Source organism: Piliocolobus tephrosceles, chromosome 1, assembly GCF_002776525.5.
Source record: "Piliocolobus tephrosceles isolate RC106 chromosome 1, ASM277652v3, whole genome shotgun sequence".
Classification (NCBI taxonomy): Eukaryota; Metazoa; Chordata; class Mammalia; order Primates; family Cercopithecidae; genus Piliocolobus; species Piliocolobus tephrosceles.
Window position 1 is genome coordinate 175,410,367 of NC_045434.1, and position 72,089 is coordinate 175,482,455.

Consider the following 72,089-nt stretch of genomic DNA (forward strand, 5'->3'; position numbering starts at 1 on the left):
ATAAATCCCTACTTCTACAGTGAACTCATTTTTTTGACAAAGATGCCAAGAACATACACTGAGGGAAAAGACAGTCTCTTCAATAAATGGTTCTGAGAAAACTGAATATCCATATGCAGAAGAGGGAAACTAGACTCCTATCTTTCCCATATATAAAAATCAAATCAAAATGGATTAAAGACTTAAATCTAAGACTTTAAATTGTGAAACTACTAAAAATGAACATTGAGGAAGTATGCTAGGACATTGGTTTGAACAAAAGTATCTTGAGTAATAGCCCACAAGCACAGGCAACCAAAGCAAAAGTGGACAAATAGGATCACATCCAGTTTAAAAGCTTCTCTACAGCAAAGAAAACAATCAACAAAGTGAATAAACAAACCACAGAATGGGAGAAAATATTTGCAACTATCCATCTGACAAGGGATTAATAACCATAATATATAAGGAGTCCAAACAACTCAATGGGAAAAAAACCTAAATATCCAATTTAAAAATAAGCAAAAGATCTAAATAGATATTTCTCAGAAGAAAACATACAAAAGGTTAACAGGCATATGAAAGGTTGCTCAACATCATTAAACATCAGGCAAATGCAAATCAAAACTATGATGAGGTATCATCTTGCCCTAGTTAAAAATGGCTTTTATCCAAGACAAGCAATAATAAATGCTGGTGAGAATGTGGAGAAAAATGAACCCTCATATACTGTTGGTGGGGATGTAAATTAGCACAACCACTATGAAGAACAGTATGGAGATTCCTCAAAAAACTAAAAATATAGCTGCCATTTGATATAATCCCACTGGTAGGTATATAATTAAAAGAAAGGAAATCAGTATATCAAAGAGATATCTGCACTCCCGTGTTTATTTTAGCACTATTCACACTCACTAAGATTTGGAAATAACCTAAGAGTCCATCAAGAGTTGAATGAATAAAGAAAATGTGGTACATATACACAATGGAGTACTATTCAGCCATGAAATAAATGAGATCCTGTGATTTGCAACAACATGAATGGAACTGGAGGACATTATGTTAAGTGAAATAAGTCAGATACAGAAAGACAAACTTTGTATGTTCTTATTCATTTGTGAGAGCCAAAAATTAAAACAATTGAACTCGTACAGATAAAGAGTAGAATGATACTTACCAGAGGCTTGGACGGAAAATTTGGGGTGGTTAATGGGTACAAAAATATAGTTAGATAGAATGACTAAATCTAGTATTAAAATGCACAAAAAGGTGACTAGTGTCAACAATAATGTACTGTACATTTTAAAATAACCAAAAGATTATAATTGGAATATTCATAACACAAAGAAATGATAAACGCTTGAGGTGATACCCTGAAGTCATTATTACACATTGTATCAAAATATTTCATGCACCCCATAAATATATATACCTATATTATACTTATAAAAATTAAAAATCAAAATATAATTTAAAAATAACTCAATCACTCTTAGAATCTCCACAAGAAAAATAAAATTCCTAGGAATATATTTAACCAAGGAAGTGAAAGAGCTCTGCCAGGAGAACTACAAAACATAGATGAAAGAAATCATGGATGACGCAAACAAATGAAAAAACTTTCCATGTTCATGGATAGGAGGAACCAGTATTGTTAAAATAACTATACTACCCAAAGCAATATACAGATTCATCATGATTCCTATCAGATTACCAAGTCATTTTTCACAGAATTAGAAAAAACAATTTTCAAATTCATATGGAATGAAAAAGAGCCTGAATAGCCAAAGCAATTCTAAGCAAAAGGAACAAAGCCAGAAACAATATATTACCCAACTTCAAACTATACTACAAGGCCATAATAACAAAAACAGCATGGTACTGGAACAAAAATAGATGTATAGGTCACTGGAACAGAATAGAGAACCCAGGAATAAAGCCACACACCTATAACCAACCAATTTTTCACAAAGTCAACAAAAATAAACAATGGGGAAAGGACACCCTATTCAATAAATGGTGCGAAGAAAACTGCCTATCCATATGCAGAATAATTAAAATGGAATCTTACCTCTAACCATAGGAAAAAAATAACTTGAAATGGATAAAAGACTTACATGTAAAGGCCTGAAACTACAAAAGTTCTAGGGAAAAAACCTAGGAGAACTCTTCTGGCCTAGGCAAAGAATGTATGACTAAACTCGAAAGCAAATGCAACCAAAACAAAATTAGACAAATGGGACTTAATTAAACTACAGACCTTCTGCACAGCAAAAAGAAGCAATCAACAGAGTAAACAGACAACCTACAGAATAGGAGAAAATATTTGCAAACTATGCATTCAGGAAAGGACTGATATCTAGAATCTATAAGGAATTTAAATAACACACACATACAACCTCATTAAAAGGTGGGCGAAGGACATAAACAGACACTTCTCAAAAGAAGATGTATATGCAGACAACAAATGTGTGAAAAGATGTGTAACATCAATAATCATCAAAGAAATGCAAATTAAAAACACAATGAGATGCCATCTCACACCACCTAGAATGGCTATTACCAAAAAGTCAAAAAATAACAGATGTTGGTGAGAATGCAGAGAAAAGGGAATGCTTATCCACCATTTGTGGGAATGTAAGTTAGTTCAGCTCCTAGGGAAAACAGTATGGACATTTCTCAAATAACTAAAAATAGAACTGCCATTTGACCCAGCAATCTCACTTCTGGGTATCTACGCAAAGCAAAAGACACCTGCCCTCATATGCCCATCACAACACTCTTCGTAATAAGAAAGTCAGAGAATCAACCTAAGTGTCCATCAGTGGTGGACTGGATAAAGAAAATGTGGTAGATATACACCACGGGATAATACACAGTCATAAAAGAAGAAAGAAATCATGTCCTTCACAGCAAAGTGAGTGCAGCTGGAAGCCACTATCCTAACAGAAATAACTCAGAAAATCAAATACCACATGTTCTCACTTGTAAGTGGGAGTTAAAAATGAGTATACATGGAGAAAGATAGAAGCAATAGACAATGGGGACTACAAAAGGAGGGAGGGAAGAAGAAGGGAAAGGACTCGAAAAACTGTTGGGTACTATGTTCGTTACTTGGGTAATGGGTTCACTAGAAGACCAAACCCCACCATCACACAATAAATCCATGTAACAAACATGTACATGTACCCCATGAATCTACAATTTAAAAAAATCATTCAAATGAGCTATGCAGAAAAAATTCATTTATAAATAATTCACTTTAAAAAAAAACGCTTCTGCATAGGCTTTTCAATTATTGTAAAGGTGCTGAAGTAAACAAAATGTAAAATTCCATAAGAATCAAAATAAAATATATCAAGACCCAGAAATCAATCTCCTAGGGTGGTATGCCCGCAGGAGTAACTGCTGCAGGCTGCCACCATGGGGATCCACTGCCCCCACCTCTGTCTTTGTTTTGGCCCAACATTGACCCAAGAAACATCCAGCAACAAAAATATCAACTGCCTTTTTAAATGTTGCACACAAATGTAAACTGAGTCTTCTCATGATAGTGATCTAACCAGACATAAGTCTGATTCATTTCTACTCTCACTCATTGATCCAATCAGTAGGTATTTCTTGAGCATCATGAACAGGCACGGTCATCTGCTTCATGCCATAGGAAACAAAAGGACATAGACACTGAGTTACCATCTCCAGGAGCCATTGGTGGTGGTGTCTGATACCAAATGAATGGGAAAGATATTTACTTGTTAATAAATCTTTAAAATGCCAAACATACTTCTCTAAGACTTAAGCTCATACTCTACATACAGCTCTAGATAGTTTTTATCACCTTGTTATATGCTTTACTCATCTCATTAAACATCCTCCATAACCAACATTTTCAATAACTTTGCTACACCCAGCCACATAGTCTGCACTTCATTTTCTCACAGGAGCTGCCCTGAATAGTGAGGCTTGCATTTACGCCAACATGTGGAGTTGGTAATCTGACGGCTGTTTGGAAACACTGGATAAAAATATAGCAAATGTGAAATGCTCCCAGGGAAGTTTAGGGGTGGTCATCTAGACTAAAGGCTCAACCTAATCATTGCCTCTTTTACATAAAGGGCAAAGTCCCTGAAGCCTGACTGCCTGGCTTAGAATCCTGGCTGCACCTCTTACCAACTGGGCAACCCTGGAGAAGCACCTACCCTCTTTGTGCCATAGACATTGCAAGTACAATATGAGATGCTTTCCAAAACTATTTTGTATGGTTGTTGTGATAGAAAGCATGTAAAGTTCTTTGTTCAGTGCCTAGAACATTGTAAGTGCTCACTAAATGTTAGCTATTACCACAACATGACTCATGTTGTCCTGTTTTAGTCTATGAATTCTGAACACGGAATTTGACCTTAGAGGAGATGAATTATGAAAAAAGTGAGGGTAAGAAATGTGAACATGACCATGTCCCACGCTTTGTTCTTTTAGCATGATCCCCATGATGTTCTTGGTGCAAGTCCCTCTACCAAGAACTCTCCACCTGGTGAACTCCTATTTCTCCCTCAAGACGCCAGCCTTCCTTTATCGTTTTCTCCTTTCTCCTTCTGCATGACCATTTCATCTCTCTTGTAAAGCCTTGTAATTTTTTACTGAACTAATTTTGTTTTCTGTTTTATCCACTAAATTACGGGCTAACATTTTCTGTTTAGGCACATTTCTGCTTTGATCTGTTGCTCTTATTTACCTCTCCCAAAATAAAGGTGTGTTTGATGAAATATTTCCTGAACAAAAGAATGACTTAAATAATAATAAGTCCTAAGAGTTATTGAGGATAACGTTTATGATCCCACCTTATGACATAAGAAACTGAGGTTCAGAGACTCTAAGTTGCTGGCTACATATGTAATGAGCCTGAGGCTTGCACTGCCTGAGTCCAAGACCAGTGCTCCATCCACCAGCACCATGATCCTGGGCCATGACTGAAAAATGGATGAGGACAAGCCCTGGGGAACATTTCAGAGGCCACAGGCATTGGCATTAGTGGAGTCCAACAGAGAAGGAGTCTATCCCATCTTCAACTTGCAATGGCTGTTTTACTCTTAACACAAGGTTCTGCCTCTCTATAATCAGTTTATCAAAACTGAACTTGGGATAATAATAAAACCAGCTACATCTACTAAACATTTGGTAGACTAGACTGTGAAATCTTTGAGGTCAAGGATCATGTCTATTTTTCTTGCACCTGTGCCCACCTACCTAAAATAGTGCTTGACACACAGCAGCTGCACATTAGACATTTGTGAGTTACAAGGACAGGGGAACATGGGTGTGTACATGGCCATTACCACCCAGCTGATGAAGCTTTCCTCTCAGTGTTTCCCCAGGCAGATCCTTCACAGTCCATCAACTCTGGACACTGAGGTCCAAGCCCTGACTTCCCCTTTAACCCTGTCCACAGGTGGGTGGGACAAGCCTCCCAGGATATGGGCAGAGGTGGGCAGGAGCAGTAAGGAGCAGACAGGGACACTCAGAGATCCAGCAGATGCTACACCATGAGTGTCTCTGTGCTGAGCCCCAGCAGACTCCTGGGTGGCATCTCCGGGCTCCTCCAAGCAGCCTCCCTGCTCATCCTGTTTCTGCTGCTGCTCAAAGCAGCCCAGCTCTACCTGCAAAGGCAGTGGCTGCTCAAAGGCCTCCAGCAGTTCCCGTCTCCTCCCTCCCACTGGCTCTACGGGCACAACCAGGAGGTAAGAAGGAGCTGACAGAAGAGTGGGAGGGCAGGGAGGGTGTGGGGTCTGAGGCCTGTTCAACAACTCCACGGGGGACAAGCTTCATAGTGTCCTGAGCATGTGGCCTTCGAGGAACACCCAGCTCATCTGCCCAGTCTCGGCTCATGCCAGCCAAGGGGAGCTCACTACTACCCAAAAAGCCTGTCTTGCTCCTCAGCCATGACACCCATGCCCTCCTTATGCAGATCTGAAGTTTGCCCTGGCAGCCCTGCCCACAGAGGCCAATGCCTGGTCAGTCCTGGGTCTCTCCATCTCCAAGTTAGGCACTCTGAGCAGCCTCACCTGTCCTCAAAAAATAAGGCTTCAAGAGGCTTTCTGCCCACTCAGTGCCATCCTTTCTGCCTGGCCCTGAGCTTGCCTCGGAGTAGACACCCATCTGATGGAAGCCCTGCCCTGTGGGGTTATAATCTGTGGAGACCATAGACAGGAATCTTAGAAGGCATCAGCCACAGGAAAAGAGCTCACTCTGCTTGGATGAGTGGCTGAGGTCAGGTGTAGGGGATAAACCAGGTTGCTTTGTCTGAGACTGAGGGAATTTCTAGAGCAGGTGATTTGGGTAATGGAACCCTGACAGTCATGGGTTCACATAAGGAGGACAGCCTGCACCTCCAGGCGAAAGTGTCTTAGTTGCACGATTGAACAGTGTGGGTTTACCTCCTGGCTCTCCTCCCACACACCTGGACTCTGAGCTCCTTAAGCTGAGCATGTCATCCCCTGCCTGTGCCCCAGCACAAGCCTGGCACAGTGGGATGGTTGGCCCAGGTGCATGGAGAGACAAAAGAAAGTAGGAAAGGAGAAGCACTAGGGCTGGTAGGAACAGGGTCCACATCCCACTCAGCACTACCAACACTGGGGAGGAGGCACAGAGCAAGGTAAGGGGCCTCATGGAGAGGGGCTCACCAAGGGCTTGTGGACTGAACACAGTTAAGAGGAGATGGGAGTTTCAGGAGCTGATGTTTCTGACATCCTCTGAGGCACACATACAGTTTATTCGATAAATGGATAGGATCTGGCTCAGGTCAAGTCCTGCAGAGACAGCCACAGACTGGATCACTGTGCAGAACATCAGAAACACTTTCAACCCTTACCGTCTGCTGATAGGTCCAAAATGCTCTCTCTGCAGTCGACCAGCCCTTCACTCCACTCCAAAGAGGAGAAGTAAACAAAAGTTTTCATTAATGTGTCTTTCCCTTTGTGACAGTTCCAGAAGGGCCAGGAACTACAACCGATTCTGAAATGGGTGGAAAGATTCCCGGGAACCTGTCCACATGGCTATGTGGGAACAGAGTCTGACTCCTCCTCTATGACCCTGACTACATGAAGGTGATTCTGGGGAGATCAGGTGAGAGTGAAACCCCACCCCAGCTGCAGCAGCTCTTCCCTCTTCGGTACATGCCCCTGGGTCTGTAAAATTTCAGAAGAAAGTGGCAATCCAGCCATCAACCCTACACATTCTACTAACCATTCTCTTGGGTGCAACACAGCACATGGTCGACAATATTTACTTAATACTGGATGTTTAAAACAGCTGTGTGGGGCTGAATCTTGTTATTTTCTTTTTCTTTTCTTTTTAATCAAATAGAGGCAGCCCATAATGTAAATTGCACCAGATTTCTAAAACAAATTTTATGTCTACACTGACTGGGATTTGGAACCTCTTATTGCTGCCTATTCTGGGTCATAGGAAGGCTAAGCCAGCAGCAATGGAGAAAAAACCCAAGGCACTGTCCTACTGCCTCGCAGAGAGGATATTACTTATGTTCCTGGGCAACTCACCTTTCTAGTTCTGTGGGTGTTCTACTGCTGCCTTCCTGATCCCACACTGTCACCTTCATGACAGACATAGAAAGGGACAGGAAAGTGGTAGGTGACATGGGTCAAATTGAGACTGACAGATAGCAAGAACCAATGGCAGCCCATGATCTGAACCACAATTTCCTCTGGGGCTACTTTGGTTGATAGCTCCGTTTCCTATTAAACCGTTTCTTACCTTTCAGACCCAAGGGTTCATGATTTCTGCAGATATGTGGCTCCCTGGATTGGTACGTACATCTGAACTAGGACTGCAGTCCACTCCCCAGTTAGGTTTGCCAAAAGCTATCTGTTTGGCTGACAGAGAACAACAGGTGAGGGGCCACCACTGTCATGACCACTACTTAAATCAAGCTTCATACTCTCCTAACAAGACCCTCACTCCTTCCTAATGCTGGTGTGAGCCCTCCTGGGGCTTGGCTTCTTCCACTTCACTTCTCAGTTCTCTCCAGACATCCTTGGCCTCACATTTGTTTTATGTCTGCCCCACAACACTTTTCACCCATTATTTAGATAAAATAAAATGAATATTGGCTATCATAATTACAGGGAAGTACCAGCCCAATAATCAAATTCCCATGCCTGAATGCACCCGCCTTTCCTGCCTTTGGCCATGATGTGCCATCTTCTGGTTTTCTCCCCCAAGGAGCCACCTTATGTACCTCCCAAATTGTCCCCGGTTGTCCCTCTGATCCCATCACACACACACACATACACACACCCATCTCTGGCAGACATGGTTTCAGCACCAGTGGATGCTGACCCCAGCCTTCCACTATGACACCCTGAAGCCCTACGTGGGGCTCATGGCAGACTCCATGCAAGTGATGCTGGTAAGTCCGTGTCTTTCTCTTCTCCACACACAGTACAGCACACACTCTCACCAATTCCACTCTCAATCCTGTGTCCCACAGACAGCCATAGACACAGCCACATGCAATAACACTCTCAGGTATTTACTCTGATAGTAGAGTTCCACAAGTGGATAGAAGAGCACCCAGGCATCAAGTTGGATCCACACTTTGCTCAACATCACAGGAAATGAGAGTCATGATGTGTAAAAGGCCCCTCTCTTCCCACTTTGAAACCTTCAGCACAGTGGACTGGAGGAGTGGTCAATCCCTCTGAACACCAGGAAGCCCTGCTCCTGGCTGGTCTGTGCAATGGCAGCTTCACTGGCAGGGTAGACAGGCTAGGATGTCACCCAACCAGGCTCTGGCCTGGGGCTCAGGGCTTCCACATGGATTTGAGCCACCCATGAAGTGAAATGGACACCAGGTCTACATTCTCAGAGCCAGATCTGTCTTCCCCTCCACTCCCCTCCCATCAGGACTGATTTATCACCCAATTGTGCCCCAGCAAATGTTTATTGAATTAAAAGCATTTGAAGTCCTGGTTGTCCTTCCATTAGAAGCGCATACTGGTCCCTTGCCTGACACATATTTTCCTAATTTAATATTCAACCAGTTCCTCGGGTCAGCTCAGCTCCTAGGAAACATATGTATGAAGAGTACTCCAAGGCTTTATCCCATACAGAAAAAAAAAAAAAATCTCATCAAACCAAAGGTCATAACCAATTCCCAAAATTCAAAATGTAATTCAGATTTTATCAGAACATATGTTTAATTTTGTAAGAAACATTTCTGGGAGAAATATATCATTTTATAAGCATTTGCTTCACAATTCTAATTTGCTATAATGTATCTGCTCTCTAAAGTGAGGGATCCCAACCATGATATCTGGAGATAAAGGGAAAGGCTGAGCCTTATTACCAAAAGACTTCTGGGGGATTAAGAGGGCCCATGCCACCTCCCACCACAGGACAAATGGGAGGAGCTGGTCGGCCAGGATTCCCCTCTGGAGGTCTCTGAGCACATCTCCTTGATGACCCTGGACATCATCATGAAGTGTGCCTTCAGCCACCAGAGCAGCGTCCAGCTGGACAGGTCAGTGATAATCCTCCAGCTGCAGGGTCCTTCTTCTTATTAACTTCATAGACATACCTGAGAGGCAGGTGGACCACCTTGGAGGCTCATAGCCCCACAAAGTGAGATGCAGATGCTGACCAAGCTCCAATTCCAGACTAGAACATATGATGACTCAGGCACAGATCCCTGATTTCCAGCACAGGTGGACCCTGACTGTTCACACAAATCTTATAAAGGCCCAAAGGTCATGGGGCTGTGAGACAGAAGATACAGGTGCTTCAGTGTTGCCTGTCCCCATTGTTTCAGGCCATCTCCATCCACACTCCATTTTGTCTTTACAGCAGGGTCCCCCTCCACTCTGGATTCTTCTGGATCCCCTCTCTTAGGAATTCCCAGTCCTACATCCGGGTCATAGGGGACCTGACCAACCTGATTTTTTCCCACCTGAGGAATCCCTTTCATCATAATGACACTTTCTACAGCCTGACACCTGATGGCCGCTGGAACCACAATGCCTGCCAGCTCACCCATCAACACACAGGTTCTGTCTCCTCCTCTTCTCCCAGCTTTACCAGGCACAGCTAAAGGTGCTGGCCCTGACTCCTCAGACAGAGCCAAACCCCGTAGTGCCTCTGCAGGAGATAGGACTCCCACATAGGAGACTTCCTTGGTGCAGTAATCATAGGGGCCTGGTGTTGTGCAGGAGTTGACATGGAGATGGCTGAATGACACCCTATCCCGTCACCACTTAAGCAGAGGCTCCATGGGCTATACCAGTGTGGGGAGGCCTGCCCTGCCTTTCATGGCGCTAAAGCCTCCACCCATGACCACACACCAATACCTACATTCATGCTGAGGTCTAGCAGGCACCTAGATGGGAGCAGATGAACAGCTCAGCCTCACTGATGCTCTCAGCTTTGCCTATTAACCACTATTTTGGGTCAGACTGAGTGATCCAGCTGAGGAAGGCTCACCTGCAGGAGGAGGGAAAGCTGGAGAAGGTCAGGAGGAAGAGGCACTTGCATTTCCTGGACATCCTTCTCTTGGCCAAAGTGAGTGTAGGAGAGGCCAGAGGCTTTTCCAAGAAGCATAAAGCAAGAGACCAACCCTGCACTCTCACCTTGGCCTCCCCAGATGGAGAATGGGAGCAGCCTGTCAAACAAGGACCTCTGTGCTGAGGTGGACACATTCATGTTTGAGGGCCACAACACTACAGCCAGCGGCATCTCCTGGATCCTCTGTGGTCTGGCCACACACCCCAAGCATCAGCAGAGGTGCCGGGAGGAGATCCAGGGCCTCCTTGGGGATGGAGCCTCCATCACCTGGTGAGTGAGGAATCAAGAGATGGGGAGCCCTGCCCTCTTTGTAGGGAGAAGCCCCTGGTCTACCCTGGCCCTGCCCCTCTTCAGGATGGGCTTTATTTCAGGGACCACCTGGACCAGATGCCCTACACCACCATGTGCACCACCAGGCACTGGCAGAGAGCTCAGCACTCCCATCACCTTCCCTGATGGGTGCTCTTGCCCAGAGGTATGAACTTCCCCCGCCCACTCACCTAAGCTCTCCACAAGGACACATGGAGGGTCAGAAATGCACCTGTACTTTAGCAGTTCTGAATATCTCTGGGATTCCCTTTGCTTGTTAAAATGTTATATATTTTGTCTTTCGAAAGAAGAATTTGAATGTCTGGCCCAGAGCTTGAACACACCAAAAGTTCAATAAATAAATGTTAGCCTTGAAAACAAAACAAACAAACAAACAAAAATACTTAAAATTCTATTCCCTGAGAAGCAGAGAGCTGGAGAGAGTATCAGACAGGGGCAGGGGGCATGTGATCCTTTCCTGATGGGGTCAACACAAAGGAGGGAGATCAGGAATCCCGTGTCATGAGTCAGCTGTTGGCCAGTTTCTGAGGAGCCCTCAGGTTGATGGCAGAGAACAGCTGATGACCAGATATAAGACTCTTGAGATGATCAGAGGCACCTAGGCTCAACCTCCACCAGGTCATGTCCTAGTCCCACTATATCCTAGCTCAGTTACCATGGGCAAGACAACCAGCTTCTCTGGGACTCATATCTCATCTGAAATTTGGGAATAAAAGAATGTCTTCCTCAGAGGTTTGTTCTAAGTATTGAGTGAGTTCATGTATATTCCCCAACAGTTAATAAACAGCATCTGATAAATGTGAATTGTCACTCAACTTAGTCCAAGCAGTAATACACCAATGCTTTCTTGCTTCTCATCCCTAGATTCGTGGTTTTCTGCCCATCATGTGACCACACATGCTTAGCCAAGCCCAACCCACATGCATAGTGTCAGGATCATCCCTCTCAAAGTGATGACTTGAGGAAACCATTCTCCCCAGCTGGCTAAGGGACCAGGCCACCCATGGGTACAATCACTCTTCTCTTTACTTCCTATGCACCCCACAGGTATCACAGTCGTGCTTTCCATTTATGGCCTTCACCACAACCCAAAGGTGTGGCCAAACCCTGAGGTAAGAGGGCACTGGGAGGAGGGGATGGGATGATCTCTCAGACCCAGCACCTTCTTCTGCTCCCAACTCTGGGCATCCTGTCCCCTCCTGGGTGGGAAGCAGGGGCTGGACCCCTTCCTGTCCTGGCCCTGATGCTCTCTCTGCAGGTGTTTGACCCTTCCCGCTTTGCATCGGGTTCTGCTCGACACAGCCATGCTTTCCTGCCCTTCTCAGGAGGATCAAGGTGAGGCACCAATTTGTGACAGTGGGGGTGGGAAGATAGGGGGAGTCTCCGGGCTCACAGCCAACATTTGTGACCCCAGTGTTCATATGCAGCATCTTCATTTACGTCCTTGTATATTGGTTGTTTGTGGACAGGAAACCTCATGTCGGTGTCTCTGTGCACAAAAGCAAGTTGGTATTTCAGGCACACCATGAAGACACTGATCCCTCTGCTCTTTCCCAATGTCCAGTCAAAATCCACTGTGAGTGGGTGTTCCAAACATGAGTGTATTCAGGTGTTTTCCTCATGTTAGGAGCATGACTCTTCAGAATTAGGTATTCTTCAGTGCATTGAACTTCAGATGTGTGCTTCTCTCAATCATCAGGAATTTTACAGAGTCAGATTGTCTCTCCCCACTTATTCTCAATGCAGCACAACCACCTTTTCTACTTAACTCAATAGTCAGCCATGTTGAATAATTCAAAGCTTTGCATATATTTAGAATTCACTCGGCTTACTGGTCCTACCTTTCAAGCCACAGAAGTGAAAGGTAGTAGTAAGCCTTTATAGAAAGTTTTATATCAATGTGTGTCATCTCCCACATTTTCCTGTCTTGTCCAGTTAAATTTTTGCTGCAGTATAATGTTCACATATTAACATCTACTTTCCAAGTTGCCAAAATTCTTTACGTGCAGTGGGATCTCGATATCATGGTCCCACAGTCCACATAGCACAATGTTGGCAAAAAACATACAAATGTGGACAATAGACTGCCTTGGAAAGAAAAGCTCAATATTTACTGTGTGACACAGCATTTGAAGGTTTCCAGTCTGTAAAATATGAAACACACCTGAAATAGCTGTTGAGCTGGACAGGTATACTCCAAAATGGGTGCTGTGGAAATCTGAAAAGCTGCAGGACATGTCCTGTGAAATACAAATGCTGAAAATGGTGTAAATAGTAGTAGAAACAAGCTTTTTCTGAAGGAATAGTTCTGTGAATTCTTCAAATAGTGAATAAACTTTCATGCAACAGGCTTTAAGCAAATGTTTCTTCCAGATACACCTTCTCCAGCACTGCTTTATCCCAGAATGAGAACGTCTTCCTAAACACTGGCTGCCAGTCATGTTGCTGCCACTAGAGGATAGGAGAGCATCCCTAAGCTCTATTTCTAGCTCAGAACGAATATTTACTCTCAGTGAATTCCATTCTGTTTTGTTCATTTTAAAAACTTAATTAACTTCATGCAAATATAAAAGTATTTATTAAGCCTACCTCTGTGGGTCAAGTCCTGTGCAAGGTGATGAGAAAACAGAGGTAAACGGTACTGTCCCTGCCTTGAAGACTTCACAGTCAGGGATGAAAATGTGTTGCACAGAAACACATTCTACGCTCCAGATACTTCGCTCCCTCATTCATCCTTTCACTCACTTATTCACTCACTGAGCAGCTCTGTTTCTGGCACTATCCTAGGCACTGGTCTGTGACTGTCTGTGGATAAATCACAAATGCTGCGTGGGGGCCGAGGAAGGGAGGGAGACAGCCAGCAGGGGGTGAGAGGCACCTGGGCTCTGGCCTTAGCCTTGAGGATGTGGCAGGCAGAGGGGAGGGGAGGATGTTCTCAGCCGTCTCCACATGAACAGGGCTAGGACGTGGGCTGGACAAGTAAAATGTGGGTGAGGCATCAGCCCACGGAGGGCTTGGCTGCCTGCTGGGACACTGAGATGCTGTCTTCCCCTATGAAGAGTGTGGGAAGGTCTAAGCTGGGCTGTGGCTTCTGTGTGGAGGGAGGGCAAGCAGAGACCCAGAAAGGCCAAGTGAGAAAACTGAGGGATGGCAAAGAACAACATTTCTGGAATACAATTAGAAGACTACAGGTTCCGGTGGATAGAGGGGTGAGGGGGACACAGAAGATTTGTGATTCCTCTAAAAGATGAAAACACAGTTACCATAGGATCCAGCAATTCCACTCCTGTGTCTGTAAACAAAGGACTTGAAAGCAATGACTTGAATAGATACTTCTAAGCCAGCGTTCATGGCGGCATTATTCGCAATAGTCATTAGGCAGAAAGATACCAAGTGTCCCTCAACAGATGAATGGGTACACAAAATGTGGTATATACATACAATGGAATATTATTCAATCATAAAAAGGAATGAATTTCTGATACATGCTACAGCAGGAATGATCATTATAACAGTGTGCTGAGTGAAATTAGCCAGACATAAAAGGAAATATATTGTATTATTCCACTTACAGGTAGTAGAATATGCAAACATAAAGACAGAAAGTAGATTAGAGATTACTAGGTACTGAGGGCAGGCAGAGTAATTTCTTAAAGGTTACAGAGTTCCTCTTAGCATGATGAAAATGTTTTGAACATAGGTAGCGATGATGGTTGTAAAACATTGTGAATGTAATTAATGCCATGGAACTGTACAATTAAAATTTGTTAAAGTGTCTGATTTTATGTTCTGTATGTCTCACTAATTTTTAAAAGTTAATATACACCGATTGGGGGAAAAAATGGGAAACAGGAGGCAGGACTAACTTGCAGCTCCCACTCAGACAGACAGAGTAGCCTATGGAGACTCACATCATGAATTTTTGCTCCAATAACTAGTGCAGGATACACCTGGAAAGCCAACAGAATCCCCAGACCCTTCAAAGGAAGCAGATTGCTGTTGCAAGACCCTAGGAAACAGTCAAAAACCTGTGAGTGTCTAAAGTGTGAAAGGGGACTCCTCTGTCCCTGAACACATACCCTCACTGGGAAAACTGAAAGTCCAGATCGAGGGAGTAGGATTTGACCTTACCTGGAGCTGGGATGAATTTAGAGAGCCGAGTGAAATACAGCGGCAGAAGAAGCAGTGGGCACTCTCAGTCCCCAAGGAAGCCATTTCTGACTTTGTCTCATGGGGTGCCTAGGGACAGCAGCCAGAGGAACTGGGAAAAGACCGCACAAAGAAAGAAATTTCCAGCTGAACTTCGTAATAAATTTGACTGAACATGAAGTTTCCTGGACAGAACTGGGGGAAGGGGCAAATCGGGAGTACAGACACAGCACAGAAGCCACAGCAGACGAGGAAGCATGAAACCTGAAAGCCCTGCTTGCTTTCTCAGCCAGGAGGCTGGTAACCTGGGGCAACTTCTCAGCCCTGCTCACCCACTGCCTGGAGATAAGCTCAGTGCTGTTGGTGAAGCATAATGGGAATGAGACAAGCTTTTTGGGCTGCAAGGGAGCTAAGTGAGGCCTGTAATTATGGCTTTCCCTCCTTCCCTGGTAACCTGCATGACACAGCAGAGGCAGCCATAATCCCCCTGGGAACATAATTCTATTGGCCTGAGAACCACACTCCCATCCCCCACAGCTGCTGCAGCAAGCTTCACCCAAGGAGAGTCTGAGCTCAGACATGCCTAACCCTGCACCCACCTGATAAGTTTTTATCTACTCACCTTGGTAGCCAAAGACAAAAGACATAATCTCTTGGGAGTCCTATGGCCCCTCCCACCACCTGATCCTCCCTATACTACCACAGATGATGCGCTCTTTAAAGCGCCACCTCCTGGCTGAAGGCCAACCAACACAAAACAAGCATAATAAACAAAACTGCAACCCAGGACTCTCACAGAGTGAGAGAGGAAGCGCGAAAGACTGAGAAAGCCAGGCTCCTTGCAAAACCCACATTCTCAGGAACTAATCCCTTCCAGTTAGAGCAAAAACTCATATGCCTCCGCAGGCGGACATTAATCTATTCATGAGAGATCCACCCCCATGACCCAAACACTGCCCACGAGGCCCAGACTCCCAACACTGCCACATTGGAAATCAAGTTAGCAACCAGAGTCTGAGCGGTGACACACCACATCCCAACCAGCAAGGCTGTTGTGAGCTGAGCAGGAAAGCCTCATAGGCCTGGTCTGGCATGAGCGCCTCAAGGACCCAGCCTCTCATACCCGCAATGAGACATGAAAAGGGAGCCCAGCCTGGCCACATCACCAGGCACCTGTCAGTCTCCCTCACACATGAGGTCTGCAGGCTCTTCAGGAAGCTCACGGAGTGGGCAGCTGTCCTGCAAGGTCTGGGAGGAGCCAAGGTAGACAAATGAGTCTGGCCAGTGGAGAGGATGTCGGACCCCAAGCACTTCCTCCCCCACACCACAGTCTTGTGGTGGTTTCCTGCCTCTAGCTGGCCACCCTGTGTGAACAGGGACATCCTCCTCAACCCTGTCCACACTTGATGACTGCCTGGAGGCTGTTTCACCACCCAGTCCCCTACTTCTCACAGCTTCACTGGACTGGTGTCCCTGCTGTGCCAGCCTCTCTCCATCTAGACCTTGCTTCTCTTGCTGGATCTGAGCACAGCTGTCCCCCATTTTTAGCCCAGGTCCCTGAATGCCATAGACAGACCTTCTTTTTACTAAGATGTGACATCTTTTTCTGCTTCTCTCACAGGGCTTCCCCCAAAATTGGTGGCTGTAGACAGAACCTCCCTCCCTGTCCCCTGACCTCCTAAATCACTGGGCTACTTTAGCCCTGCTCTGAGAGGAGGCAGGAAAGGAGCAGCCTGGACAGTCAGTGCTTGACTGGAGTCAGAGGGAGAGGGTTGGGACAGAGAGTGGGCTGGGAACTTCCTGCACAGGATGTTCACCTAGTATCAGGTGGCACACGAGGGCTTGTGCTGGCCATGATCAGAGAACAAAGGACAGTGGAGGCTCAGAATTCTGGGTCGTCAGCCATGGAGAGGTGCTCTAACCACAGGATCCCAAAGGGCATGAATGAGTGACCAAAAAGTGACCTTGCTCAATCCACGCAATGGGCAAGACTCAGGGTGAGTGCACACCATTTCATGACAACATATAGAGACACTCAGGCACAGCGACACCTGTATGTGCCCACATACTCCACATTCAACCCACACACATGCCCAGGATCATAGGAGGCAGCAGAGTGTGCTTAGAGAACCGGAAGAATTAAAAGGAATCCATCTTTGGTGCCCACCAGTCCCCAGCCTCCTATCTCCCTCCCACAGGGAGTCTGTCCATCCCTTCTCACATCAAAACTCTTAGCTCCTTTTCACACTGACACACACTCTCAGAGAGTGTCAGTACTCATGATGAAGGCTTGGTCAAAGAGGCCAGAATCAGAGGCCTCAGCTCAAGCTCCTCCCAGATGAGTGTCTTACAGGTTCCTTCCCTTCATACAGAAGTGGGAAAATGGCCCCCTCCCATCCAGCCTCCCAGGCCTTCTCAAGGCCTGATTTAAGCTGATTCAAGTGGGGGAGAAGGGTTCCTTTCCTCCAGGAAGCCCCCCTCTAATGCCACTTGGCCACCTTCCCCAGCTGAACCCTGAATGCCTGGAGCACCACGTGACTGTGAGACACAGACACTGACAACGGCAGGGGTGCCACAGAGACACATCTCAGGAGGAGCGGAAGACACACCAGTGATACCATATCCCATATTTCTTAACTTCAGTGACCGTTACAAGAGAGTCTGCTTCAGAATTACTTATTATTTTGTACAGTCTTCGTTTAGGCAATTTTTTACGTCTGTTATATTCGAAACACACACATACAAAGTTAAACAAAGAAACACATCCCAGTGAAGGGGCAATCCCCTAAGCCATTCTTCTATTCAGTGGTACCCAGTCATAACCACAAATCTCAGGGCAAAACTTTCCTTGTGTTCACTATGAGCCTCTAAGGTTGGAATGTAAGTTTCTGCTGCGTTTTTAAGTTTGCCAGTTATAGGAGATAAATGAAGTTTCTTGAACCAAATAGGTGCTTACCAAATGTTTGATGAATAAATGAATGAGCTCTAGAATACATGCGTGATAAACATTTATAGACACACATTTGTACATAGCACTGTCCTCTAGGTGTTGTCTATGGTAATATCTACTCCCCTTCTAAACTATAAGCCTTCTGAAGGCAGGGTGCCCCAACTCCTCTACATCCAGCCTGGGGAGGGTGGTGCCCAGGGAGAGGTCACAGCCTGAGCCATCCGGGGCCCCATTCTCATCAGAGCTACTTCCCAGACCCAGGGCCCAGTGGCTTCAGGTGGAGGTGGATGCCATTCTTGGAGCGCAGGACAAGCTGGAGCATCTTGATGGGCAGCCGTGAGGGGTCCAGAGAGAACTCAAAGTGGAGCAAGCACATGGCTGTAACCACCTTCATCTCAGTCATGGCAAACTGCTGCCCGATGCAGTTCCTGTAGCAAGCAGCACAAAGAGTCATTGTGCAATGGAGCATCCAGAGTGATGACATTCAGTGCTCTTAGCAGCCAACAAAAGTCAATAACTATTTTTGGATGAATAATTTGCTGATAGATTGGTTGACCTCCCAAACAAACCTTGGGAGCATGGTGAGGGTCCCAGACCAGGTAGATTCGCATGGTGGGGGTCTGGAATGGGAGTCTCTCTTGGAATGACTCACCTATCCCACCTACTTCCCAGGGACAGGAATATGAAAATTGCAAGAAGAAGGCTCCTGCATTAGAATCACCACAACCCCAGCATGATTCCCCCTTATTCAGAGTACCTTCTAATAGTGCCTCCCCTATGATGTCATCCACCCTCTCCTCCCCAGTCCTGAGGGCCTGGGATCCTGGGTCTCTCCATACCTGGGCCCAGCAGAGAAGGGCATAAAGGCAAAGGGATGGCGTTTGGACGCATTCTCAGTGGAAAAGCGCAGAGGGTCAAAGACCTGAGGAGACAGGCCTTGCTTAAACACTCACCAGGTTCTGGCAGAGGGCGACCCTCCCAGTCCCCCACCCTGTCTGATCTCCCAGACCAGGGAAAGGGTACCTCAGGGTCGGGCCATACAGCACTGTTCCTATGGAGGGCATAGATGTGCATAGAGATCAGGCTTCCTGTGGGCAGAACAGAGGTTGGTGACCAGGTAGTCCTGGGAAGCCAGGCCCTACCTCCACATAAGATCAGAGTCCCCTAGTGCCCCCTGGGGTGCCAGCCCCTACTGACCACTGCCAGTGACAGAGAGTTCATGACCACACCCGACTCATCACAGTACTTTGATCATTACCATGCCCAGTTCCTGTAACCCCAGCACTGGGTGCAGCACCTGACAGACATTTGTGAAATGAATAAAGGGAGAATGAACCCCTCCATCATGAGGTAGAACAGGAAGGAACTATTAAACCTTTTCAGCTAACTGACTCTCGGGAAGTTATTATTCATAATAGTACACTGCCAACAGTAACCGCTATCATTCACCAGGTGCTTACTATGAACCAGGTACAGGCTTAACACTCTTTACGAAACTACCACATACAGTTGTGCAGGTTGCACACTGCACAGCATCATAGTCTATGTGAGTGATGCTCTCTAGTGCTCTTCGGGGCATGATCTGCATGGTGGTACATGGCAGCCTTGGTGGACATTGTCTCTTTAATCCTGACAGCAGCCTTGAAACATAGATACTCTTCTCATCCCCATTTTACAGCAGGGGAAATGGAGGCTCAGAGGTAGAAGAATTGATCAATATGTTGTGGGGCTGGAATGGAGAACCAGGGCTCTCTGAACGCAAAGCCTGAGCTCTTCCCCAAAAGTGCAAAGATTTGACTAAAGGCACAGAGGGTGCCAGAGGAGCATGAAGAGGATTCCATTTCCGCCCCCAAATCCACCCATCTCACCTGCAGGTAGAGACCGGCCATCCACAAAGGTGACAGGCTTGCTGAGCTGGCGGTACACCTGGGGCACAGGTGGGTAGAGGCGGAAGCTCTCCTTGATGCACATGGTCAGATAAGTCATTTTGCCCAGATCATCCCTGCCAGCAACACAACCAGAACATTCTGGGAATGGGAAGCAACAGGATTTGGGAAGAAAGCAGACTCCAGCCCCAGTTTTCCCTCACCACCACCACACACTCAAGAGTCAGGGCCACAGGGTTCCAAGTGCCCGGGCCAGGCCTGACATTGTGTGGACACTCAGACCTAAGGGATCTGGTTCCACTTTTCTGCATCCCTTTCTCATCTTCACTGGTAGGAGAAGAAGGCACAGGACCCTAGAGATGAATGTGCACACAGCCATCAAAGACAAGGTCACCTCTGCAACTCTCAGGACCCCCATAGATGCCTACAAAGGATAGTTCTTTAGGTTCCAACTTGGTTTCCCCTACTGAGCAGAATGAAAGAAATCGGGGCTGATACACATTGGTTGAATGAATCAACCAAAGTTCATGCATTGTTTAATGAGGGGTGTGTGTGTGTGTGTGTGTGTGTGTGTGTGTGTGTGTGTGTGTGTCTTCCCTTTGGCCACCAGGAAGCTCAGGCCCAGATATGACATCCAACTATAACTACTGGGCAATATTTTATTACAGAGTCCCCAAACTCCCCACTGGCTCTTATTTTTCATTTGCATTTTATTATTTTATTGAATAAATGTTCTCTAAGTTGCTTCAAGCTCTAGATGGAATGACATGAAAATAAAATAAATATTCTAATCCCTGCCTCGGGTTGTGTTCACATTGTTACCCAGCCTACAATGCCTAGCTCGCTCTCTTTGCCTGAATTTTAACCCTCCTTAGAAAGTCAATTCAAGGCCGGGCACGGTGGCTCAAGCCTGTAATCCCAGCACTTTGGGAGGCCGAGACGGGCGGATCACGAGGTCAGGAGATCGAGACCATCCTGGCTAACATGGTGAAACCCCGTCTCTACTAAAAAATACAAAAAGCTAGCCGGGCGAGGTGGTGGGCGCCTGTAGTCCCAGCTACTCGGGAGGCTGAGGCAGGAGAATGGCGTAAACCCGGGAGGCGGAGCTTGCAGTGAGCTGAGATCCGGCCACTGCACTGCAGCCCAGGCGACAGAGCAAGACTCCGTCTCAAAAAAAAGAAAAAAGAAAGTCAATTCAAGCCTCACTCCTTCCCTCTGTGCTCAGCCTTCAGACCACGCGATCCTGTAATTTTCTCTCGCTGTTTGGTTATGTGAATTTGTCTCTCACAAAACCCCATGAGCAGCAACTTGGCTTCTCTTTCTCTTCCATTCTGCACCCGTGATAGCACCTGGCATGTGCCTGGATACCCTGTGGGCGGGGGGGATTCTCACATATGACCAACAGAAATGGTAATGAAGCTTCATACTCCAGGTCCTAGACCCTGGAGTTAAAGGTCAGTCCCCCTCAAGTGGATCTAAAGTTCCCCCACCGGCTCAGCATTTTCTGTACCCCTGCTGTGTGCCCAGACCCCTGCTGGAGGCTGCTCAGGAGCCCAGAGATAAAGGCAGGGTGTCTGACCACAAGCCAAGGCCTGAGGGGAACAGACAGCGAGCAAGGTTGGAGGAGCTTCTGAGAGACTCCTAGAGCTCACGCTGCAAAGAGAGGTCAAGGTCAATCCTTAAGTGTTCAGGAGTTCAGTCTTAGGCCAAGAAACAGGGGAAAACAATGGAAAGTTTTTAAGTGATGATGTTTGGGGAAGTCTTTTCTCCTTCACCAGCAGGAGAGATATGGCATCTGGAAGCTCAGTACTGCCACCCAAAGGCAAGTAGCAAGGGACTGGCTCTCCTAGCTGTCCCAACTCTGTTCACCCCCACATTTCCACCTCTTTCTCTCCCAGCTCTCCCTACTCTATCCAGGAACCCAGAAGGGTAATCAGGTTCTACCTTCAGAAGAAGTTAGCACACAAAATAGCAGCCTCTTGCTGACAATTTTCTCTACGTAACACATCTGAAAAGGCTCCATTTTGGGAGAATGGGCTCAGGGCTGTGTCTGTGCCCAGCCACCCCCCACCCCCCACCCCTGTCACAAATGGTATGACACTGGGGGAAACAGGACAGCCGCCGCCACCTCACCTGACTTCCAGGATGGTTCAGGACAGGATGGGCACCGCCCTTCCCAAGGGCTGAGCAGGATAAACTGGGCCCACCCTCAGACTCACTCACCACTGGAAGGAGTCCTGGTCCCCTAGGATCTCACGGACCTCCTCTCTACAACGATGCTGGTGCTCAGGGTACAGGGCCATGCAGTAGAGAAACCAGGAGATACCACTGGTGGTGGTGTCATGGCCTTCAAACATGAATGTGTCCACTTCAGCCCGGAGGTCTGCATCTGACAGCTTGCTGTCATCTTCATCCTGGGTTAGGGAAGGCATAATAGGACAGCTCGAGATATTGGAGATGGGTAACAAGAAGAACTCATAGCAGTGGTTGTCAAATGAAGGTCTCAGGGAGGGAGTGAAAGCTCCTTTTCAGAGGGTGGATTAGGACTTTCCCCCAGATTCCCATTTTTCTTCAAAGCTCAGCCTGGATGCCTCCTCTTCTACAAAGCCCTCCCTAATCGCTCTGACCAAATGACTTGTGCCTTGTCCAGCCTGGACTGTTAGTTCTGCTCACTGGGCATGCAGAATACCACCTGCCAGAGAAAGACATTTTGGTCAACATCTACCTACTATCTCCCCTGCTGGACTGTAAGCATCTGGAGGGCAGGGCCAGGTCTTTCCCATCTCTGAATCCTAGCACAGGAACTGACCCAGAGTCAGAGCTCAGTGAGTTTCTACAGTTGATGAATAAAGAACTTACGGAATGAATGAATGAATGAATGAAGTCTAAGATTCTAGGATTCTACAAGGCCAACATTTTGGGGGATCTTAGAAGTCTAGAAATGTCATCCAGTCACTACCATGTGACTTGGGCTCCCAACTCCACAGCTCAGGCACACACACCCTACACCTGCCCACCTCTGAACCTTTGCTAATATGTTTCCTGGGACGAGGAACAGGTTATATTTGCAGAGTAAAGACGGGGAAATGCTTAAGAGCTCCTTCTGCTGTCCTGGGAGGATGGTCTGAAGACCTCTCTGGGACCAGTCCTCAGGTGGGGGTGGCCAATCATGTACTCACCTGGACACCCAGGAGAATGTCCAGGAAGTCCAGGTGCCTCCGGTTCTGGGTCTTCTTCCGCACCTTCTCATCCTGAAGGGCTGCCTTCCGCTCCCTGATGACCTGGTCTGAACCGGAAGCACAAAGCGTCACTGCCTGGGAAGCCATCTTCTGTCCAAAGGGCAACTGGGGTCCTATAATAGGAGGGGGCAGAGAGGGGCCAGCAGGAGGAACCCAGGCTTCCTAGAGGTGAGCCTTGTTGGAAAGGCCCACCTGTATGGTCATGGGCCACCTGGCAGGCCCGCAGGAAGCGGCGGCCATGTGGGGTGAGCCAGTAGATGAAGTCATTATGGTAGTAGAAGGACACAAGGCGCTGCTGCGTCAACAGAGTGAGATCGCTGACTGCAAGGTAGTAGCTGCTGTCCCTGCCAAGCAGAGGGTAGGAGGAAGGATTGGCTTAGACACTGGCCCAGGAGCAGAGCCAGAGCAACTCCATGCCAGAAATCTAGCCCCAACCACAGAGCATCCTGCCCTTCTTCTCCTGCCCTTAAGCCTCCTCGCTAAAGCCAGATGTTTCTCCCCACCATGAGCAAGTCCTGGCTCCCCCCAAGCTAAGGCTCCCTGGGGCAGGACGCTATCTCTTCTCAGATCAGGGCCCAGGACCCCTACGAACTCTCCCCTGCAAACTGGCTTTGGAGACAGTGTGGTCAGCCCCGAGGTGGCCCCTGACCTGTGGCCCAGGCCGGTGTCTCCTCTTCCAAAGATGCACTTCATGAGTGTGTCCAGCGCCATGTGGCCCACATCGCAGAAGATGTCAAAGGACTTACCCTCCTGAGCCTTCTCTTCCCACTTGTCCTGGAGTCCAGGGATAGGAGGCAATGTATAGGAGGCAATGTGGGGGTCAATTGGACTGGATGCCACAAGCTTCACTCCAGGACCCATAGCCTATCCTCCACCACCAAGCCCCCTTCACACACTCCCAGTCCCTGCCCTGCCCTCCATTCTGCTGGAATATCAGGATAGGATAGGTAGCAGTTTGGCAGCCTCTGGGCTACAGGCTCAGAGGGCAGGACCAGGAGGCAGATCTTGCACCGCACACAGATGTTTTCTCCCAGTCAGGGTAGCTTATAAGGGAGTAGGATGGCTGAGAGGTGGTGAGCTCCCCAGCACAGTGTGTGTGTAAGTAATCCTGGAGAGGAGTTTCCTGTAAGGGGAGGGACTAGCCTGGATAACCTGGGGATTATCCAGCCCTGAGACTCTAAGCCTGACCTCTGACATCCCTCTTAGAGATGAGTTGTATTGACATAATTGTGGGCAGTTGTGGTAGACAGAAAGTGAGGAGACACTTTTTAGGTGTGAAAGCCTTTCCCTATACTCTCAAATAAAGGCAGTCCTCAAACCTGCTATGCTAGGAGCCTTAGTAAGTTCTCACAGAGACCCTTTGGCCTGGGAGGAAAGAGGGCTGGGTCTCCTGATGGAGACCAGGACCGGGCTGCCAGGACACTCAGAGATTCAGCACCTACTCAGTGGCAGCATGTGGCACATGTCAGCAGTGCAGGGATTTGGCACTGCTGTTGCAGGCAGAACAGGCCTTGGGGCTCAGCTATTCTCCTCACTGCAGAGCACCACCTGCTCTCCCCAGGACAAAATCAGGGAGGAGAGGGGCTAGTCCAGGAGCCAACAGCCTCCACTACTCTGGCACAGGGAGCTCACCAGCATGACACGTGTGGACTCAGCGAACAGAGCCACATAGGGCTTCAGCACATCATAATGAAAGCCAGCTGTGAGTAGCTTGCGGTGCTGGAACCATTTGGGCCCCTCAAGAACCAGAAGGCCTCTCCCTGGGGAAGGGATAGGAGAGAGAGGGCTGGTCAGTCCAGGAGATACTGCCCCACCCCTGGCAGTCTGGGGCTAAGCACATCCTACCCAACTCCATCCTTGAGCCTGGAACCCTCCAAGGATGGGCCACTAAGCGACCCAGTATTTCCCTCCACGCCCTCGCCCTAGGTTACCAGGGCCTCAGGACACAGGTGGCGGCAGTTCTTGGCTGAGTGAGCTCCTTCCTTAGGACAGGATGACTCAGCTTCTGCCTCTCAGCTGCACCCACAAGCCTGGGTCCAGGAACTTGTGTCAGATGACATTGCCAGATATGAGACATCCCCCTGGAGACAGTCAAGCTGGGGGAGCCTGCTGAGCCTTGACTGTCAGCTGCTGAGACTCGCCACAGCTTCAGGACTTGGGGAATGGCCCACTGTGTTCGTGCTTCATGGCCTCAGGTGGGAGCCTTCCTACCCCACCCCAACACACCCAGCAATGGAAATGCATTCCTGTCTCCAAAACCACCTCTTCATTTTCCTAATCCTTTTCTTTCTGCCTTCTAATTTTATCCTCCCATTGATAACTGAAAAGAGTGTTAGAAGCAAAAAGACTTCCCAGTGGTACCCGGTGAGTAAATAGGATTGGGAATGTGTTCTCCCTCTTGGCCCTGCCCTTTTTCAGCTCCCAGGAAAACACTGAAGACCCCATAGGATCATGAGTAAAAGAGGAGCTTTGGAGAAGCATATGGTGGCTAAAGAACACTCAATGGGTTTAACTTGACTACCTCTGAAAAGAAAAAAATACTCAATGACTCCCACCTACTCTCGACATCAAATCACGTCCTCATCCTGGCAGTCAAGGCTGGCCTGTCCTCCCTGCCCAGCCTCATCTCCCAGCTGGGCTCTACCTTGCAGCCACCCCGACAGCCTCACAGCCTCTGGTGACCAGCCATGGTCCTACACCACACCATTTCCTCAGACGCTTGCCCTGACCAGCACCACCTATTTAAATCCCCTTTCGGATCAACTCTAGTGCCACCTCCTTCAGGAAACTGTTCTTCACACTCACACATTCTCCAGAGCCTTTGCCCTGTCTAGAGAAGGCAGGCCCTGCCAGAGAAGATGCCTTGGCTCCACAGCTGGGGGCTCTCCTGTTCCTCCCCTGTCTCCCCACTGACAGCTGAGCTTAGGATGGGTACCCGGGAACTAGGCCATCTGGGATAACAAATTGAGCAGGACAGGGCAGGATCCTAGTCACCCAGCACCATGGGTCTGAGGTGGGCATGGCAGGGAAGGCACGTGCTCACTCACCAGTCCACTGGAGGAGGAAGTCATACACATCAGGAGCCTTAGGATCTGCAGGAGGACGCAATCAGGTTAAGCAGGGACCCGGGGTTCCTAGAGAAGGCTCGTTTATGAGTAGGGTGGGCACCTCAGCCGCCCAGACTTAGTACACAGGCCCAGGCCTCCTCCTCACATGGTGCCCTGAGCCCTTTGTTCTCAAGAAGCCCCACCCTCTCCTGAGAGTCCCATCCTCTCTCCTCACCCCCACGGCTGTACACAGCTTTGGCATAGTCGGGCTCATAGATGTTCAGGAAGCCAATGAACTGTCCGAACCAGAGTTGGTGGGCATATGGGAACTGGTGGGCCCAGGACACCACTTTGTCCAGGCTCCCCGTCTGCAGGATCTGAAATGATGACAGAAGGCCAAGGTCACTCAGGAACACATTGTCTCCAGCCAGGCCCCAAGTCCCTGGGAGGGCAGGGGAGAAGGCTGCCCAGGCAGGCCCTGGTTGCTTCCTTACCTCTCCTGCACTCCCTTCTCCTAAACATTCCTAGGCCTAGTGCCCTCTCCAGCCCTACAACCATGCTCTAAGTCCAAGTCGCCTTCTTCTTACACCGGGGTTAGCTCAACATCCCCAAACTAGCCAACCTGCTTCCACTTGACACCTGCCACCAACTCTTTACTGCACTGCAGCCAGAAAGTGCTTTCTTCTCCACATTAAAGCTCTTTCATTATAAAGGTAATATTTTTTCATTGTGCAATAGATAAATAGCCTCAATTCCACCCCTGCTGCATCTTTCAACACATTTTTATTGAGGGCCTACATGTGCAGGGCTCTGTTCTCAACATCTCAGAGGAATGAGACAGACAAGTTCTGCCCTTTCATTCTATGGAGAAGACAGATAATAGACAAGTAGACAATTAAGTAAAATAATCACAGACAATAGTGAGTGCTGAAAATAAAAACAGTGCTATGAGAGACACTAACAGGGAGGGCCTGCTTCGATAGGGTGATCTTGGAAGGCTTCTTGTTGGAGACAACATTTAAGGTGAAACTTGAAGGATGGTGAGGCTCTGGCTGTGGGAAGCATAAAGGAAAAGCATTCCAGGTGAGAAAACAGCAAGCACAAAGGTGCTGGGGTGGGAAAGGTGCTGGGTGTCTTCTAGGAGGTGTCCCGTGGTGGGACAGTCACCTGGGATGAGCTTGAATGGGTCATCCAGAGGTTGGTACATGTCCTTTGGAGGTTTTACAGCCACATATACTCACCCAGAGGTGTTTTAAGTAACAAAGTTATACAATAAATATTTTTGCAAAACCAGCCTTTTTCCATTAAGCATATCTTGTCCTCCTTTCCAGGCTAGTGCACTTAACTGTCATTAGTATTTTTAACAGTCGTGTAGTATTTCACTATAGGGATGTAATGTATTTAACTATTTTTCCTCATTTAGTGGGAGTCTTTCAAAGATACACTTAACACTCCTAGTGGTCTGCCCAGGGGCCTTAGGAAAGGTCCAAGCTCTGGAGTTTGTAAGGAGGCATAGTAATGACTAATCTTTATTAAGTACTTGTTGTGCGCCAGACCTTGTTTAAGCTACTTACATTTTGACCTGATTGAATCCTCACAACAATTCTAAGTGGTCCCATTTTAGGGAAGAGGAGTGAGCCTAAGGAATAGAGATGTTAGGTTACAATCCCATAAAATTCCTGTAGAGGCCTGAGCCTGTGCTGGGCCTGCTTTTTCTCTCTAAAATTCTCTCTCACAATTGCCACCTACTCGTTTACAGTATCCACACAAATTAGGAAGGGAAAAATATCCAAACCTTAATAAATTGGACATTTTTCCCCTCCTAATCTCATTTTGAAATGTGATCTCCAATGTTGGAGGTGGGGCCTCGTGGGAGGTGTTTGCATCATAGGGGTGGATCCCTCATGAATGGCCCTGGGGCCTTTCTGGCAGGATTGAGTGAGTTCTCTTGGCTCCCATGATAACTGTTTGTTAAAAAGAGTCTGGCACCTCTCTCGCTCTCTCTCTCTCTCTCTTTCTTCTTTCCTCCTCTCTTGTCATGTGATGTCTGCTCCTTTTCATGAATAGCAGTTTCCTAAAGCCCTCACCAGAAGCAGATAACTGACCATGCCTCCTGTACAGCCTGTGGAACTATGAGCCAAATAAACCTTTTACCCAGTCTCAGGTATTCATTTATAGCAACACAAAGGACTAAGACATCCATGTTGTATCTTCCAGGGAACATTCTTAAAGAAGGACACAGGCATCTGATAATGTAGCCCCGAGAGATCCTTTCTGGCCCAAGCCACTATCTCCAAAGGCTCATGGGATTGGGTCTATTTTGGCCTCCAGCCACCCGTCTGTGCCTTCTCTAGGGCTCTTCACCTCCTAGGCCCTCTGTGGAGTCGTCTGTAATCATCCCATAGATCCCTTCCATCACTGCCTCTGAACTCGGAATCCTGAGTTCAACCCAACAGGGCTATAAGAGTTTTCACTACCCTTGAGTACACAATGTCAAAAAGAACACAAAGTGATAAAAATCATCTCTACCCACAGGTAAGAGGGAACCTTCTGGTATCCCTGCCTCCTTCCTGGCTGGTACCCCTGGAAGCACTCCTTTCCCCAGTGTCTCTCTTATTTTTCCATCTGCCCTGCTGGGTTTTCCTTGCCAACTTCCTGGTCACCTGACCATTCCCCTTCTCTCCATCCCTACCAGGTCCAGAAAGCCCAATGGGATGGGTCAAGGAAAGGCTTACGTCACAAAAAAGCCAGACTCATAGGATCTCAGGACCGGAAGGAGCCTTTGGCTGATCTGGTTCATCCAAGCCTCACTCCCCTCCTTATCAGTTACCCTTGTGCACCTCTGCAGCAACCCCACAAGAGACAGTAGACCCTGGTCTCATGCTGACCACATTCACAGCCTGTGCCCTGATCAAAGTGGCAGTCAGCTTGTCACTGCCTCCTTGTGCCCAACTTTCTCCTAGCTCTTTAGATTTATTTAAGAAATAAATAAATTTAAAGTAAACAAAAAACGTGTGATGAGCCCAAGCCATGGCCAAGCTTTTAAATAAAGCTAGAAAACTAGAAGCACCTGCCAGGCACCTGCTTTGATTACCCCAGGAGCCTGGTAAGAGGGAGGACAGCTCCCAGCACCTGGTCCCACTATTGCAGCTGCAGCCCCTCAAGAGGGCTGAGGCATCTTCCCTGTGGGCTACACATGGCTGCCTGGACAGTTCCTCTGGATTACACAACTGGATGCATAATCCAGTTGTGTAATACTGAGCTGGGACACTTACAGGGCTGGGAGGTCTGGGACGACTTGTTTTTTCTCCAAAAGGAAGGAAACAGGAAGAGAATAGGGCATGAAGATAATTCACTGATCCCAGCTCCCCAGCCCCACCTCCCACCCTCACATTGGCACTCCTTGTTGACCTCACCAGAAATAAACCACAGGAAGGACTGGGAAGAGCAAGCATATGTCACCACTCTCCTCTCTGCTTCCCAAGAGTCTAAAGTAAGCTTTGCTCCAATAATCAGATGGGAAAGGGATTTCAACATTGCCTAGTGGAACCCTGACCTCTTTTTATAGGTGGAAACGTGCAGTACAAAGACCAAAGGGAATTATCTTCATGCCCTGTTCTCTTCCTGTTTCCTTCCTTCTGGAGAAAAAACAAGCCATCCCAGACCTCCCAGCCCTGTAAGTGTCCCAGCTCAGGATTACACAACTGGATTACCCATCCAGTGTGAGTTAAGGGACACCAGGGATCCTGGCTTAGGCTCTTTCTGCAGCCCTTGCTAGCAAGCCTGCTTAAGCCATCAGCCAGTTGACCTGAAGCTCAGTGGGCCAGTGTCCAAGAAACAAGCTACCCTTGACCAGTGTGTTGCAGCTACAGTTCCCCAGGGGGCTGCTTCAGAACAAAAATAAGTTGGCTCACAAAATGGGGATAAGAGTTTCGAAAAACAAAAGATGAGGGAGGAGAAAGACGAAGAGGTTTCCTTTTCGACAGCATGTCATTGTTCCCTCAAGGCAGGTCATGTCGGTCTCGGATTCCCAGCACACAGGGTGCCTGCCCAGCACCTTCACCTGGTAAGAATCCCTGCCCAAGTGCTCAAACATCTCTAGTGACAGGCAACTTCTTTTCAAAACACCCCAACTGCCTTTGGACAGTCCTAATTCTTCAAAAGGCGTCTTAGTTGCTAAAGTGAAAGCCACCTGCCCATAGCCTTCCCCATGGGTCTCCCTCTGGGACCACACAGGCTCCCACTGCCCAGGGAAGTTCTGCAGGGATTGGGAGTGGGGAGCTAGAACCCCCTAGGTCTGCCCTCCACCAGGATGGACAGTGCCCTTTGGTGCCCTGGTCTCAGCTGTCTCCCTACCATGGTCCCTCTCCCCACACCCAAGATTACCAGGGCTCCATGTGTGCATGAGTCCAAACCACTGCCAAGTTTTCAAATAAAGCTAAAGAGCTAGAAGCTAAGAAAAACCAACCAAAAGGGAGTAGAAGTAGCATCTCTGAAATAACTATAAAAATCAGTGGGAAAAGCAGACTCAATGTATACAAACTCACTGGGGATTCAGCTGTGAGGTTGAACAGAGTCATGGAGAGCCTGAAAAGAGGGGATCAAATGCAAAATGCCCCAGGGAGCAGAGAGGTGACTTCCTCCCATGCTGGTGACAAACATGACTTCATCCTCCATCCTCCCTTTCAAAGACAAAGGAACCATTATACATGTACATGTGAACAGATAACATACAGAAAGAACCCCTAGCTCAATAGAAGGAGCAAAGGGACTTTGGGTGAGATTAGTGTGGTCACCAGGACTCTCTAGCCACCATGCCTTGGCTAGAAAGTGATGATGGGCTTTGTCCAAAGTCACACAACTAGCATCATGCTCCAGTCTTTAGATTCCAAAGCCTGTGCTCTGCCCCCAACACCCTCCCTGTCTTCAGCATCCAAAGGTGAACTCCAGACTCAGGAGCACCCAACCAGGTGAGAGGAGGAATGCAGGAAAACATCCAAACAACTAAAAAGGCAGGAGGGCAGGGACCCAAGAAATGCCCAAGAGTCCAAAGGGATGCTGTCATCTGTCCTCAGTCTGCATGGGCAGCTTTGCTGCCCAGAGTTGGGTCCCCCCAGAGATTCATCCACTCTTCCAACACATGGGCATTGAGCCAGAGACAGTGCTAGTTTCTAGGGTTACAGCGGTGAGCAAGACAAAGCCCGGCCCCACCAGCATACATTCCAAGCGGGGAGAAAGAAAATAAACAATAATCAAATACGCCAAGAGTATGATTTCAGGTAGTGATAACTCCCGAAAGAAAAAAAGCAGAGTATGGGGCAGGGCTGCCACTATGGATGGGGGTGGGCTAGGAAGGCCTCTCTAAGGTGACATTTCAGCAAAGAGCAGCAGAAATGTCTTCTGGAAAGCCCCATGGCATCAGCCACAATCTGCTTCTCAAAAACTTTTCTTTCAACTGCCCTCTCTACCTCTCCCCTCCTCACTCCTGGCAGATCACCCTTGCTCTACTTCCCAGAGAAAATAGAATCCATCAGATAAGAAAACCCAAAAAGTCAGCTGGCAGACCTGAAGGACCACCCCACCTGCGCCCAGCCTCTCTGCTTACTTCTGTTTCAGGAGAGGAGCGTGCAGGGCCCGTCCAAGACCAGTCCCTCTGGATTCCGACCCTCCCCACAAGGTACCTCACCTATCAATCAGCCCCTCTCTCCCAAATCACAGACCTCACCTTCTCTGCAGGCTCCTTCCCATCCTCATTCAAAACTTGTTCAAGTCTCTCACTTTAAAAAAAAACAAAGAAAGAAAGAAAACAAAACCAAACCTCCCTTGGTTCAGTTTCCTCCTCCAGCTAACACCTTATTTCCTTATCCCTTCATAATCTAACTTCTCTAAAGAGCTGTGCCTACTGGTTCCAATTCCTTGTGACGGCCCCACCTCTCCTATGCTGCTCTTGCTAAGGAATCCAGCACCCTCCCCGGCACTGAGCCCAGATGACTCCCCGTCTCTCGTGCACTGTCTCCTGGATGTCCTCCCCTCTCTCCCAGTGGCCGCCCTGGGCAGCTCCTCACCCACTGTTTGTTCCTCCAGATCCAGTCCTTGACCTCTTCCCTTGTTGCATCTTCTCCCTGAAAGCTCTCACCTGCTTCTGTGGTTTCCTGTGCCATCTACCTACCAACAATTTCTCAGTTGACAGCTTTTTCCAGTTTACCTGTCTCCTGAGGTCCAGAATCATAATCAAACCCCGGAACTCTCTGCATGACACTCTCCAGATTCCTCAGACCCAGCATTTCCAAACCCACACTCATACACATCTTCGGACTCGTTTGTCCCCAAAATCTGCCTCTCCTACTGAACCTGGGGATAGAACCATCACCCATCCCAAAACTAGCCAGGAATACGGAATGTCGTTTTCTCCATGGTTTACATCAATATGAAGAGGTATGTCCTGCAGAGGCAGCCCCTCCCCTCTGCAGGCCCACCAAGTGATTTTTACCTTGAAATTAGCAAACCAGAGTGAAAAGAGCCAGATGTAGCAGGTCATGGGAGGAGACTCTGCCACAGAATTCTCCAAATCTAGTACGCAAGGATTCCATACCCAGGCACTGACAGGGCTGCCCGCCACTGAGCCTCCTCTTCCTGGGTCTCAGATGCCCACATTTTAAAATTGAGACAAAAAATTCATTCCTCCTATTTACAATCCAGTCTTATGGCTCTCTTTTGATGAGTTTTGCCAGATTCTGCTCTGGTCCAGCTGTGTTGATGCCTCCAATTAACAGAGCTCCAAGGGCAATCCTTATTTCCTTTTCCTGCTACACGGAGGGGCCCTCACTGACCCTCACGTCTGGCTACGGTGGAGGTCTCGATGCCTCTCTCTCCTGTGCCCACCCATGCCAAGACCTGGCCTGCTCCACCTTCCACTTCCCTCCAGCCCACTGGTTCACTCCCCAACACAAGGTGGAGGCCCGGATCACCTCCACCCTAGCCTCCCTGCCTCCTATTTGCCCTCTGTCAGTCTGTTTACCACCCTGAAGTCAAAGTGATCTTTCTAAAACATAAGTCTAAGCTTGTCTCTCCCTTGCTCAAATTCCTTCCATCGTTCCCTATCATCCTCAGAATAAGGTAAAGCCTTTTGACCTGGCCTCAAGGATCTGTGTGACATCCCCGTCCACCTCCAGCCTCATCCTCTCCATTCTGTCCTCCCTGTCACCACTGCAGAACTGCTGAGCTACTAACACAGGTATGTCCTAGACCCCAAAACACAATTTAATTTCCTAAACACACTGCTTTTTCCAGCCAGTGTGCCTTTTTGCACAGATAGCACCTTGTGCCTTTTCTTCTGCACTTCCTGCCACAGGTTTCTACCTCCAGATCTTTGAGGATGTGCCTCAGCATCACCTCCCTGGACCTTCCCTGACTCCCCACGCTGAGAGGGGCCCTTCTCTAGGCCCAAGGATTGGTAACACTTGTACTGTGTTATTCATCTCTCCTACAGACCTAGTTCCTCTGAGACAACCTCTTTGTCTTGATTCTTCATCCTCTGGCCTCAGCATAGGACCAGACCCAGAGTTGTTGATCAGACACTGCTGGTTGCTTAGGAAAGAGGGACTGTATCTGGTTCACAAAGACTCGGTTGATTTGAGAAGAAGGAAGGTGATGAAGAAAGCAAATGCCCCAGGGTGTTTTGTAGCAAGAATCCCTCCACAATGATTTAACACCTGATGTTTATCTGCCCCAAATACCTATACTTTATCTCTTTCTAACCCCTTCTCACCCAGTAAGGTAAAAATGATTATCTCCACTTTGTTGACAGGGAAACAGAAGCACAGAGAGGTAAACTGGCTTAGCTAACCAGGCACAGCAAAGGCCTGTGATCAATGTTTACTGAATGAAAATGAGCAACAGCCCTGTCTTCACTACACAGCACAAGGTCAAGGGCACTGTCACAGCAAAGGGCATCGCTGGGAAAGAGGCCTCTGCAGCCTCAGAGAATCTCATTTCCTTGGTCTGGGAGCTGGCATTCTACACGCGCATGCACGCGCGCGCACACACACACACACACACACACAGACACACACAGACACACACATCAGATTTGTTGGCTTCTTTCAAGGGTTCCAACCTCAGGCCAACAATATAGCTGAGCACCTACTACGTGCAAAGTCCTCCCTGGTTCCTAGACTGGAATGAGGGGGACCCTGGAAGAATAGGACATGTCCCCACCTACAGAAGACACATTCTGAGAATTGAGGAGGATGATAGGTAGATGCTACCAAGGCCTCTAGACTGTAATTGGAGACCAAGAAGGAGAAATTAATCCTGACGGACAGCTCTTCCCTGCCCCCAGTCCCTTTACCCACCAGTCTTCCTCCCGTTCCTAACTCCCATCATTGCTGGGCCTAAGAATCAACTTTTATGGACTCACAACGTTATGAATGAAAATGCAGAAGTCCTGGGTCCAGTCTTGACCTAATTCCTGAGCTACTAAACAGACGTAGACAAATACTTTGCACCCTCTGAACTTCAATGTCCTCATTTTTACATTAGGGAAAATAATCCCCTCTCTGCCCTCCCCATTTCTCAAGTTCAGGTATGAATCCAAGCAAGAACAGAGGCGCCAAGCCCTGGAGGACTGCAGAAGTTGTGTTTGCAATGGTTCCCCAGGAAACCCTTGTAGTTCTCACAAGTAGTCACCCCTCCAGCCTTTGTTGCTCAACCTGATGCCAAAGGAAAGCCCTTCAAACAGTTGTGTTAGAGCCAAGAAGCCAAAGCTGGTCTGTGTTCCAGGCCCTCTGCATACTCTCAAGGTGGGGGTGGGGGCCATTGGGGGAAAGAAAACAGCCAGTTCTGACCTGGAGGTGGAGGTGCAAGGTCCCTGTCCTAAAGAAGCCCCTGGCTGAGGGCAAACACAATTTGACGAAGGCAGGTAGAAGTGGAAAGGGAACAAGAAGAAAGGGAGAAAGTTCTCTCTAAATACCTCTCGTACCCCTTTAGTGTCAGACCTCAACCTTCCCTTGGCCCTCCTGTGTACTTAGCAAACCCTCTCCCAAGACTTCCTGGTCCCTCTGCTTTTCTTTTCCATCATGCTTTCTCCTCTGTGGATACTCTCCCTACTCTCCAACATTCACTACTGGTTCATTCAGTGATGGCCTGTACTACACTAGGCTTTATGCTGAACCCTGAGGGTACAGGGATGAATCAGATCAGATCTCCATCCTCCAGGAGCCACAGTCTAGTGGGGAAGATGAACAGGTAAACAGAAGACAACAACCCAACAGGACAAGTGCTGAGATAAAAAGAATGGGGCTAAGGCAGAATCCTGGGGAGGAACCTCACCCAGCTCGGGAGCAAGGCTCTGGTGTCTGTTTTCCCCTCAGACCGTAAGCTCTTTGAACCCCAAGCCTGGGTCTGATTCATCTCTCTGACCTACCCTTTCCTTTCCTGGATGTCTTCAGGATGCATGTTACAGGGTTATCTGTCAGGGGAAGAATAAGCCTAGAGGTCAAGCTCATTTCTAGTGTCAATCAAGGAAGAGAAGCAGTGTCCCCCGCCCAGACAGAGAATGAGGAAAGTGGGTTCAGGAGGTGGAAGAAGGAACTTGCCTCACTCTGAGCCTCAATCTCTGGCATCTCAGCCAGGTGCGGTGGTTCACGCCTGTAATCCCAGCACCTTGGGAGGCTGAGGCAGGTGGATCACTTGAGGTCAGGAGTTTGAGACCAGCCTGCCGAACATAGTGAAACCCCATCTCTACAAAGTGAAAAAATTAGCCAGGTGTGGTGGCGCATGCCTGTGGTCCCAGCTACCTGGGAGGCTGAGGCACGAGAATTGCTTGAACCTGGGAGGCAGAGGTTGCAGTGAGCCAAGATTGCGCCATTGCACCTCAGCCTGGGAGACAGAGCCAAACTCCCCACCTCAAAAAAAAAAAAAAAGAAAGAAAGAAAAGTCTCTGGCATCTCTACCTGGGTTCCCCAAGCTGGCTGCAGATCAAAACACTAACACTTGGACAGGTTTTTAAATGTAAACTCCTAGTTCCAATCTGACAAATCAGAATCTCCAGGGATTGGAGGTCCAGGAATTTGCTTCTCCCAGTTGATTCCAATTCCCTGCCCTGTGTCTAATTAGAAACCTCTGGTGTAGATCCCCATGACAGTAGGAAACTAAGAGGTCTTCCTAAGAGCAGGGGCTAACGTAGTTTCCACCCTGGAGTAGTAGGAGTTACTCAGTTCCTGGAGTAACAGGAAGATGAACCATGATCTGAATCTGGGAAGTTGTCACGGCTCCTGAGCCACCCACAGGCATGGCCGGGAGAGCCCTGCCTTTGGGGACACCAACCATCTAGACACTCAGTGAAGTCTGTCATGTGGTGGTACTCATCCTCATGCTCACGCTCATTTCCTGCCTTATAAATGGAAATCTTTACACTACACACAACAACGCGGATGCTGACTGAACTTTCAATGGGTTGCCTACTTCTATGGACTATCCAGAGGTTTTGGATTTCTGCCACTGCCTTTCTGTCACTGCTGAGCCTTTAGCAGAACCTGGTCCAAACTTTGGGCCTCAGAATGAAGAGAAGGCGTCTGTGGCATGCTTGAGCCCTGACTTGGAAGTTACCCCCACTTCTGAAGTCAGCTTGAAAAGCTGGAGTGAAGGAGACATTCCAGTGGGAAAGCTGAATGGAAGCCATGGATCCCAGGACATCATCCCCCTGCCCAAGTTTGAAGTCTCCCTCCACAGCCCCCTAGGAATTAGACCTGATTCTCTGAAAGAAGGGAGGATGTTTTCTTTCTCCCCAACCCCCAACTCCACATACCTCCAGGGCATGTCCAAAGAGCCAGTGGGTTGGAGGCCCTGGGAAGTTGCCCATAGCCTTAGCCAACCTCTGCCTCCGCAGCAGCAGGCGGATGAGCTTGAGAAAGCCTAAGACCAAGATCAGCCCAGAAGCCCACAGGCCTAAGCAGGAAAGTCTCAGGGAGAAGAAGCTGGGCACCATGGCTGGAGTCCCAGTCACCCAGCCTTTGTTCGACTTGCCTCCAGGTGCTCCTGGTTTCCTTTATACTCTGGACCCATGCATCCTGTCAGCGCCCAGCCCCAGCCACTCCCTGAAGCCAGCAGCAGTCAAGACTGGGCTGAGTGCCATAAGGCGGAGACAGCAACCCCCAAAGCCACAAACAACAGAAGAGAGAGCTTAGTGGCCTTCTCCCAAAATTCAGCTAAAGAGAAACCTAATAGTGAACTCCAAAAAAAAGCAGGCAATGGGCATCCCACCTTGATTCCTTAAAACAAATAGATGACAATTCTTGGTGTAATCATCAGCATAATAACCACTGCCTTCTCATACAAGCACTGTGAATGTTTCAGGCACTTTTTTTTTTTTTTTTTTTTTTTTGAGACGGGGTCTCGCTCTGTCGCCCAGGCTGGAGTGCAGTGGCCGGATCTCAGCTCACTGCAAGCTCCGCCTCCCGGGTTTATGCCATTCTCCTGCCTCAGCCTCCCGAGTAGCTGGGACTACAGGCGCCCGCCACATCGCCCGGCTTGTTTTTCGTATTTTTTAGTAGAGACGGGGTTTCGCCATGTTAGCCAGGATGGTCTCGATCTCCTGACCTCGTGATCCGCCCATCTCGGCCTCCCAAAGTGCTGGGATTACAGGCTTGAGCCACCGCGCCCGGCCTGTTTCAGGCACTTTTTACATACTATCTCATTTAACCCAAACAGCAAAGGAGGTCGGAGGCACTCACATTTTATACCCTTTTCCCAGATAATGAAGCTGAGGCTCAGCTTGCCTATGCTTTCTCTCAAGAAAGCTTCCAGTGTCCCCTTCAATGTGAACCCATGAGAGAGCTGGCACTTATGCTAGACTCGCAATGCTTTGAATTCTTTTTTGTGAGTCACCTTCAGAGACAAGGTTCTAGCCCCAAAAGGGAAATACCAGGTCAGAAAGGGGCCAACTCCACCCCTAAAACAATAGTGTCATTTTGACACTTAGGAACATAGAACTTTCAGGGTGATGAGAAGAAGTCATGAAATTCAGTCCCTCCTGGCTGGATGGAGGAACTCAGGCTCAAAGAAAGGTAGAGAAATACCCAAAGTTGCACAGCAAGACAGTGGCAGCACCCAATGCCACAGCCCAGGCTTCTGTGGAAGAACAAGTTTGGCTCAGGTCACTGCCTTGCCTGGGGAGGGTATGCCACCTGAAGAGGCAGGCAGATTTAAGAAATCAAACAAGATATGATGTGGCATGCAGAAACTAGAAACAACAAGAAATGCATCAATACCCCAAGACTAAAGGAACAAGGGAAGGAAATCATGCTCCTGTAGCTTGGTGGGAGTTGTATTTATGGGGAACACAGTCAGTGCCAGAGAAGTGATGCTGGAACAGGGAAAGAACAGAGCAAAAATATCCTAAACTCTTTCATCTCCCATCCCCAATCTCTTACTAGTGTCTCCAATCAGCCAAGCCAATCAGAAGTGAAATGGCAAGGAGCCTGGCGAGTCAGTCTGCAGAAGTCAGCCTCCCAGCAGAGATAAGAGCAAGAATCTGTAAGTTCCTTATAGATTCTGGATATTAGTCCTTTGTTGGATGCATAGCTTGAAAATATTTCTCCCATTCTGTAAGTTGTCTGCTTACTCTGCTGATAGTTTTTTTTTTGTTTTTGTTTTTGTTTTGTTTTTGAGATGGGGTCTTACTCTGTCACCCAGGCTGGCATGCAGTGGCACAATCTCAGCTCACTGCAACCTCCGCCTCCCGGGTTCATGCCATTCTCCTGCCTCAGCCTCCCAAGTAGCTGGGATTACAGGCGCTGTCCACCACACCTGGCTAATTTTTTGTATTTTTAGTAGAGACGAGGTTTCACTGTGTTAGCCAGGATGGTCTCCATCTCCTGACTTCGTGATTCCCCCACCTCAGCCTCCCAAAGTGCTAGGATTACAGGCTTGAGCCACCACGCCCAGCCATTGATAGTTTCTTTTGCTTCCCTCTGAAGGTCCCAATTGTCAGTTTTTGTTTTTGTTGCATTTACTTTTGAGGATTTAGTCATGAATGCTTTGCCCAGACCTATGCTTTGACTCTTTTTATTACATGAGCCAACAAATCCACTTTGTTTAAATTCAATCTGAGTTGGGGTTTCTGCTGCTTGAAACCAAAGTATTTCTATGTGACATACTAGTGAAAACCCGGGAAAATGGGAAAGCCTTGGTTAAGTTGGGCTGAAACATATTTAGGGGGTTAGCTTGGAACAAACTGAATGAAATTAACCTGGGAAGGGACAAGTGGGATTATCTTGGTACATTTTGAGCAGTGGGGCTTGCCCGGGAAATACTGAGGGGGTTCATAGAGAAGTTCTAAGTGATATTATCCTGGGCAAACTTCCCATAAGATAGGAGCAAGCAATGATCTGGATATGGTGAAAGTGAGGGGCTTAGTTTAGAGAAGAAACAGATATCTGAGACGTTATCAAGCAGAAAACACAAAGGAGAGGAACATGTCAGGAAACTGGAGTGTCAAGAGCAGGGTTAGCATCGAGCTTCAGTAGCGGGGTAAGGAGACTAAACTTTGTCTTCTAGGCTGCAGGGGCCCATGGAGAGGGCCTAAAGCAGAGGGACAAGAGTTATCAGAGGTTAGGTCCAGGAAGATCACCCCCTCTGTATGTGTGCCATGACTTGGGCTGGTAGGGGTGGGGCCTGCAGAAGGCTTGGAGAGGAGAGGAAGCTATCAATGCACTGATCTTTGTGAAAGATGACAAACCTGGACAAGGAGGTGGCAGAAGGCATGACTCAAGGCTGGTGGGGTGCAACGAGGCTGGAGCACAACCTGGTTGGCAGACAGGGAGAGGAAGTCAGAGGGACGATGAGCGGGGTGGATGTTGCTTGTGCCTCAGAGGTCCTACATACCTTCTCCTGCGAGAAATATAGCCCAGCACTCATGATCTATCTGTCATACACCCTGCTCTCCGCCCCTTGGCTGAAATCTGGCAGCCACCCACATTTTTAGGGCAAAAAACAAGTCATCATGTGACCAGAGCCAAAGGCTAAGCTTCTGTCAACTCCCAGGTCCTGAGCCTACTAGCTACTCACCCCTGGCCATCTTGCCAGTGTGATTTGTGGAAGCCAACATTCTTGGAAGCTTCCACCCAGTAGTCCTAGTTTTTTGCTTTTTCGCTTAAGAATCCCACAGAAAACTTCAACTGTAAAAAAAAAAAAAAAAAAAAAAAGAAAGGCTTGTAGGTGGCCCCCAGTCCATTAGTGTGCTGGAACAGGCTGGCACTGGCTCTCAAGAGCAGATTGTGTGTATCACTTCCCAACTCTAGGTTTGGTGTCACATTAGCAGCTTGATATTGGCCATGATGGGAGTATTTAACATTTACATGACAGAAATTGGCAAATGCTACAAATCCCACTTTTTCCCCTGAGAAGCCAGTTGTTGAACACTTCCCAACATACCATTGATCCTAAACCCCAGGCTGCAGAGTTACTATAGCAGATCTCCTTGACCACTGGTACTTGCCTAAGAGACCAACATTATACAGGCCTGTAGGGCAAGACTAGAAGGCTCCCTTTCAAACTCCTTGGGGAAAAAAAATCTTTAGGCCTTTCGCAAAGATTAATTCCCATGTGTCTGAAGAGGTCTGGGGCTATGGGAGTAGGGAAGGGAGGGTGCAAAGGAGATGGACATAAAGAGACTGTCTTTATCCTAGTCCTTCCTAACTGCTCTCTTCCTCCAGGATGCCATCCTTCCAGGCCTCCACTTCAGAAACACCAATTAGGCCAGTCTTCTAAATCTGCCACCTCAGTCTGTAACTCTTCTTAGCTGCATTCACTTTCAATCTTGTAGCAGTTATTTGTCTTATCCTTGTCTTATCCTTGTGAAAGGAAAACAAATCTGGAGCCCCAAAATCACTAAACTAAAGGGAAAAGTCAAGTTGGGAACTACTTAGGGCAAACCTGTCTCCAATTCTATTCAAAGTCATCCCTCAGCTCACTGAGATAAATGCGTATCTGACTGCCTCCTTTGGAGAGGCTAATCAGAAACTCAAAAGAATGCAACCATTTCTCTCTTATCTATCTACCTATGACCTGGAAGCCCCCTCCCTGCTTCAACTTGTCCTGCCTTTGGCCTTTGCTTCGAGTTGTCCTGCCTTTCCAGACTGATCCAATATTCTTCTTACATGTGCTGATTGATGTCTCATGTCTCCCTAAAATGTATAAAACCAAGCTGTGCCTTGATCACCTTGGGCACATATCTTCAGGACCTCCTAAGGCTGTGTCACAGGTACCTGTCCTCAACCTTGGCAAAATAAACTTTCTAAATTAACTGAGACCTGTCTCAGATATTCAGGGTTCACATTTTGATAACCATGGAGGGATTGTGAGTAAAGATGCCCCTGACCTTTGACAAATCTCCTATCATTGCTTGGTAGCAGCCTGAGCTATCTTTATGACTCAAACCAGTAGGAAAATAGGACAAATTGCTGAGGCCTGGAAGCACTCCCTCCAGAAAATCCCTGATTTCCTAAAATTTGATAGAGATCTAAAGTTTATTTTGCATACACTCTTTTTTTTTTTTTTTTTTTTTTTGAGTTTTATTTGCTTGCAACACAAGGAAGACAAGTTTTCCTGCTTCCATGATGATGGAAGATAAGTAATTCCTTCATGGAGTTTGAGTTCTCTTCTAAGAAAAGACAAGTTTGAGTTTTTTCCTGCTTCGAGGATGGTAGAGAGCAGTCTTCAGCCTCAGACCCATCCCTAAGTAACTGAATTGGGGTTTGTCTTAGTTAAAGTTAAAATAAACAACCCACTGGTCTTAATTTCTCCTTACCATTACAGCACTCAGTAATCATATAAGTTGAGCAATCATTTGTTTTGCTTAACTGGTTTTTGTTTTTGTTGTTTGGTTGTTTACATTTTTGCTGTTGTTTCAGTCTTTTTCCCATTGGACTTGACCAACTCTATCCGACTAGATCAAATCCTAAGGAAAGTTCCAAATTATGGGGAACAAGGCCTCTGAAGTGGCTAAATTCCCACACACAAAAAAAAATGGTGGTGTGGTGGGGGCAGAAAACAGCCAGCAAAAAGGGGAAAAAGATTTTTCATTTTGACTACTTAAGGGTCTTTAGTTACATAACAATGCCAAGTTTTTGTTAGCCAGGCCAAACTGAAAGAGCAATGGCTGTCTCCCCACACTGCAGTTGGATAGCTAAAGTTCTTCCCCCTTTTCTTCCACCATGACAGCCTGGATTTGGTTCCTAAATCAAGCCCTTTCTGGTTTGATACTTGGTACTCCTGAAATAGCAGCAATTTGTCCTAGCCAAAATATGGTAATGAGATTTAAAAATATTTCCTTAAAGGAGCTCAGTGGTTAAAAGTCAGCTTAATAAGTTAGCTTTTAAGCTAACATCCAAGATGTGTGTCTGTATGTGTGTGTGTGAGTTTGTATTTAAAATTCATGTTTTTGTTTTTTTTCTCTCCTAGGACCTTGCCTTTTTTCAGCAAAGTTTTTTTCTTCTCAGTTGACTGAATACTGTTTTCTTCATTTACTTCTGCTATCTCTCCTTTCTCTTTCACCCTCTGCTGCATGAGAGACCTAAAATAATTTATAATAGCCTGGAGTTCCTTAAAGAAAATGGAGAAGGCACCAGACTCTCACTGAGTAGCAACCTCTATTTTCCCTTATGGAACTCCAAAAGTGTAAATAGACAAGTTTGTCTCAGCTCTTAAGCTGCTTGATTTTGTATTGTGTTACCTAATTTTTTGACTAAAATAGTTGTTGCAAGAGAGGCTACTCCTGGGTTTTTAAGGAAGAGTCTAGCTTAGATACTTAGAAATGTCCTCATTAAAAAAAAAAAAAAATTATGCTGGGCATGGTGACTCATATCTGTAATCCTAACACTTTGGAAGGCTGAGGTGGGTGGATCACCTGAGGTTGGGAGTTCAAGACCAGCCTGACCAACATGGAGAAACTCTGTCTCTACTACTAAAAATACAAAATTGGCCGGGCATGGTGGCACGTGCCTGTAATCCCAGGTGCTCAGGAGGCTGAGGCAGGAGAATCGCTTGAACCTGGGAGGTGGAGGTTACAGTGAGCCAAGATCATGCCATTGCACTCCAGCCTGGGCAACAAGAACAAAACTCCATCTCAAAAAAAAACAAAAGAAAATTAAGTGCACTGTAAAAGCATCACATGGCCTGATAATAATTCTTCCTTTTTGGAGACCCAGGATTCAATGTGGGCTTGCCCAAAGCTCAGAGATCCAGTTAAAAGATAGGTATTCCCTATCTAAATAAAATTCGTCTCCCTATACAATCCTATGACTCATTTCTATAATTTTATGTTTGATTTGGCATTCATCTTTAATTTTTCTCTAGCACCACCAGACATTTTCTCTCTGTACTTAACATTGCAAATTTGCTATCTGACTTTTTTATCTAAGAGTTGTTTCCTTCAATACGCATATTTAGGGCTGCTTAACTGACAACTGCCAGGGCAACAAAATAGGTTATCAAGAGTTTTCAAGTCTAAGATAGGGAAAAAAAGGAGGTTTTAAGAATCTACAAGATGTGTTTCTATTGGTATGCCTACTAAGACTATGTATTTATGTGTTGTGTACACAATGTTTCACTAGTAAAAATATGTAAAAGAGTTCAAATTAAGTGGCTTAAGAAAACAAAAGCATTTGAGTTAAATTTATCAGGAAAAAAGAAAAGACTAGTCAAATGCTTTTTCAAGTTTACATGATTAAGTAAAATCTTTAATAAACAAGCTGGCTTTAAAATTATTGTTAAAGTGACATTAGAAATGTCTTAAGAATTGCCAGTATGCATTTTTATTTGCATTTATTATTCAAGCAATTTCATACTTATCTCTACCAAATACTATAAGATACCAAAATTTGGCATAAAGGTTACAAAACTATAAACACAGCCCAAAACAGGATGATCTTTGCTCATGTAATTTTTAATAGATAAGACATTGATATTGGTTTAACGAAAGTAGTGACATCTTGAATTTAGTAAGTTTACCAAAACTTTGAATCTCATGGCTTTAGGCAGTCTAATCCACAGACAGTAAGGAGGTTTGTTTTGGGAATCATCTTTGTTTCGAAGCTAAACTATCAACTAAGTTCCTTCTAAAGTCAGTTCAGCCTATGCCCAGGAATGAACAAGGATAGCCTGGAGGTCAGAAGCCACATGGAGTCAGTTAGGTCAGATCTTTTTTACTGTCTCAGTTATAATTTTGCAATGGTGGTTCCATAAGCTTACCTTAAATGATGACTATCACAGTTTTCATAAGTCATCTAGGTAAATGATTAAAATAAAATAATTAGGTAAATGTAAAAGAATAAAGACTTCTAGACAAACTTGTCATAATTTAGGATTTAAAGTTATATCAAATTAAATAATTGATATTTCATTATTTGGGTATTTTTCAATAAAAATATATTGTAGGAAAACATTCTTTATTAAAAAAAAGTGTACCCTTTTTAAAAAGTTGAACAATTTTTATCTAATTCAAAGCTTATTTAAAGGTTATGTATAAAACAAGGTAAAAAGAACCAGGAAATAAGAGAGATGTAAAGAAAGTTATAGAAAAAAAGAGGTACTTTTTTGGTAAGAAAGCTTAAAGAGAAATAATTTTAACTCAAAAAAAATTGTATGGTAAATTTAGTCCTAAAATAAAATGACAGGTTGTTTACTAAAGGGGGATGTTCGGGACAAACCCAAAAATCCAAGCATGTCATGAATGGTCTGTGTATGTCACAATAAGAGGATTTTTTTTTTAAACCAAAAACTTTTATATGATCAAGTTGTCTATAATTAAAGGGAAATTATAATGGTCTTTCTAGATATTTGGCTTGAGGTAAAAAAATTATACACTAAATAATTGGTTAAAACAATGAAATTTTTAATCGATTGACCTACTCTTAATATATAAGAGATTTTAATTTTTTTAACCCAAAGTTTAACTTTTAGGGCATATCACCATTTTTTATTTTCTTTCCCCTTTTAAAACCCATGAAATACTAATGCTCTCCTTCAACTCATTTTCAGCTCACATACGTTTTCTTCCTTGAGCTCTGTTTGTTGTGGCCTGATGCTAACAATATCTTCTTAAAGGTCTAAAGAAAATGTTTTCTTCCAACATAATATTCTGTGCAGTACAGAAGGTCTTTTCTTTTGTCTTTTGGTAACTAGCCTAACAGATTTTGTGGTTTATTGAAACAATTTCTACGCCATTATTAAGTTTTGATTTGCTTAGGAAAAAACAGAGTATTTTTAATGTTTTTAAATTAAGATTATTACATCCATATATTGTTCTGTATGTGCTTTTAAAGTACTTGTGACATTGAGTTACAGGGCTTTGACTCCTGGGTCTAAAAAAGACACCAAGTCCTGCTAAATCTTAAACACTGACACCCATTAAAGCCTTATCTTCAGACCTGGTAGAAGATGCCGATCAAAATAAAACACATAACTGAGGCACAGTGAGAGTAAGACCGGCCCTTCAGTTTGTCTGGGAGCTTAGTGAGGCCTGTGACTGCCAGCTTTCCCCCACTTCCCTGACAACGTGCATGACTCAGGAGAGGCAGCCATAATCCTCCTAGGTATACAATTCCAGTGACCTGGGAATCTCACTGCCAGCCCCAACAGCAGCCACAGCAAGACCCACTCAAGGAGAGTCTGAGCTCAGACACACCTAGCCCTGCTCCCACTTGATGGTTCTTCCCTAAACACCCTGGTAGCAGAAGACAAAGGGCATATAATCTTGGGAGTTCTAGGGCCCCTCCCACAACTGGTCTCTCTCCACACTACTACAGCTGGTGCTTTCTGGAAAGCACCACCTCCTGGAAGGAGGCCAACCAGCACAAAAATAAAGAATTAAACCACCAAAGCTAAGAACCCCCATGGAGTCCATTGCACCCTCTGCCACCTCCACCAGAACAGGTGCTGGTATCCATGGGGGAGAAACTCACAGATGGTTCACATCACAGTACTCTGTGCAGAAATGCCCAGTACCAGCCCAGAGCAGGGTAGACTTGGTGGGTGGCTAGACCCAGAAAAGAGACAACAATCACTGCAATTCAGTTCATAGGAAGTCACAACCACAGGAAAAGGAAGAGAGAATTACATGAAGGGAACACCCCATGGGACAAAAAAATCTGAACAACAGCCTTCACCCCTAGACCTTTCCTCTGGTAGAGCCCACCCAAATGGGAAGGAACCAGAAAACCAACCCTAGTAATATGACAAAACAAGGCCCATCAACATCCCCCAAAAATCACACTAGTTCACCAGCAATGGATCCAAACCAAGAAGAAATCCCTGATTTACCTGAAAAAGAGTTCAGGAGGTTAGTTATTAAGCTAATCAGGGTGAGACCAGAGAAAGGCAAAGCCCAGTGCAAGGAAACCCAAAAAAATGATACAAGAAATGAAGGGAGAAGTATTCAAAGAAATAGATAGCTTAAAGGAAAACAATCAGGCCAGACATGATGGCTCATGCCTGTAATCCCATCACTTTGAGAGGCCAAGGCGGGAGATCACCTGAGGTCAGGAGTTTGAGACCAGCCTGGCCAAGATGGTGAAGCCCTGTCTCTACTAAAACTACAAAAATTAGCCAGGCATGGTGGTGGGTGTCTGTAATCCCAGCTACTCAGGAAGCTGACGCAGGAGAATTGCTTGAACCCAGGAGGTGAAGGTTGCAGTGAACCAAGATCATGCCACTGCACTTCAGCCTGGGTGACAGAGTGAGACTCTGTCTCAATGAAAAAAAAAAAAAAAAAAGAGAGAGACAGAAAAGGAAAAGAGAACACAACAAAAAATTCAGGAAACTTCAGACACACTTTTAGAAATGTGAAATGCTCTGGAAAGTCTCAGTAAAAGAATTGAAAAAGTAGAAAAAAGAAATTCAGAGCTCAAAGACAAGGCCTTCATACTAACCCCATCCAACAAAGACAAAGAAAAAAATAAGAAAATATGAAGAAAACCTCAAAGAAGTTTGAGATTATGTTAAATGACCAAACCTAAGAATAATCGGTGTTCCTGAGGAAAAAGACAATTCTAAAAGCTTGGAAAATATATTTGGGGAAATAATCAAGGAAAACTTCCCCAGCCTTGCTAGAGACCTAGACATGCAAATAAAAGAAGCACAAAGAACACCTGGGAAATTCATCACAAAAAGATCTTCACCTAGGCACCTTGTCATCAGGTTATCCAAAGTTAAGATGAAGGAAAGAATCTTAGCTGTGAGACAGAAGCACCACATAACCTATAAAGGAAAACCTATCAGATTAACAGCAGATTTATCAGCAGAAGTCCTACAAGCTAGAAGAGATTGGGGTCCTATCTTCAGCCTCCTCAAACAAAACAATCACCAGCCAAGAATTTTGTATCCAGCAAAACTAAGCATTGTATATGAAGGACAGATAAAGTCATTTTTGGACAAACAAATGCTGAGATAATTCACCATTACCAAGTCACCACTACAAGAACTGCTAAAAGGAGCTCTAAATATTGAAACAAATCATGGAAACACATCAAAACAGAATCTCATTAAAGCATAAATCACACAAGACTTATAAAACAAAAATACAGGTTAAAAAGCAAAACCAAAAAACAAACCAAAGTATGCAGGCAACATAGAGCATGATGAAATGCAATGGTATCTCACATTTCAATACTAACATTGAATATAAATGGCCTAAGTGCGCCACTTGAAAGATACAGAACCACAGAATGGTTAAGAACTCACCAACCAACTATCTGCTGCCTTCAGGAGACTCACCTAACGCATAAGGGCTCACATAAACTTAAAGTAAATGGGTGGAAAAAGGCATTTCATGCAAATGGACACCAAAAGCAAGCAGGGGTAGCTATCTTTATATCAAACAAACTTTAAAGCAACAGTGGCTAAAAGAGACAAAGAGGGACATTATATAATGGTAAAAGGCCTTGTCCAACAGGAAAATATCACAATCCTACACATACATGCACCTAACACTGGAGCTCCCAAATTTATACACCAATTACTAATAGACCTAAGAAATGAGATAGACAGCAACACAATAATAGTGGGGAATTCAATACTCCACTGATAGAACTAGACAGGTCATCAAGACAGAAATTCAACAAAGAAACAATGGATTTAAACTATACCTTGGAACAAATGAACTTAACAGATATATGTAGAACATTACATCTAACAACCACAGAATACACATGCTATTCAACAGTGCATAGCACTTTCTCCAAGATAGACCATATGATAGGCCATAAAATGAGCCTCAATAAATTTAAGAAAATTGGAATTATATCAAGCACTCTCTCAGATCACAGTGGAATAAAACTGGAAATCAACTCCAGAAGGAAACTTCAAAACCATGCAAATACATGGAAATTAAATAGCCTGCTCCTGAATGAGCACTAGGTCAAGAACAAAATCAAAATGGAAATTTAAAAATCCTTTGAACTGAATGACAATAATGACACAACCTGTCAAAACCTCTGGCATACAGCTAAGGTGGTGCTAAGAGGAAACTTCATAGCCCTAAATGTCTACATAAAAAGTCTGAAAGAGCACGAACAGACAATCTAAGGTCATACCTCAAGGAACTAGAGAAACAAGAAAAAAACAAATCCAAACCCAGCAGAAGAAGGAAAATTACCAAGATCAGAGCAGAACTAAATAAAATCAAAACAAAAAAAACACAAAAGATAAATGAAACAAAAAGCTAGTTCTTTGAAAAGTTAAATAAACTTGATAGACCATCAGCAAGATTAACCAAGAAAAGAAGAGAGAAAATCCAAATAACTTCACTGAGAAATGAAACACGAGATACTACAGCTGACACTACTGAAACACAAAAGATCATTCAAGGCTACTACGAACACCTTTATGCACATAAACTAGAAAACCTACAAGAGATGGATGAATTCCTAGAAAAATACAACCTCGTAGTTTAAATCAGAAAGAATTAGATACCCTGATTAGACCAAAAACAAGCAACTAAACTGAAATGGTAATTTTTAAATTACCAATAAAAAAAGTCCAGGACCAGATGGATTCACAGCAGAATTATACCAGACATTCAAAGAAGAATTGGTACCAATCCTTTTGACACTATTCCACAAGATAGAAAAAGAAGAACCCTCCCTAATTCATTCCATGATGACAGCATCACCCTAATATGAAAACCAGGAAAGGACACAACCAAAAAAGAAAACTACAGACCGATATCCTTGATGAAGATAGATGCTAAAATCCTTGACAAAATACTAGCTAACGAAATCCAACAACACATCAAAAAGATAATCCGGCCGGGCGCAGTGGCTCAAGCCTGTAATCCCAGCACTTTGGGAGGCCGAGGCAGGCGGATCACGAGGTCAGGAGGTCGAGACCATCCTGGCTAACACAGTGAAACCCCGTCTCTACTAAAATTACAAAAAAATTAGCCAGGCGAGGTGGCAGGCACCTGTAGTTCCAGCTACTTGGGAGGCTGAGGCAGGAGAATGGCATGAACCCGGGAGGTGGAGCTTGCAGTGAGCTGAGATTGCGCCACTGCACTCCAGCCTGGGCGACAGAGCGAGACTCCGTCTCAAAAAAAAAAAAAAAAGATAATCCACCATGATCAAGCGGGTTTCACACCAGGGATGCAGGGATGGTTTAACACATGCAAGTCAATAAATGTGATATACCACATAAACAGAATTAAAAACAAAAATCACATTAAAAACCAAAACCAGCTTTTTGTTTAATTTATCTTTTGTATTTTTTTGTTTTGATTTCGTTTAGTTCTGCTCTCAATAGATGCAGAAAAAGCATTCGACAAAATCCAGCATCGCTTTATGATTAAATCCCTCAGCAAAATCAGCATACAAGGGACATACCTTAATGTAATAAAAGCCATTTGTGACACACCCACAGCCAACATAGTATTGAATGGGGAAAAGTTGAAAGCATTCCCTCCGAGAATGGGAACAAGACAAGGATGCCCACTCTCACCGCTCCTCTTCAACATAGTACTGGAAGTCCTAGCCAGAGCAATCAGACAGGAGAAAGAAATAAAGGGCATCCAAATCAGTAAAGAGGAAGTCAAACTGTCCCTGTTTGCTAACAGTATGATCATTTACCTTGAAAACCCTAAGGACTCCTCCAGAAAGCTCCTAGAACTGATAAAAGAGTTCAGCAAAGTTTCCAGATACAAGATTAATGTACACAAATCAGTAGCTCTTCTATACACCAGAAGCGACCAAGCAGAGAATCAAATCAAGAACTCAACCCCTTTTACAATACCTGCAAAAAAAATAAAATACTTAGGAATATACCAAACAAAGGAGTTGAAAGGCCTCTACCAGGAAAACTACAAAACACTGCTGAAAGAAATCATAGATGACACAAACAAACGGAAACACATTTCATGCTCATGGATGGGTAGAATCAATATTGTGAAAATGACTATACTGCCAAAAGCGATCTACAAATTCAATGCAATTCCCATCAAAATACCACCATCATTCTTCACAGAGTTAGAAAAAAAATTCTGAAATTCATATAGATCCAAAAAAATTCATATAGAGCCAAAGCAAGACTAAGCAAAAAGAACAAATCTGGAGGCATCACACTATCTGATTTCAAACTGTACTATAAGGCCCTAGTCACCAAAACAGCATGGTACTGGTGTAAAAATAGGCACACAGACCAATGGAACAGAATAGAGAGCCCAGAAATAAACCCAAATACTTACAACCAACTGATCTTCGACAAGGAAACAAAAACATAAAGTGAGGAAAGGACACCCTTTTCAATAAATTGTGCTGGGATAATTGGCTAGCCACATGTAGGAGAATGAAATTGGATTCTCATCTCTTACCTTATACAAAAATCAACTCAAGATGGATTAAGGACTTAAACCTAAGACCTGAAACCATAAAAATTCTAGAAGATAACATTGGAAAAACCCTTCTAGACAATGACTTAGGCAAGGATTTCATGATCAAAAACCCAAAGGCAATTGCAATAAAAACAAAGATAAATAACTGGGACCTAATTAAACTAAAGAGCTTTTGCACAGCAAAAGGAACAGTCAGCAGAGTAAATAGACAACACACAGAGTGGGAGAAAATATTCACAATCTGTACATCTGACAAAGGACTAATATTCAGAATCTAGAATGAACTGAAACAAATCAGTAAGAAAAAAACAATCAATCCCATCAAAAAGTGGGCTAAGGACATGAATAGACAGTTCTCAAAAGAAGATATACAAATGACAACAAACATATGAAAAAATGCTCAACATCACTAATGATCAGGGAAATTCAAATCAAACCCACCATGTGATACTACCTTACTCCTGCAAGAATGGCCATAATCAAAGAGTCAAAAAACAGTAGATATTGGCATGGATGTAGACTTCAGGGAAAACTTCTACACTGCTGGTGGGAATGTAAACTAGTGCAGTCTAGTTTACCACTATGGAAAACATTGTGGAGACTCCTTAAAGAACTAAAAGTAGAACTACCATTTGATCCATCTATCCCACTACTGGGTACCTACTCAAAGGAAAAGAAGTCATTATTCAAAAAAGATACTTGCACATGCAGGTTTATAGCAGCAAAATTCACAATAGCAAAATTATACATATATATACTTATATATTATATATATTAATATATATATGATGGAATACTACTCAGCCATAAAAAGGAAAGAATTAACAGAATTTGTAATGACCTGGATGAGATTGGAGACCATTATTCTAAGTGAAGTAATTCAGGAATGGAAAACCAAACATTGTATGTTTTCACTAATACGTGGGAGTTAAGCTATGAGGACACAAGGCATAAGAATGATACAATGGACTTTGGGGATTTGGGGGGAAGTGGGGGGGGCGAGGGATAAAACAACAAATATGATGCAGTGTATACTGCTCAGGTGATGGGTGCACAAAAATCTCACAAATAGACACTAAAGAAATTACTCATGTAAACAAATACCACCTGTACCCCCAATAACTTATGGAAAAATAAAATAAAATAACAATTGTAAAAAATAAATAAACCTCATTCCTGAGACCTGGGACCAAAAATTTAAGTTATTCAACTCCTCAAGGCCTGGGGACTATTGAGGAAGAGGCGGGTGGGTATGTGGGATTGTAAGGGCCAATTTTGAGAGACAAAGTAAGTTCAGTTTCTCTATAATTTAATAATGTCAAAGGCACACTGATGTAAGAACAGCGTGTGGGTCTCTGTGTCAGATTAACAAGGTTTCCTTGATGCATTAACTGACTCCTTAATAAAGGTTATAAAAGCTATAAAAGGCTTATGGAAGTTAAATCTTATGGTCCAGATTAAAATGTTTTAGACTGTTTATAACATTTGAAAAACAAACTTAATTGACTTTGTGCTGTTTTTATTGGGGCCTATTGTTTGGAAAATTAAGTCTGCTCCTTCAAAACTGAAAGCTTTCACTGTTTTTTGAAATCCTTGAGTTATCACTTTAGTTAAACGAATGACTTATTTTACAAAAATGTGTGATCCTATTTTGTGATATGAAGTGTTTTAAACCTTTCATATTTGACAAACTTTCCAAAATCAAATTATAAATTATGCATTTTTCTGAACCAATGAATCCTTTAAGATATTAGTTTCCCTAAGGTCCAAAAATGACATAATTTGGCTTATTTGGTATAAAAATTATACAGGAAGAATTGTCAAATATGGAACTATGTTTGGTTTTCTTTGGGCTGTATTTGGATAAATATGTTATTGGTATGTGTTCCAAAATTATGGGAAACTCCTGTAATTCTGATATTACTTAGTGTATATTGTCAGTAATAATTATAATTCTGATGTTAAATTATTGTGTGGCACAGAGGCACAAATTTCCTTGTCAATTTTGTCTTTGACTATGGCTGCCCTAAAACTTTGTTTTGTTTTGGTCCTCTCCAGAAGGTGGTCTTATAATCAGCTATAACACTCTCTCCCAAGAGGTCTTATAATCAGCTATAAAACTCTTTCCCAGTGGACTTTTATTGGATCTATAAGTCAAGTTTGATTTCTTAAAGGAAAGCACACCATTCCAGCCAAAGCCTTGGTAAAATAACCAGTTTCTCCAATTGTGTCCTGTTACAAGTGAAAAGAGATTCTTATTGCATTTGTGCAAATAACTGTCATGCTGTGTAGAATACTCACAAATAGTTTTCAAATTCTGGAGAAATCAGGTAGAGGGAAACAAATATGCTCCAAATTTTGTTCATAGGAGTATACATAATGGTTAAAAGCTGTCAATAGCTCAAAAGAAAACTTTCCTTGACTCTGGAAAAACAAAACAAAGGATCAGCAAAGTTTTAATCAAAAAGTCAAAAAGATTACTTTATCTTCTATTAGTTTAGTTCATGAAGTTAATTCCTGTTCTGCTTGATATTCATGAACATTTCAGCTTTCTATGAGTCCTAAAAGTCTTTCCTCTATTCTGATGTCACAATCTCCAAAGTTATCAGAAACCTGCCTATTAGAATTTTATGGATGACTATAAAACCACCTTCCAGAGAGGACTAAAACAGCTATTTGTATGGCAGCCATAGCCAAAGACACAATTGACAGGGAAATTTGTACCTCTGTGCCACACAATAATTTAACATCAGAATTATAATTATTACTGATAATATACACTAAGTGATATCAGAATTATAAAAGTTTCCCATATTTTTGGAAAACATACCAGTAACATATACAAATACAGCCCAAAGAAATCCAAACACCATTTCATATTTGACAATTATTCCTGTATAATTTTTATACAAAGTAAGCCAAATTATGTCATTTTTGGACTGTAGGGAACCTAGTATCTTAAAGGATTAATTAGGTCAGAAAAATACATAATTTACAATTTGATTTTGGAAAGTTTGTCAAACATCAAAGGTTTAAAATGCTTGATACTACAGGTCATTGTAAAATAAGTCATTCATTTAACCAAAGTGATAACTCAAGGATTTCAAAAAGAAAAGGCAAAAATCCTCATTCTTTGAGAGAGGAGACTTAATTTTTTTGGAAATTTTATAAACTATCCATAAAAATATTAATCTTAACTATGACTTCCATAAGCCTTTTATAACCTTTATAACCTTTATTAAGGAGTCACTTAATGCTTCAAGAAATTCTTGTTAACCTGACACAGGGGCCCATATGCTGTTCTTATATCAGTCAGTGTGCCTTTGACACTAATGATTAATTTATAGAAAAGCTGAATATATTTTATCTCTCAAAATTAGTCCTTAAAATCTCTCATGCCCACCTCTTTCATTATAGTCCCTGGGACTAGAGGAGTTGAATAGCTTTAATTTCAGCAGATTTAAAGCAGACAGAAAAGAAAATAGAAAAAAAAAAGAGAACTTAGGAACTCTATAGTTTCCAGGTCGACCTTAGGGCTCTTTTTCTTTAATGTAAATGTGCACAAAGACCATATTACTTCCATTTTACATAAACTCTGGCAAGTAGAGGTGCCATAAAACCTAGAGTGCTCACAAGAGTTCATTCTCCTTGTTTTCTCCTCATTCTTAGATTATTTGTTTCCCACATTTTTTTCTTAAAAAAAAAGGAGGAACTGTGGGAAACAAATAATCTAAGAATGAGGAGAAAATACATGTACCCTAGAACTTAAAGTATAATTTTAAAAATAAATAAATAAATAAATAAAACTAAAAAAAAAAGGGAGAAACTGAGCTGTGGTCAAGGGTTTTTTTGTGCTGGAGTGATGTGTGTTGCCTGTGGGCAGAGCACCACAGGATGTCACCACTGAGTTGTTTCCAACATCTTATGTGTCTCAGTTTCTCTCTCCAGAAGTCTATGACCTCTGAGAGGGTTCAAAACACCTGGTGATCAGCCCTTATAAGCATTTTCTGCATGTACAAAGTAATCTCTGGTAACCCCAAATCCAACGAGGTTAGGTTACGCAATACAAGAAAACAGAGATTTAGACCTAAGAAGAATCTGCCCATGACTCTTGAAACTCCACAAAGAAAACAGAACACCCCAAAAGGGGTGAGTAGCACCTTTGTTCTGAATTCTTCAACAGGTTTTGAGTCATTAGAAGCCTTGTCTAGATTTTTTTGGTACTGCAGATGGCAAAAGGGGAAAGAGATATAGGGTGGAAGATAGTGAGAGAACATGTGTTTGTTTGTTTGTTTGTTCATTCATTTATTCATTCGTTTGTTTTTAAGACAGGAAGCAAACACAGAAATCAAGTGCAGTGGATGGTTATTTGGAGTTTGCTGTTTCCCACCCCCTGTCCCACTGGCCTTTTGCAGCTGCGAGGAATTTTAGCCAAATTAGAGAGACTTTGTTACCCATAATTTGGAATTCTCAGTTGTATTTGACCAAGTCAGGTAGAGCTGCTCCAATCTGATGGGAGAAAGACTGGAATAAACAACAAAAAATCCCAACAATATGATCACTGTGCACTCTAATAGTAAGGAGAAATCAAGACCAGCTGGTTATTAAACTTTAGCTAAGACAAAACCCCAGTTCAGCTACTTACCTAGAGATGGGTCTCAGGCTGAAGATTGCTTTCTACCATCCTAGAAGCCGGAAGAAAAACTCAAACTCATCTTCCCCGCTGGGAGCAAGCTCAAACTCCATAAAGGAATTAGCTGCCTTCCATCGTCGTGGAAGCAGGAAATCTTGCCTTCCTTCTTGGGAGCAAGTAAAACTCCAAAAAAAGCTAGGGGGTGGGGAGTTGTACAGCAAAATAAACTTTAGATCGTGACCAAATTTTGGGAGATCAGGGATTCTCTGGAGCGGGTGCTCCCAGACCTCAGCAAATTGTTCTGTCGGTTTGAGCCATAAAGATAGCTCAGGCTGGTACTACGCACCAATGGAAGATTTGTCAAAGGTCAGGGGCATCTCCACTCAGAATCCATCCAGGGTTATCAAAATGTGAACCCTGAGTATCTGAGACAGGTCTCAGTTAATTTAGAAAGTTTATTTTGCCAAGATTGAGGACAGGTGCATGTGACACAGCCTCAGGAGGTCCTGAAGATATGTGCCCAAGGTGGTCAAGGCACAGCTTGGTTTTATATATTTTAGGGAGACATGAGACATCAGTCAAGATATGTAAGATGAACATTGGTTCAGTCTGGAAAGGCAGGACAACTCAAAGTAAAAGCCAAAGGCAGGACAATTCAAAGCAGGGAGGGGGCTTCCAGGTCATAGGTAGATAAGAGACAAATGGTTGCATTCCTTTGAGTTTCTGATTAGCCTCTCCAAAGAAGGCAATCAGATATGCATTTATCTCAGTGAGTAGAGGGATGACTTTCAATAGAATGGGAGGCAGGTTTGCCCTAAGTAGTTCCCAGCTTGACTTTTCCCTTTAGCTTAGTGATTTTGGGGCTCCAAGATTTATTTTCCTTTCACAGGTTGTTGAATGAATATTGAAGAGATTGGCTACTAGAGCTGGAGACGGGGAAGAGATGTTGAGGAAAGGTTTACTGACCAATGTGAAATATATTGGAAATGCTGTACTGATGCCCTTCTGGTTGATGCAGTCAGCACTTCTTGTGACTGGATCCCAGTAGCCACTGCTTGGTGGGCTCAAACCCCACCGCTGTCCTCAAAGGGACCCACACCTCAATGTCCCAGGGATGTCAGGCAAACTGAGTGTGAATTCTTAACAGAGGAGACAGAGCCAGGTAATATTCAGAGGAAGAAAAGATGTGTCCAGAGTGGTATCCTTGACCGTGGCTGCACATTCAAATCACCTGGTGCCTTTGATGCATCCATGTCCTCTGTGCTGGCCCACAACCTGTCCCTCCTGCTCATACGGCCTTCTTTACATAGTTGTCGTAAGGCTCCTGTGAACATGGCAGTGTTCTATGCATATTAAAAACTGATGCACCATGTGAGGGATGCTACAGTTAGTGTCCAACATGGGTATGGGGAAGAAGGCAGGTGGCTCCCTGTCCTGGCATCTGAGATTTCTTGATCTTCGTAGTATGTCCAGCTCCTTCCATCTAAGTTGTACTTGTTTGTGAGTAATCCCAACCAGCTTTAGCTGAGTACTTTGGTCCTGAAAGTGTCAGGGCAAAAGGGTGGAATGTGGAGATGGGAAGGGCAGGAGGGCCGTGAGGAATGTGAAGCAGCTGGGCTGGACAGAAGTCAGCCATTTTACAGGCTTTGTCCTGAGTTGAGGCTCCAGAGAGTACAGTGACCTTCTTCCAAGGTGCTCCGATCCACCCCAAAGATGGCCCTGCCACAAGGACAGCTAAAGATACAGCACAATGGGGAGGATGTGACTCAGAATCCCTGCCCTCCCATGGACACCAGTCCCCAGCCCCTCTGCCCAGGATGGTGGGATAGTTTAGATTCCATGTGAAATTGCAAGCTGTGGCTGTGTCACACTCTGCAGGAAATGAGTAAGTACAAGATGCATTCCTGGGAAGGATGGGTACAGTCTTGGCAAATAGAAGAAGGGTAGAGAGAGACCTGCACCACAGAACAGAGAAAACAGCCTGCCTGAGCCACAACGAGTGAACAAAGATGGGCCAGTGCTTGAAAGGTAAACATCAAGGAGATTTCCTTCATCTGCATATAAGAGGAGAGAAACCACTTTTCTCCTATCAGTTTTCAAACTCATTCATTCATTCATTCAACACATATTTACCAAGCACCTACTATTGCACCTATAAAATAAGTACTGCAATTTATTGAGGTACTTGAAATAAATTAATACACAAGAGAGATGAGGAGCTCCCATTCTGACAATGTTCTGCCAACAACAACAAAAAAAGATTCTTCCCCATATTTCCAGGAGCCCAGTCCAAAATGCAGGCATTCCTTTGCCTACCAGTTGACTGTGTTCCTGGGAAGAGCGCACCCGCATAAGCCCAGAAAAATAAAGACCTTTGTGTGGGCATCAGAAAATGTGGGTTCTGGTCTCGAGTCTGCCTGTGGTTCACTAAGTGACCTCAGATGAGATCCTGTTGCTTTCAGTGCCTCAGCTTGTCCCATGACAGTGAATCAGATTATGTCTGGGAAAAGCCCTCCAGTGTGCAATATGATATGTCAATTTTGGCAAACTTTATGCTCCATTGCACACCCCACAGCCCACCTTTTTGCTCTGACCATTGCTGTAGCAGCCAGCTGCATGCGGGTGTAGCCTATGGGCACCTCACCTCACTTCATCTCTCTTGCTTTCTGCCCTAGGACTTCCCTCCCACTGCCAAGTAGGAGCCTGCTCAGCCATTTCAGCACAGGTGGGATCCCATATACCTGGTAGAGCCAAGGAGTTAAAATCCCTGCAACCCCTGACCAGACAACCCCTGACCAGTGGAAAACAGGAGAAGAGTGGATAAATAAACATTCTCCTCTTCCATGCCTCAGGCAGGTAGTTCTAAGATGGATTCTACACAATTCCTCAGAGGGTTCCCAGCATAACTGAGCCTGGTTGTCTCCAGCAAGTAGCAGCTTTCCCTGTGGGTTCCTCCTGAGCCCCTCACTCCTATTCTCTGGGATCACTACAGGCAAACAAGTCTTTCCCTCAAGCTCTGCTTTTGGGGGAATTAAAATGAAGACATATGGTCATGTGGCTGTGGGTGGAGGGTGCTGAGGTGACAAGGGTCAGAAGACCCAGGGTGGGGTTTACATGCTGGTGCTTAATATATGTGCTAATCTCATTTTATTACATTGATGGTACAATGGATCTGCATCAATGGGCAGCTCTTCCAGCCTGGTCCTGGGAAATTGTGAAGCTTGAAATCCCCCATGTGAATACCCAGTTTCCCAGGTACCAAGACAAGAGATAACAGTATTTCTCAATCGCTCCAGAACCGGTTGGGGAAAGGTATGTGTTTGGCACATCAAAGAAGGCTCCATCTGGTAAACAAGATAAACAAGGACTTGTTTCCTTGTTTATCTCCCTCCCCATTGGTCCCTCCCTCTCTTCTTTTCTCCTTTTCCCTCCATCTCTCACTAAGGATGATGACTCAGTACTTTTCCTGAGTGGCTCCCCCAGGGAGATACCTGGACCCATTGGCAGTCTGACCCCTGGCAGAGAGGGCTCTGCTCCCCTCTGGAGAAATCCAGGTAGGAGGGCATGCTCCCTAGGAGGGTGGGCTCCAGTCTATGGACCCTTATACCACACCCTTTGTGCCCTATCTAATCCCACCCCATTTGGCATCTTCCATATAAAGTTCAGTCATTGCCACCTTCAGGGACCTGGCTGGGGTGGCCAAGAAAAAGCTAAACCTTTAGCCTGGCATTCAGGCCACTCACCATCAAAGCCATGCCTGGCTCCACCACCTCCTCATCAGGCACACTAGCTGCCTAGGATGGTCAGAAGCTTCAGTTAAGAGCATCAGCTTGGCTTTCTGACTGACCTGAGATGCTAATCCAACCCTGGGCAAGTTTCTTAACCTCTCTAAATCTCAGGTTGCTAATATGCAGAACAGAGGTTATCGTCACCTCTACCCCATAAAGTTGCTTGGAGGATTAAATGAGATAATGTGTGGAAAGCACCTAGCTCCCACATTGACAGCTCAGCACATTTTAGCTTAATATTCTCACATGTGGTTGTTTTGGGGTGAGTGGTGATCGATAAAAGGAGAATGAGTGAGGCAGCCTCTAGCATGGAATCTAGGGCTTCGTTGCTTCCTGAACAGCTTGTCCCATGAGATAGACTTGCTTCAGAGTAATCCCAGCTGCCCCTGCCTGGTACTTGAGCCTGAGTGTGTGTGAAGTGGAGGCAGAGGGCTGTGGAATGCGGGCAGGGCAAACAGAATCAGGAAGCCTGGAAGCTGGCTATATTCCATTCAAGTACGATGCCAGTAAGGCAAGCCAGGGGTCTGCCTCCAGAGCAGCCTGAGAGCCTTTGGCTAAGGGGATAAGATCAGGCTCCTTAAATAAACAGTTTGTGGCGTGCTAGGCAGGATATCAGGCTAGAGAGCAGAATCCAGGCCAACCTCTGCCATGGACTCACTGTGTGATCCTGGGCAAGTAGGTTCCTTATCAGGTCCTCAGTCTGCCCATCTGTTCAATAGGAGGGTTGGACAAGGTCTCATGTCATACTAAGACGTTGCATCTTAACAATATCTTACACCTGAGATAGAGAGCAGCGTTAGCACAAAATAGTAGGTAGGAAACTGAAAGCAGCTGAGAGAAAAGCAAAATTGACTTTTTCTCTCCTCTAACCCCCAACCTTTGCCTACCTAATTCTATGCTTTTCATAACCAATGCCCTTCCTACAGGAAGTCCTCTAAGAGTTCATCCCTACACCCATACTGCTGTGCTTGGCTGTTTGTGATTCCCTTCCTGCATTTAGTTGGTTATATAAAAGTGAATTTGTCCACAAGCTCTCCTCCCCTCACTCTCCAATCCTACCTCCCAAGGCCCTCCAAGACCCCTCTGCACCTCAAAGGCAGGGACTCATCTAATTCAACTCTCTGGTGGCCCATGGCTTAGCACAGAACTCAGTAGCCAACCATCCCAATGTGCCTGGGACTAAGAGTTTCCCGGGACACAGAAACTTTCCGTGGCAAAATCAGCAAAGTCTTGGGCATACTGAGATGGCTGGCCACCAGTTCATCCATAGCTGAGTCAGTAAGTGCTTATTGAGTTGAATTAAGAGGGAAAAAAAGTGAGAAAACTTGTTAGCAAAAAGGATGGCCTGTTTCTAATGAATTGTAATTTCTGGGAGATAGGGACCAAAATTCACTGGTCTTAATAATATGCCAAGGCTGCAACAAACATGTGCAGAACTACAGACTTTGGAAAGCATTTTCTCAAGCATTTTCTCCACAGATTCTCACAAAACCCTGTGATCTTGTTATAGAAAGGAACCTAATCCCCATCTCACCAGCCACTAAGGTATAAAGAGGTGAATACATGGAGAAATACACCAAATCCATGGATGAGAAGACTCAGTATCACAAAGGTGGCACTTCTTCCTAAAGTAATCCATAACTTCAATGCCATTCTAAACAAAATACTAACAGGAATTTTTGTGGAACTTACTGAGCTGGTCTTAAAATTCTTATGGAAGAATAAAGGGCTAAGTATAGCCAGAAGAACTTGAAAAAGAGTAAGCGTGAACTTGCCTTCATAGGAACATCAAGAATTTTCGAAGCTATAATAATATTTAGAAGTGTGGTAATGTCACAATGGAACAGAAAGACTAACATATTAAAACGTCATATGAGACAAAAGTATCATTACAAATCAGTGTGAATAAATTAAGTATTAATAGATGATGCTATAACTATTGACTATCCACATAAAAATGAGGAAAATTAGATCCCTACCTCATATCATACTTAAAAAATCCAAATGGATTAAAGACCTAAACATCAAATTTTGTTGAAGTTTTAAAACTTTTAAACCATAAGGGACAAATTGATATATCTGATCAGAGAAAAATGAATAAATTTTATCACATTAAAATTTGAAATTTGTGTATGACAAAAGGTATTTAATAAGTAAAATTGAAAGACAAGTCACAGACTGAATCAGATATTTACAAAGCATATGAGCATTCAAAATATATAAAGATTTACAAATAATAAGCAAAAGACAAACATACCAATTAAGAAAGGGGCAAAAGATATAAAAAGGCAATTTATAGAAGAAATATCAATGGCCAAAAACATGGAAAAATGTTTAACCTCACTAGAAATTAGGGAAATGAAAAGCTAATCCAGAATGAAAGTTCATTTCACATTCAACAAATCAGCAAACATCTTCAAGTTTGACAATGCCAAGAGTTGAGGAGGTGGAGAAAAAGAAACTCACATATTTCTATGAGGAGTATCAACTGAAGAGCACTGTGGCAATGCTTGGTAGACTTGCAGAAGCACAAACCTCACCACCCAGTGATTCTTCTTTTAGCCACATACCCAATTCCTATACTTATACCCAGAGACCAATGAAGGGTGTTTCTTGTAGCTGTGCCTGCAATGGTAAAAAAAAAAAAAAAAAAAAAAAAAGTAGAAATATATAAATATCCCAACTTCCCCTCAGTAGGAAAATTGATACGTAAACTGAATAATCCCTGCAATGGGATACCATATGGTGGTTAAAATTAATCAACCAGTTTACATATCCAAATATGAATACATCTCAAAAACAAAGCTGAGTGGGTGGAGGGTGGGGAAGGAAGTTGCAAAAGCACGGAAACATTTATGTAAACTTTTTAAATACAAAAACAACACTATGCATTATACACACACATCATACGTAGAAAAAACATAAAAACAATACATGTTAATTTCAGGTTAGACTTTTGTGGAGAGAAGGAATGAAGAGGGATAATTAGGTAGGGTTTTAGCTGTATCTAGGGTTTAACTGCTTTTAAAAGATAGAAAGGGGGCTGGACGCAGTGGCTCATGCCTGTAATCCCAGCACTTTGAGAGGTCAAATCACCTGAGGTCAGGAGTTAGAGACCAGCCTGATCAACATGGTGAAACCCCACCTCTACTAAAAATACAAAATTAGCTGGGCGTGGTGGCACATACCTGTAATCCCAGCTACTTGGGAGGTTGAGACAGGAGAATTGCTTGAACCTGTGAAGCGGAGGTTGCAATGAACTGAGATCGTGGCATTGCACTCCAGCCTGGGCAGCAAGAGCTAAACTCCATCAAAAAAAAAAAAAAAAAAGGAGGGGACATAGATAGAAAGGGACATCTGAGACAAATAGGGCAAAATATTCATATCTATTAAATATAGAAGATAGGTTCATAGGTTTCTGTTAAATTATTTTCTGTATTTTCAGTTTGTTTGACATCCTGTCTCATAATTTAAATGTTAGATTTAAAACACTACCTTGGTAGGGGCGATGTGTGTGGTAGCTCCATGGCAGGGCTTGGAGCAGCCTCAGATGGGGCATGACTCAGGGACAAGTTGCAACAGTGGTGGCAGTGGCCATGAAGTGGTGGTCTCTTGAGCTTCTGGTGGCAGTTATGGTGTCCCTCTGGCTCCGAGGGGACCCATCTGAGTTAAACACAACCAGAATTGTCTTTGGACTACTGCAATGGTCCCCTAACAGATCCTCCCAAATCTGCTCTGACTTCTGTCAAATGCGTACCCCATGCTGCAACCAGTAGTATTTCGAGAATGCATATTTGACCACATCACTCCTCTGCTTAAACTTCTTCTATGGCTTCCCTTGCCCTTCAGCCAAAGGGGAAGTCCTTAACTTAGCCATCATGGAACTGCTCAATCCAGCGACTGCTCCCCACCCAGCTCATCCTCTCTCTCCACCCCTCCACCCTCCCTTCCTACTGCCTCCAACTCAGGTCTTCCAGAGCGCACTGCTCCTTCTTGCCTTCAGGCTTTCCCACATGCTCTTCCCTCAGCCAGAAATCCTCTTTCCTCTCTCTTTGAAAAGCCTTAGTTGTCTTGCAGTTTAAACATTGCTTCCTCCAGGAAACTTTCTATGAATTCGTGGGGGAAAAAAAAAAAAAAAAAAAAAAAAGCTGAGTTCAGCTGTTTTCTATACTTTCGCAAGAACTTGCACTTATTTTTTATAACTCTCAGCAATTATTTTCACTTGCTTGTTCAATGCTTGTATCCTCGACTAGAATTTAAGCTCCATGTGAAGAGGGATTATGACTGTCTTCTTCCACTGCCATCTCCACAGCACTTAATAAATACTAGTTGAATAAAAGAGGAAGTGAAGAAGAACACTGGGTGCAGAGCCACCAAGAAATCTGCAAGGATTCTGGATTTAGGAAGAAATTTAGAAGAAATCTGCTAGGATTCTGGATTTAGGAAGTCATTGGTGACCTGGAAAGCACCATGTCAGTGGAGATGGGGGTAGAAGAATGAGTACAGGATGATGGTACAGACAAGAAGTCAGGGTATATAGACAACTCTTCCCAGACCTATAGATAAGAAGTGGAGGGCAGAGATCTGTGTGGTATCTGGAAGGAGTGTGGTGTCAGGTGAGAGTGTTTGGGGATTTGGCAAGTGCTGGGGGACTTGGACAAGCTTACAGGCTGGAGAGAAGATAGGAAACAGGGAAGAGAACAGACACAAGCCCAGGAGAGGTAGGAAGGATGGAGTCTTTGTCACACGTGGAGAATTGGCCTTAAACAGGAGGAGGGACTCTTCACCCTCTGAAGTTGGGCAAAGAAGCTGAGGATGGGTATATTAGGCCATTCTTGTATTGCTATAAATGCCTGAGACTGGGTAATTTATAAATAAAAGAGTTTTCATTGGATCATCATTCTGAAGACTTTATAGCACACATGGTGCTGGCATCTGCTTGGCTTCTGGCGAAGCTTCAGGGAACTTTTTACTCACAGCCTAAGGTGAAAGCAGGAGCAAAAGAGAGGGAATGGGGCCAGGTGTGGTGGCTCATGCCTGTAATCCCAACACTTTGGGAGGCCAAGGGGGGTTGATTACCTGAGGTCAGGAGTTCAAGATCAGCCTGGCCAACATGGTGAAACTCCATCTCTACTAAAAATACAAAAATTAGCCAGGTTTGGTGGTAGGCACCTGTAATCCCAGCTACTCCGGAGGCTGAGGCAGGAGAATCATTTGAACCCAAGAGGCAGAGGTTGCAGTGATCTGAGATCATGCCAGTGTACTCCAGCCTGGAAGACAGAGTGAGACTCTGTCTCAAAAGAGAGAAAGAGAGAGAGGCACAGAGAGAGAGAAAGGAGGTGCCGCCCACTTTTAAATGACCAGACCTTGGGAGTACTCACTATCTCAAGGACAGTACCAAGCCATGAGGGACCCTCCTGCATGATCCAAACATCTCCCACCAGGCCCCGTCTCCAACATTAGGATTATATCTCAACATGAGATTTGTGCGGGAACAAATATCCAAACTATATTAACAGGTATGGACATTCACAGTTTGAGGTTGAGGGTAGAGATAGGATTTTGAGAGTCCATAATAAATATTAAGAAAGAAGAAACATCAGTTTGAATGACTGATTCAAGGCAGAAGATGGAATAAAAAGGAAAGAAACATGGATTTTTTTTTTTTAAAGTAATACTTTAAGTTCTAGGGTACACGTGCACAATATGCAGGCTTGTTACATATGTATACATGTGCTGTGTTGGTGTGCTGCACCCATTAACTCATTATTTACATTAGGTATATCTCCTAAAGCTATCCCTCCCCACTCCCCCCACCTCATGACAGGCTCTGGTGTATGATGTTCCCCTTCCTGTGTCTAAGTGTTCTCACTGTTCAATTCCCACCTACGGGTGAGAACATGCGGTGTTTGGTTTTCTGTTCTTGCAATAGTTTGCTGAGAATGATGGTTTCCAGCTGCATCCATGTCCCTACAAAGTTCATGAACTCATCCTTCTTTATGGCTGCATAGTATTCCATGGTGTATATGTGCCACATTTTCTTAATCCAGGCTATCATTGATGGACATTTGGGTTGGCTCCAAGTCTTTACTACTGTGAACAGTGCCGCAATAAACATACGTGTGCATGTGTCTTTATAGCAGCACGATTTATAATCCTTTGGGTATATACTTAGTAATGGGATGGCTGGGTCAAATGGTATTTCTAGTTCTAGATCCTTGAGGAATCGCCACACACTGTTTTCCACAATGGTTGAGCTAGTTTACAGTCCCACCAACAGTGTAAAAGTGTCCCTATTTCTCCACATCCTCTCCAGCGCCTGTTGTTTCCCGACTTTTTAATGATTGCCATTCTAACTGGTGTGAGATGGTATCTCATTGTGGTTTTGATTTGCATTTCTCTGATGGCGAGTGATGATGAGCATTTTTTCATGTGTCTGTTGGCTGCATAAATGTCTTCTTTTGAGAAGTGTCTGTTCATATCCTTCACCCACTTTTTGATGGGGTTGTTTTTTTCTTGTAAATTTGTTGAAGTTCTTTGTAGATTTTGCATATCAGCCCTTTGTCAGATGAGTAGATTGCAAAAATGTTCTCCCATTCTGTAGGTTGCCTGTTCACTCTGATGGTAGTTTCTTTTGCTGTGCAGAAGCTCTTTAGTTTAATTAGATTCCATTTGTCAACTTTGGCTTTTGCTGCTATTGCTTTTGATGTTTCAGACATGAAGTCCTTGCCCATGCCTATGTCCTAAATAGTATTGCCTAGGTTTTCTTCTAGGGTTTTTATGGTTTTAGGTTTAACATTTAAGTCTGTAATCCATCTTGAATTAATTTTTGTATAAGGAGTAAGGAATGGAACCAGTTTCAGCTTTCTACATATGGCTAGCCAGTTTTCCCAGCGCTATTTATTAAATAGGGAATCCTTTTCCCATTTCTTGTTTTCGTCAAATTTGTCAAAGATCAGATGGTTGTAGATGTGTGGTATTATTTCTGAGGGCTATGTTCTGCTCCACTGGTCTATATCTCTGTTTTGGTACCTGTACCATGCTGTTTTGGTTACTGTAGCCTTGTAGTATAGTTTGAAGTCAGGTAGCGTGATGCCTCCAGCTTTTGGCTTAGGATTGTCTTGGCAATGTGGTCTCTTTTTTGGTTCCATATGAACTTTAAAGTAGTTTTTTTTCCAATTCTGTGAAGAAAGTCATTGATAGCTTGATGGGGATGGTATTAAATTTATAAATTACCTTGGGCAGTATGGCCATTTTCACGATATTGATTCTTCCTATCCATGAGCATGGAATGTTCTTCCATTTGTTTGTGTCCTCTTTTATTTCATTGAGCAGTGGTTTCTAGTTCTCCCTGTAGAGGTCCTTTACAACCCTTGTAAGTTGGATTCCTAGGTATCTTATTCTCTTTGAAGCAATTATGAATGGGATTTTACTCATGATTTGGCTCTCTGTGTGTCTGTTATTGGTGTATAAGAATGCTTGTGATTTTCGCACATTGATTTTGTATCCTGAGACTTTGCTGAAGTTCTTTATCAGCTTAAGGAGATTTTGGGCTGAGATGATGGGGTTTTCTAAATATACAATCATGTCATCTGTAAACAGAGACAATTTGACTTCTTTTTTTAATTGAATACACTTTATTTCTTTCTCCTGCCTGATTGCCCTGGCCAGAACTTCCAACACTATGTTGAATAGGAGTGGTGAGAGAGGGCATCCCTGTCTTGTGCCAGTTTTCAAGGGGAATGCTTCCAGTTTTTGCCCATTCAGTATGATATTGGCTGTGGGTTTCTCATAAATAGCTCTTATTATTTTGAGATATGTCCCATCAATACCTAATTTATTGAGAGTTTTTAGCATGAAGGTCTGTTGAATTTTGTCAAAGGCCTTTTCTGCATCTATTGAGATAATCATGTGGTTTTTGTCTTTGGTTCTGTTTATATGCTGGATTACATTTATTGATTTGCATATGTTGAACCAGCCTTGCATCCCAGGGATGAAGCCCACTTGATCACGGTAGATAAGCTTTTTTGATGTGCTGCTGGATTCGGTTTACCAGCATTTTATTGAGGATTTTTGCATTGATGGTCATCAGGGATATTGGTCTAAAATTCTCTTTTTTTTTGTTGTGTCTCTGCCAGGCTTTGGTATCAGGATGATGGTGGCAACATAAAATGAATTAGGGAGGAGTCTCTCTTTTCCTATCGATTGGAATAGTTTCAGAAGGAATGGTACCAGCCTCTCCTTGTTCCTCTGGTAGAATTCGGCTGTGAATTCATCTGGTCCTGGGCTTTTTTTGGTTGGTAGGCTATTAATTATTGCCTCAATTTCAGAGCCTGTTATTGGTCTAATCAGGGATTCAGCTTCTTCCTGGTTTAGTTTTGGGAGGGTGTATGTGTCCAGGAATTTATCCATTTCTTCTAGGTTTTCTAGTTTATTTGCGTAGAGGTGTTTATAGTATTCTCTGATGGTAGTTTGTATTTCTGTGTGATTGGTGGTGATATCCCCTTAATCATTTTTTATTGCATCTATTTAATCCTTCTCTCTTTTCTTATTAGTCTTGCTAGCAGTCAATCAATTTTGTTGATCTTTTCAAAAAACCAGCTCCTGGATTCATTGATTTTTGGACGGATTTTTGTGTCTCTTATCTCCTTCAGTTCTGCTCTGATCTTAGTTATTTCTTGCCTTCTGCTAGCTTTTGAATGTGTTTGCTCTTGCTTCTTTAATTCTTTTAATTGTGATGTTAGGGTATCAATTTTAGATCTTTCCTGCTTTCTCTTGTGGGCATTTAGTGCTATAAATTTCCCTCTACACACTGCTTTAAATGTGTCCCAGTGATTCTCGTAGGTTGTGTCTTTGTTCTCATTTGTTTCAAAGAACATCTTTATTTCTGCCTTCATTTCCTTAGGTACCCAGTAGTCATTCAGGAGCAGGTTGTTCAGTTTCCATGTAGTTGAGCAGTTTTGAGTGAGTTTCTTACTTCTGAGTTCTAGTTTGATTGCACTGTGGTCTGAGAGACAGTTTGTTAAAATTTCTGTTCTTTTACATTTGCTGAGGAGTGCTTTACTTCCAACTATGTGGTCAATTTTGGAATAAGGAAGCACAGATGTTTTCAAGATTGTCAGCTTGAACATCTGAGTTGATGGCGGTGCTTTTCTCTGAGACAGAGAAGGCTGGAAGAGAAGTAAGTCCAGGGATGAGAGATGATAAGATCAGTATGGGCCTAGTAAGTTCCAGGTGGCTGTGAGTTGTCCATGTGGAGATATACATTGCTCAGGTCTTTATACAGATAGAGCCTAGAGCAGCAATAGTTTTAGAAGCTGTATTAGTTCAGAAATCTGAAGAATCAAGGGAGCTCTGGGGCTCCAGACAGGCAGAATCGGGGTCAGTCTCATTTGGACACTGCTTCCAGGAAGAACCATCTCTAAATTCAGATTCCAAAAAGAACACACATGACTGGTCTAACTAGAGAAGTCACATGTTCGTCCCTTCACCAGGGGTAGGCATCATGATGAATGGTTCCACCAAGATTATATCCAATCAGAGAAAGAGCAATGTGCACAGAAATCCCAAGAAGGAAGAATGGCAGCTACACAAGACAGCAGGGATATCAGCCGTAGGGGCCATAACCAATAAGGTGATGAAAGCCATGAAGATGGGTGAGCTCCTGTGAAGAGGAGGCAGAGTGGCAAGAGAGAGAGAGGCAGAGGAGGAGGAACAGGAAAGATGTCTTCCTTGTGTTCCCCATGTTTACAAGAAGTCACTTACCCTCGGAGCTCACTAGAGACTCTGCCCTGGCACTTCAGGGCATGGGAGGTCTGTTTCCCCACAGGAGCTGAAGGGGACACTGAGACTCACAGCTTTGGCTTCTTTCTCAGAAGAGTTTAGTTTTCATCGATCATTTTACACCTGATAAATGTAAACTTGCCCACCAGCCTGGGGACTTAATTTGTCCCATCTCCCCTTTCAGGCAACTGATGAGTGCCCCCAGAAGATGTAAGGGTCTCCTTTAGTCACCCCCAGGTATCTCCAGTCTCTCTCACATGCAGACACACACACTCGCATGCGCGTGCACACACACATACACACACACACAGAGGCATCTCATTTGCAGAGCATTTATACCAACATTGCTTTGCCCTATATCACACTAGTTGGGAAAAGCACATCTGCTTGAGGGAGGCACTGCCCTTATAGGCAGGTACTTCATGAGCAGGCAAACCATTCTTTCTAGGTCTCAAGTGCGCGGATCTGTCCTGCAGACCCTGACCCAACAGCAGATGAATAACATACACTGACACAGATATTTTGCCTGTCAGTCCGGCTGAGGGTCCAGGCCACTTACAGACACCAAAGAGGGTGCTGTAAAGAGTTGCAGCCTTGGTTCTGACTTGCTGACCCTGCTAGCATTTATTCACCACACATTAAATGACAAAGGCTTTGAGTCAACACCATTAAAGAGGAAGGTCGCCCTTCCCACTAAGAGAGCCATCCTGCCTGCAAATGATCAAAGATTAGTTTTAGGACCACATGAGTAAAGAAGTTATTTAGATAAACTCCCTTACATTCCTGTGTATCTACTTTAAGTTATTTACTCAAAGTAAGGATTAGACTGCCTTCAGCCAGATCTATTACTGGAGCTTATGCAACCCCCACAGTCTTCCAAGGAGGTTTGTGCCTATTTCCTATAATTATCTTTAAAATTTTTCCCACCAACCTGACTAAACTCCAACACTCAAGCACGTTAGGAATGAGATGGAGCAGGAGGAAAAACAGCTTGATCCTTTGACTTCTGACACCAGCCATTTACCTCCTCCCCGCTGCTTTGAGTTATTTCTGAAAGATTAACAGCTGGATGAGCAGCATCCACCCCTAGGCTCATTATATCCTAATCTGCTGTGTATGCAATCACTGAGGTGGGTAGGGAAGGTGGGAGACAGACAACAAAAGATCACAGGACTGTCAGGCCTGCCATGGTGTTAGTACTCATGGGTTTGAATTTGAATGACCACAGCACTGGGCTAGAAACTGAAGGAAAGATCTTTCTTTAAATTCTGTCCCTGGCTGAATTCTGCCTTAGCTTTTTCTGAGTTAAGTCTGTCTCAACTTTGTTCATGTGTGTTGTTGACAAACCATGTCTGTTCCATCCCATAATACCTATAGGTGAATTTTTCAACTATTAGGTTAGCTCTTCTTTCTGGTCTCTCAGCTCTTCATTTTTAATAGTTACAGGGTCTCACTCTGTCGCCCAGGCTGGAGGAGTGCAGTGATGTGATCATAGCTCACTGCAACCTCAAACTCCTGGACTCAAGTGATCCTCCTGTCTCAGACTCCCAAGCTCATTACCTCTTTGAGGCCACATTTGGTCACCCATCACATTAATTCTCATCTCCCCTTCAACTCCAGCTTTGCATTACTGACAATGTATTGAGCAGGTCTTCCATGTGCTTATAAGGGCAGACAACAGAGACCTGGGGCAACCTCCTGGTTCATCAGAACTCTACTTGCCTCTCTACTAAGTCCATTGGATCCATTCCAAATTAAAGCCCAATTCTGGACAGAGAAGATGAAAGGAAGTCAAAGAGGATCTTTGCCTTCATCCCTCTGCTTTACAAAACCATTCCTCTATCATTGCTCAGGATATAGCCCACCCAATCTTCGTGTTGCAAAATCCCTCACCTTCCTTGGGTCTCCTGGCTTTCTCTGCTCCATCCCATTGCTACTTCTTTAAATGGACTTTTCTCACCCAAGCAGGCCTGTACTCTGGAGCCCACCCTTTCCTGCTGGCCTGCTCCCCTCACATTTATCTTTCCTAGTTCCTCTCTCCCTCTCAGTTCAGCTCCTATACCTCTTGGATGGGCCACTCTGTTTGGATTCAGCACCTCAGCTTGACCTTCTGGGATACAACTTGAGGAGCCTGACTTCCAGCTGCTCTTGCCATAGCTCAGGTAAAAGGCCAGCTGCTCCCACCTCAGGACACCTTCCTCTACCATGGCCCTATGGCTGTGCTCCTGGCTTCCTTGCTGATGGCAGGAACCTTTCTCAGCCTTCCACTACTTCTCAACATCAGACGTGACCAGGAAGCAACCCATACAGCCATGGGTGGTTGTCAGAACACCAGAGCAGCAGAGACTTGCCCAAGGTCTATCCACAGATGTTAGGTGCTCCTCAGAATAATACCTTTCCCAACATTTTCTCAAACAAAGCAAAGCAAAACTTCCCACCCAGTGTGGCCTCTCCCGCCTGACAGTCCAGCCCCATCTCACCTCTAAGCATGTGTCCAAGGGAGTGATTTAAGCCCTCTGCTCAACAAGGCTGCCTTCTCTGCCCCTTTCCTCAGGCTTCTTCCAGTCTCTGTGCCCTGACTCACACTGTCATCCTTCCCTTCTTATTCATCCTCCAGGACCAGCTACAGAGAGGCTTCCTCTCCCAGCACCATTACAGCCTCCCTTCTTGAACCATTGAGTCAGAACCACACAATTCTACATGGAATTTCCCAGTTAGCATAAGGGAACTTCCTTGTTACATTGGCTAAAACCGGCCTCTTTGGAATTTAGCCATTATAGTACCTCTCTCCGGATTTATTGGATGGTCAGACAAATAGCTTGGTTTTAGCTTGGTAACATGGAACTTCAGCATAAA

At 44.7% G+C, this 72,089-nt stretch overlaps 1 protein-coding gene across 3 annotated transcripts; it reads right to left on the bottom strand.

Moving 5' to 3' along the window:
- Positions 1-17,690: 17,690 nt before the first annotated feature.
- Positions 17,691-37,227, bottom strand: LOC111548669 (cytochrome P450 4B1). Of its 3 annotated transcripts, XM_023221208.1 has the most exons (12): positions 36,960-37,227; positions 26,388-26,529; positions 26,153-26,197; positions 24,738-24,865; positions 23,755-23,879; positions 23,298-23,449; positions 23,046-23,152; positions 22,090-22,280; positions 19,849-19,982; positions 19,004-19,068; positions 18,820-18,902; positions 17,691-18,408 (listed from the first exon to the last, which is right to left on the bottom strand). In XM_023221208.1, exons 1-12 carry the CDS (start codon positions 37,137-37,139, stop codon positions 18,225-18,227), a joined length of 1,536 nt encoding a protein of 511 aa, XP_023076976.1. In that variant the 5' UTR covers positions 37,140-37,227; the 3' UTR covers positions 17,691-18,224. The 3 variants fall into 3 exon arrangements, with proteins under 3 accessions (XP_023076976.1, XP_023076977.1, XP_023076978.1); XM_023221209.1 differs by lacking the exon at positions 26,153-26,197; XM_023221210.1 differs by lacking the exons at positions 26,153-26,197; positions 26,388-26,529 and having other exon boundaries at positions 36,960-37,221.
- Between the last annotated feature and the right edge of the window lie 34,862 nt (positions 37,228-72,089).

Bases quoted from the DNA above. Each gene is read 5' to 3' on its own strand.
- LOC111548669 (XM_023221208.1), bottom strand. From the start codon at position 37,139: ATGGTGCCCAGCTTCTTCTCCCTGAGACTTTCCTGCTTAGGCCTGTGG. The intron at 19,983-22,089 runs GTGAGTGAGTCT...TGTTGCTGGCAG, and splicing joins GACCAGGACTCCTTCCAGTG to GGATGATCTGGGCAAAATGA. The intron at 18,409-18,819 runs GTATGGAGAGAC...TGCTTGCTACAG, and splicing joins CCCTTCTCTGCTGGGCCCAG to GAACTGCATCGGGCAGCAGT.